The sequence below is a fragment of the Taudactylus pleione genome, unplaced genomic scaffold (assembly GCF_031769625.1).
Source record: "Taudactylus pleione unplaced genomic scaffold, aTauple2 ptg000016l, whole genome shotgun sequence".
Lineage (NCBI taxonomy): Eukaryota > Metazoa > Chordata > Amphibia > Anura > Myobatrachidae > Taudactylus > Taudactylus pleione.
Window position 1 is genome coordinate 2,425,315 of NW_028284418.1, and position 72,089 is coordinate 2,497,403.

The 72,089-nt window shown below is 43.7% G+C and overlaps 1 long non-coding RNA gene across 1 annotated transcript; it reads left to right on the plus strand.

Annotated features, from left to right (window-relative positions):
- The first annotated feature begins 8,378 nt into the window (after nt 1–8,378).
- Nucleotides 8,379–23,056, plus strand: LOC148540864 (uncharacterized). The gene is made up of 3 exons (XR_015878436.1): nt 8,379–8,509; nt 10,951–11,171; nt 22,918–23,056. It is a non-coding gene; the product is annotated as an uncharacterized LOC148540864 (long non-coding RNA).
- Nucleotides 23,057–72,089: the final 49,033 nt, after the last annotated feature.

The window sequence follows — 72,089 nt, forward strand, 5'->3', positions numbered from 1 at the left end:
AGGCCCAGTGTGTACAATACTGGTATGGCTAATGTTCATTCAATTCTTACATCTCCACCTTTTTACATTCTACACCTTATGCCGGATAGCTGTATTTGCTGTAAGTTAAATGCTACCTTATATTACTAATTTTTATATTTAATGAAAGAATATTATTCAGTTGAATTCCAAAAAGGCTATTATTTATTTAAATGTGATCATCCTGGTTTTGTTGTTTGGGATTTTTTAGGCAATTTAGAGAATTGATGCTATTTAAAGGGGGGTACCACAACATGTATCATATATCTGCTGCTGTCCCCTCTTAATGATCACAGCAGTCTCTATGGGTACGCTGATAATGCCCCATTTACCAAGCTAAGCTATTCAGAGCTTGCTCCCATTAGATACCTCCATCTTTAGATGGTGTGTTAGCCAATTAGACTACACTACACAATTATTATTATTATTTTTTTGCAGAAAGGGATCTGATGGCATCACCAGGGTATCTGGCAATCAGCAATGCTAATTATTGAGGATTTAGTTTCAGTTTTTGTTAATTAGGTCACATGCAGCCCTTACTAACCACCTATAAACTAACCACACAATATAATGTACACAATGATGTGGGAGAGAGGGTCAACAGCATGGAGGGTGCTCACCTTTTATTTAGGATGCCCTTGGGACTAGGACTATAGATATGGGGCCTGATTCAGAGTTGTACACTTAAGCAACAGCTGAGATGTTCGCATCTGCAATGGAAAAATATGCAAATGTCTCAGCCGACGGGAGATGAATTGAGACACCCACCTCAGATTTGCAAATCCAAGCATCTTTGAAAAATGTTGCAGCATCTGCATGCAAAATACGCAGCATTAGTCACAGATCATTCAATTACTGCAGTCATGAGCAAGCCTATAATCCCATAGAATGGCCATGGTACTGAGACGCCAGAGCAGTTGCAGGCTGTGGTACTGAGACGCAGGAGCAATTGCATGCTGTGGTACTGAGATGCCGGAGCAGTTGCAGGTTGTGGTACTAGGACACCGGAGCAGTTGCAGGCTGTGGTACTGAGACGCCGGAGCAGTTGCAGGCTGTGGTACTGAGACGCCGGAGCAGTTGCAGGCTGTGGTACTGAGACGCCGGAGCAGTTGCAGGTTGTGGTACTAGGACACTGGAGCAGTTACAGGCTCTGGTACTGAGACGCCGGAGCAGTTGCAGGCTGTGGTACTGAGACGCCGGAGCAGTTGCAGGCTGTGGTACTGAGACGCCGGAGCAGTTGCAGGCTGTGGTACTGAGACGCCGCAGCAGTTGCAGGCTGTGGTACTGAGACACCGGAGCAATTGCAGGCTCTGGTACTGAAGAGACACTGAAAGAGTTGCAGGCTGTGGTACTAAGATGCCAGAGCGATTGCAGCCTGTGACTCCCCCCCTCCATTGATGCTGCACCCGAACACGCAGCATCAGATCACTTGCGTGACTGTCGGAGACCTGAGTAACTGAGTAATCAGGCCCATAGTGCTGTATATAGGCAATATAACTTGTAAGTTTTATGCACCATCCTTATCAACATGTTATAAATTGCTCAGTGTATTGCAAGCACCCTGAAAGGGAATTTGATGAATATAAGCCTGGTATTATAATCAGACTCATACTGGTAGCCCTAAATCAAAAGGAAGTGTCATCTGTAGATAACATTTCTAGCAATGCGCTAACACCACGGCTGTTGCTGGTCCACTGAATACCACATAAGAGAGTAGATGAGAGCATTCCTGAGAGGTGTATTATGGGTAGATGTTTACTTTCATGTTGTAAATCAAACGCATCTAGATTTGCTGTAAGAATCTTCCCTTATCACTAATGCTGAAGTTAAAAAGTTATCATCATAGCTACATTACATTAAAACAACATGAAGTGTTTTCTTAAGATTATAATTGCATTTTTCATAGATCTCTAGACAGAGTTCCATTATATTAGGTTATATTTAGATTATTTCCCAGCTTCATTGCAGATTGAAAAATTCCAGAAATAAAAATATGCTCCTGCCTTTCATAAGAGAATAAATTATTGCACTGTACTTGCTACTTACCCAGTAACAGTTAGCATAGACTGGACAAAAGATATTAATAAAAATGAATACAAGTGAAACATGCTGGTCTCTCTCCATACAGCCCCCATTGTGTCTCCAGCCAGCTCCCATTGTGTCTCCAGCCAGCCCCTGTTGTGTTTTCAGCCAGCTCCCGCCATCTCTGCAGCCAGCCCCCACATCCCCCCGGCTCCACTTACCTTCTCCTGGGTCCGCTGCGTCTTTCTGCTCCTCTACATGCCGCGACTCCTTTGATTGCCACGGTGCATATCTGAAGGCACTGCCGGTGCTTGGTTCAATAAAGTTTTTTTGTTCGTTGCAACTCGCAATAAACCAAAAAACTTTATTGCATTGCCACTAGCTGCCACTGGTTGTGCCAGAAGAGTGGAGACAGAGGCTCTACGGAAGGTATGTACCCTGTGACACAGTTAGGTTAGGGGGTCCCTCTCCTGGGTAGAGGACTCCTTCCTTACACACACACACAGCAGCAGGGAAGCAGCACACTAGTCTGGATGCAAGTACAAGCTAGTCGGCGCCAGTCTTTATTGTACAATGTCAGAAATATAAAGAAAACATAAATATAAATCCTAGCCCTGTCGGGGCACTAACTTCACAGGTAGTTCCCTCACTACCAGAACCTGGCAGGGCCTAATGCCCTTGCCAGCAACAAAAGCACAGCACAACACTCACAGGTTTCCAAGTGTCTCTGAGCAAACTCCCTGCCTGCTCTCCCAGGTGAGACAATCAGCCCTAAACAAACTAGGCTTATATTGGCCACTCTCAGGTGGAAAACTAACAAGCCTGTTACCAGGCTGCGAGAACCAAAACCTGGAGTGGCCATGGGTGGAGCCCTCCCTCTCCTCTCACCCACAACCCCCAGGTCCCAAACCGGCTTTTCAAAAAGCCGAAACTCAAGCCTGCTATACTGCAGACTTTCTCCTGGGGGTTTAAAACACATAAGACAGGAATCTGGGACAAATGTACCTGCCCTAGACCACTTTACCAATGATCCTATCACAACCCCATAAACAGATCCATCTATAACCGCTGGCAGCGTTTATAGATGGATTTATCCTTGTGCCCCTGGTGACCCCCCTGACAGCTGGCATCCAGAGGTCAGTGACTCCAAAGCCTCCAGGAGTTCCGCTATTGCATCTTGCCAATTACAGTAAAGGGACAAACAGTAAAGGTAGTAGCTACAACAGTGCCGAAGCTATGATATACTTTTATCTTTCCTCTCTTTGATAATATACTCTATGAGCATGCAATGAAAGAGGCTTGGGAAGGAAAAGAAACTGCACTAGAAGAGTAGGATGTAGACACAGAGGTGCTGAGAGAAGCTCAAACATCAGTGTGCAGTGCTCCAGTAATCTGTTTTCTACTCAGTCCTCCCGGCCATTCCTTAGTACCTCAAATCACATCTGGTGCTCCCCCAGGGGTCAGTGGGATATATGCAGCAAAGTCCAAATGTCCTTGCAGGGTTCTGCAGTATTGACACTCCTTTCACCTGTGAAAGCAGTGTCAATTCTAGAACTGTCAGAACGAAACCCCTACATTCCAGTGCCATTGTGACTGAATGACAGTTAAGAGATATTGTGAATTTGTTAGAGAACCTACCCTAGACCTACTAACAGGGCCTCCTTGATGCACTGTTATTGGGATGGACCTTATTGGCCCACTTAGGAAATTGACTTGTCTACATCAGTATATCGTTGTAGTAATAGACTATGCCACTCTCTATACCAAGGCGGTAACTTTAGGGAACATTTGTTCACTTGCAATGGGTAAGGAGTTGGTTGGTACTGATGTTAACTCTCTTAGGAATACCCAAGAAGATTCTCACAGATCTGGGGATCCCTTTTATGTCTAAACTGATGATGGATATTTACCAGATTTTAGGTGCAAAGGCTATTCAGACTCTAGTCCAACATATGCAAACTAATGGGCTGGTAGAAATGAACTTTGAAGCATATACTGATGAAGACAGTAGTCCAGGAGAAAAGGGACAGGGATATAACCCTGACATACTTAATGTACGAAAAAGGTAAGGTGGGACAACAAACCTGGCGCGAATATGGGGATTCTAAGCTGCCAGTTCCTAGTCAGGGTTAACATCATTTAAACCAAAATACTATATAACAATAAGAAAGGTGATAAGGGGATCAGAAACGGAATTCTGGTCACCTTTCTTATTATTCTGACATACTTAATGTTTGCACTTTGCAGTCAGCTAGGTATCCCAAGCATCTTCTGGTTTTAGCCCTTTTGAATTACTCGTTAGGAGACAGCCCAAAGTTTTATTATACATGTTAAAAGCCGTGTAGGAGTAATAGTCTCCAAAGGAACCAAGCCTAAAAGAACATGACATGTTTACTCTTTCTGGTATGATTGTAAACTAGAAACCATACTGAATAAGAGCTGCAAACAAAGGGTTGATGCTTCGGCTGGGGGGCCCGGTGAAAGGGCTCCCCTGGATGTAGCATCACCCCACCCCCCCACTAGAAAGAGTCTGGTGCTGGTTCTGGTAAATATAGGGGGACCCTACGCATTTTTTCCCCCTGTATTTTCAGAACCAGGGCCGGTTCAGAGCCCAGTGCTGGTTGCTCTGAATACGGGGACCCCTATGTCATTTGTCCCCCATATTTTGGCAACCAGGACTGGTTCTGAAAAGCCAGGTGCTGGTTGTGCTTCGTACGAGGGACCCCTACGTCATTTGTCCCCTGTATTTAGCACAACCAGTACTGACTTTCGAAAGCCCGCAGCTGGTTGTTTTTGGGGAGGGGGCCACAACATTTTTTCTTTTTTTTTTTACACAGGTTTTTTTTTTAAATTAAATACAGAAGCACAGACGGGTCTCACTGACCCATCCCTGCTTCTGTGTTTGTTTTTTTTAAACACAGATGCAGGTATTACGGATATTCCAGATCCCAGCCTGCATCTGTGTGCTGCTACCTCCCCGGGTCCTAATGCCTGCTACAGCACCGCCCACACTGCCGCCGCACTGCCGCCACTAACGCCCGCTACCGTCCCCAGCTCCCGGAGGCAGCTAACGCCCGCTAACCTCTACCCCCACTCCCCCTGCATCTCAGCCGCAGCAAACGCCAGCTTCCTTCCCCCCGGACCCAGCCCCCGCTACCACCCGCAAAATCTTGCTGCACCCAAGTGAAGCCACAGTGAGTACACCTGCTGCAGGCTCCTATTACAAGGAATTGAATCTTCCTATCTCTATAATGGCGGGTTTGTGAGATAATAGTTTAAAAACTGTAACTTTCTCAATTACTTGAGCCCCAAAAGGACCTATTCTGGAACAATAGCTACCTAATAAAACAAACCCCAAGTCTAAATTCGCCCCCTACCCTGAGTTATGCTTTCCCAAAAATCCCCCATAGAGAACAGCAGAAAACTTGTCCTAACTGAGAATGTCAGAAAAAAATGACAGTTGGAGCTTTAGATTACTCCCAAATCCTATTTTTTTTATGTTTTTGCCCTGAAACTTGGCATGCAGCACCCAGTGACAGTTCTACCCGGCCATGCCAAATTTCCGCTCCGTACCTCCAACAGCTTTTGAGGTGTAGCCACTTAAACACCCTGCCCCCCCTTCGGAATTCTCTATGGAGATTCCCGTTTTTTTTCTATTCGGCCTTATTATATATATATATATATATATATATATACGCACACTGCCCCACTAAAGCTGCCTCTGGGTGAGATTAGGGGTTGGAAAACAGAAAAAGTGTTGACCATTTGTGCGTCGACCATATTCATGTCGACCTTTTGGTCCTTTCGACCATTTGTACATGTCGAGTTTTTTCCCCATATCAACCTTTTGTCCCTGTCGACCTATTGCCTGTCTAACATCTGGTGTTTATCTAGACATTGTGTTAGTAATGCAGCTGGTTAGTAGTAATGCAGCCAGTAATGCTGGTTAGTAATGCAGTAATGCGATAGAGTGTATGAGCATTGATTTGGCCTCTTTCACTCTCTGTGGTCTGTGCACTTGTGATGGAGATTGTAAACCCTCCAACATCACCCAACCCTTGTAGCAACATCAGTCGCACCATCAACATTTGTGGTAGCCTAGGGTCTACTCTCGCTACTCTCCTGAAATCTTACTATACATAGCCCCGAAGCTGAGGATTTACAATTGAGAATGCAGCATCGTTCTCAGACACACCCGTGACTCTCCCCTAAGGTGCCCATGAAACTGCCCCTTTTACGATCACTTTAGGTCACCTCCCAGCCTCCACCCTGCAATGTCCAGGGATCACTATCCCCTTCTCAAGTGCTAGTGATTCCAAACTGCATAGGACACTTTGTTTTGTGAGTGTACTGTAAGCATTGACTGGGCTTTTCCCATATGTGCAGCAGCAAATCATCGCTAAACTGCGTCCATCTCTGAATCAGTCCCTATATTTTGGAGATAGATCCTAATAACCATGCATGAACACAAAAGAAGCCCGATTTGAACCCTTAACAGTAAAAGGATGGCATAAGAATCCTGTGACCGCCACCTACTAAATAATTTCCATAATCTCTATTGTTCGACACTGGAACATTCTAAGCACATTTATAAATGTTATTTACCTAAACTCTCTTATCTTTTATAGATGCTGCCATTAACATTTACTGGAACTGTTGCCTTAAAATGTCATTTCTATGGTGTAGGTGGAAGACCACAGATGACCAGGAAAAGATGTCTTATTCTGTGACACCCTCTTTTCCCCATCACTATAGAACACATTATTTAAGGTTTGGTAATAATGTCTGATCTTAAGAATGTTTTTGATGTTGATTACCATCTTTTGATATTGAAGTCAGTTGACAGACAAATATGGCACTCCTCATTCCCATTTCTTTACAGTATGTTGCTTCAAGCCCGTCATTATATCACCTTCATAAGCCAACACCCCCATTTCCAGATTACATGGATGTTTTGTGTGATACATTTGTATTTGTGAAGTTGCATAGGTTCAGAATTCACAGTCTTTATGTGGATTTCATTAACTGATATACCACTCTTTGGTCAAGTCTTGAGGTCTTTGAATGCACAAAACTAAAGAAAAGAATAGGAATCAGTGCTCTTAATCCCTTGTTCACCTTTATTTAAAATTAGATTTACTTAAAAACTGAGGTATCTGGAATTATCCTACAAATGTTATGCTATTTATTGCTCATTTTTACAAACAGTATTTAACTGCAGATATATACCCCATTGTAGGGCTGATTCAAGTATTAAAAAAGAGAATACAGTAATAAAGAAATAACGTGGTGGAAACAAAAAAAAAGAAAATCTGTGTGAATAAATAAAAATTTCAATAACAACAACAAGGCTCTGTGTGTGAATTGGCTGTAATGCTAATGTTTGGTCTTCAAATTTACCTTATATCTATGAATAAGAATAGTGCACAGCCTTGTTTTTATTTCATATTTTATTTATTCACACAGATTTTCTTCTTTTTTCGACCACGTTATTTCTTGCTCTTGGTGCGGGATACCTTCTCGCTATATGGACCTTAGGTCGTGGCATGCGTTAGTAGTATCCATACCGTTGGACTTTTCTGTGCTCCTTCTACAAATAGATATGCCTTTGAGAGCTCTCCCCACTGCAGCTTCGCAGGAAATCCACCTTTGGACTGTGAATGGAATGTATATTTCTCCAGCCTATAGAAAACAGTATGTGGAACTAGAATCTTTATTAAATGTCAATGCCTTCATGCCACCTAATTGCATAACAACGTCACTTTTTGTCTTGTAGGAAAATCAGGCATTTTTGGGATAAGCTTTTGCCTTATACCACTTAAACTGCAGAAAACATGTGGGTACTTATTATTTTCTGATTTTTCTCAATGGGAAACTCATTCCATGATTAAACCATTACTCCCATATCTGGCGGTATTTGTTTCTGTAGGGGAAAAGCTATTTATAGATTTTGGATTTCAGAATCTCTGCTGTCTCTAGGTTTAGTTAAACAATTATTATTGGAGGCACTATTTCATGAATGATGGGTAGCTACCTTTAACTGAGATGGATGTTCAACATTTTTATGCAAAATGGGGTCCATTCATTTGGATGGGTCTGTCCATCCAAAGCACTTTACGATACGTCACGGGATTGTTGTACTCCACATTTGACTAAACAGGCTTCCTTGGGATCGTGGAAACTGTGCAGATCATGCAGCAGGTTTAAATAGGCAGGGAATTAAGGGAATGAAGCCTATTAAAGTCTTCCGTCACATTACTTGACACACCTTCCAGAGAACCAGGAAGAGACTCCGGCAAAACGTCAGCACCAGCAGAAGAGAAGCTGCTGAGAAGATTGTCTGCACACACTAACGGATGGGGCAGGAAGTGCCAAATCCAGAAGAACCAGCCTGCCTGATGAAGAGCGAACAGACGGAACCCCGATACTGTCACCCTGACCATCAGATACGGAGGGAGCAGGTGGACAGGTGAGTGACATATAGCCATAGATCTTCTACTGATTAAGACCTTCTTTTTGTATTGTGTACTTTCTTTGTTCATTTTTTGAAAATGAAAGTAAAACCTGTACAAAATTTTATCGATTTTACTATTGTATTTTATTGTAATTTTTATGTGTTGTACAATAAAAAAAGACTGAAGAAAATATGAAAATATCACTGGCAGCCAATAAATGCTGACAGCCTTATGAATTCACCTGAGTCCAATCTCAATGAGTCAATCAGCCCAAACATTGCTAAAGAAATGAATGTTAGCACATGTAACACCTGGAGGCAATACAGATCACCAAGGTAACCATTGCAACATAGAGAGAACTGAGATGCAGTGAATTAAGTAAAGGCTCCCATACATCAGCAATCGATTGTGGCAATTCTGCAATCGATTGTGTATAAAAATCTGCAATGTATTCAGGCTTCACAGATCGCAGATTGCAACCAAAAAGTGATTGGAATTGTTAAATCAGATTGTCCAACATGTTGGATTTCACAGATGGATTGGGGCTGTAGATTGCTAGTGTATGGACATGATCAGACGATTTGCAGACTGTTATTAGTAAAACTATGGGCCTTTCAAGATTGGCAGATCTGTGTTTGCTGAAAATGATCTGCAAATCACTGAAAAAGATCTGTAATGTATGGGCGCAGGTTGCTAGATTGGGAAATCCTAAAATCGGGCAATAAATCTTAATATTGTTCAAATGTGGTTTTCAGATTGCTGATGTATGGGGGCCTTAAGGCTGTCATTATTTTTGTTCTGAGATCTGGCACTACTTCTGACAGGGATCCAGCAAAGAAGGACTACATTTTAAGTGGTTTATAAAGACTTACATGTTATACTCAAACCTATTACTTGTCACAAGTATATACCATGCAGTGATGTTCGTTTGTGCCCAATGCACCTGGAGGGGTGGTAACTCGCACAGTCATCTCACCTCTGTCCTAGTTTCCCAAAAGCAATGCCTCCACCCAAGTTGTGTTCTCTCTGTGGTATTGCAGACTCAGTTCAACTTTGTACAAATTACTTAAGATAACCCACGCATACACTCACACCGGAAAAGGGGAACACCACTAGGCATCTTTAGTAAGTTGCAATTTAACTTATAGGCTTATTACCTGACAATTTGTGGATAAAGTGAAAATAAATCTTTGATAAGAATACAGTTATCAAGAGAAATTTAATCATGAACTAGAATGAAACCAAATGACAGCGATAGAATATCAATGCATTTGTGAAAGTTAATCATGACAACATATGATAATAACTGCATGTAGTCAGCATCCAGGCAGACGGGATGCTGACGGTCTGAATACCAGCGCCGGAATCCTGACAGCTGGCATCCTGAAGGTAAGTATAGGGGGTTAGGGGAGGGTTAGGGGTTATGGTTAGGCACTAGGGGGAGGGTTAGGGTTAGGCACTAAGGGGAGAGAGTAAGGTTTAGGGTGCAGGGAGGGGGGTGTTAGGTTTATGAACTAGGGGGTGGAGGTTAGGTTCAGGTACCGGGGAGGGAGAGTTAGGGGTAAGGGTTAGCATTAGGGAACTTACCTGTTACTGTCGGGATTGTGACTTATGGGATGCCGCTGTCAGTATTCTGACAGCCAGCATCTCGACAGCCGGGATCCCATACCCAACCCGAAAATAACATGTAATGAAGAAACAGTAGTAGTAGCACTGATGAATTGGCAGGATCACAATAACTACACTTGTAATTAAATTTCTATTACCAATAGAGATGTGTGCGGACCCCTTTATTTTGGTTCTAAATCTTTGTTGTGTTATGGTTTTCTTTAATAATTTATAAAAACAGCTAAAATCGTGTAATTTGGACGTGTTTTTGTTCCTTCAGTATTAGTAAGCATCAGCAACATTCATTTCCAGTTCATTTTGATCACTTCACAATATTGTTTTTACCAATATTCACCAAAGACTGCAGAGAGCTGACTAGCTAAACTAAGCGACAGACCAGTGACACTAAGAAATTTAAATGAATATAGCATATCTATGAAACAGTGGTACTGCAGTGTTAGGCAGCATGGCAGTTTAATAATCTATAAAATCCTATAGATTGTTTTAATCAAGAACTAGATCAGAGGCCTGAAGCCAGTACAGGTAAATGGAGGTGGAGTATTTATGTAGTGGAAGTCAGGTATCGCATTGATTAATAACCAACAGTAATAACTGTAAAGAAAAGTAAATCTGAGACTTGGTAGAAATTATTCTGAAACAAGTTTCCAAAATCCTAAAGAGATTTTGAAAATAGAAAGCAAACTGAATCTATTCCAAACATGAAATCACAGACATGAGGCCAATACAGGCGATTCAAGGCACAGCCTTGTTGATAATTATATGATTTGATGATATGATATAACTTGAAAATTATATCGTTTGATGATACTATTCTGTATCTGTGTAGCAGTGAATAAGTTGATGGCTTGAATACATAATTATATGACAAGATACAGAAGAACATCAACTCCTCAATAAAGTACAGTAATATACGCTGCCTGTCAAGCACACACAATAAAGGATTATAAACCGGATGACGCTACTCTGTGGAAAAGCTGCCCGACATGAGGCCTATGCATGGACGAGAAGCTAGTGATGGCTGGCTTTGCAAGATACATCACTGCCCCAGTAAGTTACAGTAATATAACCCTCCCCTATAGAACCCTCTTTAAACTCTTCACTCTGATGTATAAGGCACTCTCCAACTCCAATCCTACCTACATGTCTAACCTAATCTTCCTACATACTCCTACCCACCCACTCCAGTTGGCCAATGACTATCGCCTTTCCTCCCCTCTGGTTACTATCTCTCACTCCCGAATCCAAGATTTCTCACATGCTACCCCCATTAATGGAATGTCCTCCCTCATTCTATTAGACTATCCCCTAGCCTGCATAGCTTTAAACGGGTGCTAAAAACCCACCTGTTCATAAAAAAGCATATCTGTCCTCCACTTAACCATGTCACCATGTAGTCTACCTCACCCTTTTGCACTCCAATTTTCTCACTCCTGCTTCCTGCCCTTAACTCCCCTTACACTGGCTCACTACTTATGTCTTCCATTTGTCTCCCCATTCCCTTTAGACTATAAACGCTATGAGTAGGGCCTTCCTCCTTCCTATTTTCATTACCTACTTCTCTTGCACACCAGCTACACTCTATACCTCCTCCTTGGGCTCTCTGCCCCTGGACTCCATCCCTCTGTTGTTTTTGTTTCTTTAGGCAACCTAGATGCATTATCTGTGCCCACGCTAATAGCTACAGGTCTCAGCTTACACTGAATATTTCCATTGCACCTTGCATCAGTGGCTGCATTGAGATTTGTAGTGCTAGTTGTTACTTGTCTATTGAATTATACTATACTGTTTTACCCTGTTCTGTCTTATTGCTTTGCCCTCTGTACAGCGCTGTGTACCATTTATGGCACCCTATAAATTATTTTTATTATTAACATTATATATATGGTACCTGTCAAACACACAATCTTGGCAAACAAAATGTTCTTGGGTCCTCCCACCCACTCTTATGTTCTATATATGAAAAAGGACATGCATAGTTTAACAAACCAAGTACATCAGCAAAAGGGACTGCCACTTTTGTGGCTGAAGTGCTTGGTTTGTTTGAACCCCCATAAAAGAGAACATCTTGGTGGTTTGGTTAAACAAAGCTACCAGTGGGCTTAAGGCAGCTAACAGTGTTGTTAATTTTCATCACTTTTGGAAGATTTCATCATCATCCTCATCATCACCCCCATCACTTATAATCTCATTATCACACAATATTAGCTCATTCCCACTGGAAACCACTGTTACAGAAGTCTCTGTTGTAATTGGCAACAAAGGTCATCCTCATAAAATTTAGAATTTATTTATAGAAGAAGCCTATTGCTCACAAGGTTCCTGGCTATATTAAACACTCTTTCCTTTTTTCCCTCCAAGTATTCAAAGGGACTGTGTGACATGCTAATTTGTATATTATCACCAAAGTAATCCTCCACCATTCTATTGATGCTTAAGGAATAAGATTGAGTTACGATTAAGTGTAAATATATGTGGCCAATTCTTTTAAGCCTGACCAGATGTCATAACGCTTCTCTTTGGGGAGCTGAGTTGACTCATCATCATTAGTGGGTTTCTGGCAGTAGCATTTGCAGGAGAAACTGGAGGAGACATTGTTGTGTCCTGTGCCACTTGACAACTTGCTAGCAAGGTGCTCTTTGCATCTATTAAGATCTGTGTCAGATGAAAAGAAAGACATTATGTAATGTATGAGGGCTGATTGCAAAGTAGTGAGACGTGGCAACGCTATGTTGGTTATTGTGAAGCTCATACATCGATGTGTCTGAACCTGCAGTTGGACTGCTGTAGTCTTCTTTGTTTGGTCACAGCAAGTGGAAGATCTTTGTTTGCTTCGTCATGGCGAATAAGGAAGACGTGTATGAGATTACGTCAGAAGTGTGTTTTAATTTTGTGTTAAACTTGGAAAAAATGGAAATGAAACTCATGAAATGTTACGGCAAGCATATGGTGGAGAAAGTTAGCCATGCTGCAGTATTTTGGTGGTGGAAGCACTTCAAAGAGGGTAATAGAGGGTAAGAGACTAACTCAGCACATTCTAGGAGACCATCCACCGTGGTTACAGATGTCAACATTGCCAAACCTGCAGAGATGTTGCAAAATGACAGAAGGTTACCTTTACGCAAACTTTTGGCTTCACTTGGCATCTCATTCAAATGTGTTCAGCCCATGACAAAGGAACTGAAAATGCATCACGCGTGTGCTAGGAGTTTAATTGTGCAAGAACACGGTTTGAATGTCGGAGAAGATACCCAATTTCCTGACATCGATTGTGACGTGTGGTGAATCGAGGATTCAACATTATGATCCGGAAACCAAACAACAGTCCAGTGTATGGAAACACGCAAATTCACCTCTGCCCAAAACATTCCATGTGATTCCTTTGGCGTGTAATGTCATGTTTCTACTGTTCTTTGATGCGCACAGTGTGAAACTACAACACTGGGTTCCCTGTGGACAGACAATTAATTGTGACTACTTTGTAAACGTCCTGAAAACCCTATTGAATGGAGCCATGAGGAAAAAAAGACCACATTTGCTGAAGAAACAATGCTTTTTGCTCCAAGACAATGCCCATCCACACGTTGCTGCTGTTGCATTGGCAGCACTGACTTAAATTAATGGGACAGCACTTGAACACCCTCCATATAGCCCAGACTTAGCACCCTGTGATTTCTGGCCATTCCCAACCCTGAAAAAAACAACAACTGCGTGGATAGAAGTTCTCAACAGATGAAATGAAAAATGCCACAGCTGCAACACTAAAAGTGATGTCACAAAACAGTCTACTGCACGTCTTTGAAACATTGTTGAAACGCTGCAAAAAAATTATTGAATGTGAAGGACGCTACTTTGAAAAATAAAAATGTTCAGATCCTGTGGAGTCATCTGATTCTGAATAAAAAAATCAGTCTCATTACTTTTCAATCATCCCTCATAGTAATCCATTTGCAAGGTCCTGGTGAAGCAAATAAATAACTTTATTTACAAGTCCAACATACTTAGCGGTATCACTTAGTTTTGTATCCTCCTTTAACTTCTCTAGCTGCTTTTCCAGTAGTTTAATTAAGGGAATGACCTGACAGGCTGTCAATGTCTAAACTTACTTTATTGCTTACAATTTCAAATGGTTTCAGTAGCTTGCATAAAAAACACAGTATTCTCCAGTGTGCTGGACAAGGTAACATGCCCCCCTTCTGTTATGAATCCCAGAGACTACTTCGAGTAAGCCCCCTAGAACCCAGCCTAGCAAGGTATTCCGCCACTAACAGCCACCCATTGTTCCCTTAGAACTGGAGATGCTCACCGGTATTTAGGTGGCCGCCTGGACATTATACTCAGGGTAGTAGCAGCTTACGCGAGTATCTGATGGGATCCAGTGGTAAGGTGAGGAGTTTGGAACAGAGGGCCTGATTCAGAGCCGGACGCTATCTGCGCTCGCTCGGTCAGAAAAAGGGGCCGGATATTTAAATAGAGCGCACGCTCTTTGTGGTCTGTTGACGCCTCTATGTCTGAACGAGCGAACAAAACATGTGCTCGCTATTTTGTAAAAAACGCCCCCTGGCCGCTCGCATCCTACGTCATCTCCGCTATTTATTAGATTAATCGAGTACATCGAAAGGCGTATGAACTGCTCGCAGTGCTTGTGGTAGGATATTCCTACCGCAATCATGCGAGCAGTTCAGGCTAAAAGATAACCAAGTGACGTGGTCGATGACGCTGCTTTGTTAATTATGCACACCCTTAAAACGCCCGTTTTGACCGTTTGGCATGCCTGCGTTCGGATCACCACTCCCCGTTTTCAAGCACCTTCCCCTGTTACCACCCACAAACACCTCATTCTGTCACTCAAATTAGCAGGCATTCGCTATTTTGCGAGCACACAATTTCTGACCACAATGACTGGTTCACGCATGCGTATTACAACCCATACACATGCGCAGTTGTGCGAACATCGCTCGAAGCGAACGAGCGGCCGCTTACGAGCGGCTCTGAATCAGGCCCAGAAAGTGTTAATGAGGCAACCAGAGATCTGACAGTGTGGCTGGAGAGCTGGTGATGTGGCTTGAGTACCGATGTGTAGGAAGGTTGTAGCTTTGAAAGCCAATGATGCAGCTTAGGAGCCAATGGTACGACTTTGAGCCGGCAGCAGAAATAAGTGAGCTGATGGTGTTGCTTTGAGAGCCGATAGTGCGGCTAAGGTGCCAATGGTGTGGCTTTGAGGCAGTAGTAAGAGTTGATGTATTTGAAATGTGACTTTGTGAGCTGATGGTGTGGCTCAAGAGCCAGAACACCAGTTGGTGTACTTGAGATGCGGCTTTGAGAGCCAATGGTAAGGCTTGAGAGCCGGTACACAAGTTGGTGTACTTATGATGTGGCTTTGAGAGCCGATGGTGCGGTTTGAGAGCCAGTACACAAGTTGGTGTACTTGGAATGCACCTTTGAGAGACAATGGTGTGGCTAGGGAGCCAGTACACAAGTTTGTGTACATGAGATGCGGCTTTTGAGAGCCGACGGTGTGGCTAGGGAGCCGGTACACAAATTGGTGTAGTTGCGATGTAGCTTTGAGAGCCAATGGTGCGGCTTGAGAGCCGGTACACAAGTTGGTGTACTTACGATGCGGCTTTGAAAGCCAATGGTGGGGCTTGAGAGCTGGTACACAAGTTGGTGTACTTGCGATGTGGAAAGAGCATGTTGCAGCAAGTTAGGATGGGAGCTGGAAGGCTTTGATGAAGTAGTGGGTCTTGAGAGCCCATTTGAAGGATTGTAAAGAGGAGGAGAGTCTGATAGGGAGAGGGAGAGAGTTCCAAAGGTCGGGAGCAGCACGGGCAAAATCTTGGAGGCGGGAGTGGGAGGATACTTGACCAATACTGGTCAAACTAATGAGGATAGTTGGTAGAATGGCATTTTGTATGCACATAATATATTTTTTATTTTTATGTCTTGGCACTGGTGAGGAATTTGTTTTCTGGTAAAATGGAATCGAGATGGAAGTTGGTAGCATGGACACATGACTTCAACTAATTGTCTAAAACCAGAGGCATTGATGGCGGATACTGTATGCAGTTCTAATGCTAACATAGCCATCATGGCTTCAGTGATCCACTGTGCAACAGGAAGGCAGCTGTCTTACTTTCTATCTATTGCAAATTTATGTTTCACAGACATTTGTTGTGTGAAACTATAAGTCTTCTTGGTCATCTTCTGTGATGAAGATTCACCCCCAGCAGCAGTCTTAGACCACAAGGATTCTTCTTGGGAATTCTGGATATGGGAGGAGTCAGTTTGCCTTTGCCTCCGATCATTAATAAGGAAGTTGATAATGAAGATGTTGGCAATTGAGATCACATGTGCTGGGATTTATCCATGCTGCTGGTAGCTGATGCTGGAATGCTTGTTTTGTTATGATTATGCAGATTTTAATAAATAATTTGAATGAACTTGATGCAACTGACGTAACAGGCAGGAGGTGTCTAGATGGATAATGTCCTACCTCTACTTTTTTTGGCTCTACAAATGGCTCAGGCCTTGGACCTGCCTACTCATTGGCACAGGTTAGCGGTCTAACTGATACCCACGGGCCTAATGCTTGACAACCCTGGTGGTCTAGGAAGGGTTATATATATGTAGTAGTGGCCCAAGGCCATCTACCAGTATTGGCAAAAGAGGTCGCAGTGGGGAGCTTCATATAGCTCTTTTGCTTCCCTCCACTGCAGGCCTCTCTGGTCCTCAGCTTCTTTCTTGATTGCTGCCGTCCTCAGGGCTCTGCCGCAGTCTTTATGCTTTATCGCACCGTCTTCTGGATTATTTTGTGGCCGCCAGAGCTCTTCCCTTAAGATCCTTCTTCTTTGCTCTCTGCTCTGCAACTTCTAATATAAGATGCCACGAGTGGACAATCTATGACATGACTCGCTGTGTTTGGCTCGATGCGGCCGCTTCTGATTGGCTACTGGCCCACAAGCAGCTTGCAGCCAGAACCGATTTCAAAGTGCTGCAATACCAATAGGATGAACCTGAATCCTTGAAAATTCAGGCTCGCCTGCATTAGCGCCAGAGAACATGGTGCCCGAATCGGCGTCACTGAAGATGACTTCCTCCATTTGACCACCCGATGACAGGATCAGGCGTACCTACCTCTGTTCCCAATGCTGGACACCTATTCACACATGCAAGAATATGAGACTAAGTCATCCAGGGTATGACAATGTACAGAGGCTTCTAGATGGCATGGTGACGGGAATGTTCATAACAACTCAGAATGACCAGAATATGAAAGCTGCGTTGAAGGGTGAGCAAACACGTTACCAGTGTCCAAATTAAAGGCACCATTGGAACTGTGTGGAATGATGGAGGTGGAGTCAATGAGTTGTAACTGTTACTTAATGACACTAATAGATGATGATACAAGGATGAAATACATAATGTTCCTGAAAACCAAAAGTGAATTAACCAGCAAAATTGAAGAATACAAGAGTGTAATGGAAACTCAAAAAGGCCAAAAATAAATGTGTTGAGGTCTGACAATGGTGGAGATTAGGAGAACAGAGATGCATCTATTTTTTAAGATAATGGCATCCAACACCAATTAACAATTTCCTACACACCTGAGCAGAATGGCGTGAGTGAGAGGGTAAATAGAACAATAGTTGAGCACAGACTATGTTAAGTGATACGTTTTTTGAATAACAGATTCTGGGCAGAGGCAGTCCTAACTGCAGTATACCTCAAGAATAGAGCACCTATAGTGGCAGTTACAAGTAAATTACCGTTGGAGGCTTGGTCTGGCAAAAGGCCAAGGGGGGAATTGACTTGTTAGCACTGGGCGTCTATTGAAGCAATTCAATTGTTGCTCCGATCAGACGCCCATAAGTATTTCACACGCACTAAAGAATGGAGTTTAGCCGCATAAAGCGGCTAACCCCCATCTAAAATCCTGCTTTGGGTGTCTAAAGTCCTGGTTTGGGTGACTAAACTAAGGATTTTCACACATTTTTTCTCATACCTCCAGAGGCTGTGAGAAAAACTGTGACTGCCATGGCTAATGGGTGTATGATTGGAGCAACAATTGAATTGCTCCTATAGATGACCATTAGTTAGACGCCCGGCACTAACAATTGAATTCCCCCACAAGTGTCAATCATCTGTGTGTCTTTGGGTGCACAGCATATACCCATATCCTTAAAGAAAGGAGAAGCAAGTTGGATCCTAAGTACATCTTATGTGTTATGCATGGATATTGTCAAGAAAGCAACGAATACAGATAGTAGGACAGTCAATAAAAGCTCACAAAGTCAAGAGATGTAGTCTTTCATGAGACAGCTTCAACTAAAGACAAGATGGATGCTGCAACACCACAGGGATTTGTGGTACTAGGCATGCTAACAGCTGAAAGCGTGTCAGAAATTGAGACTACAGATACAAGTGATTAATCACAGAGCAGGAGCTCTTTGAGGAGCAACAAAGTTAGACCACCTAAAAGATACAGTGAGGAATTTGCTAACTTTATCTGCTGTGAACCTCAAGCCACAAAAGAAGCAAAGTCAAGCAGCTACTGGGAAGACCAGAAATCAGCCACAGACAAGGAGCTTACAGCCTTGAATGACAATAGCATATTGACCATTGTGGACAGGCTGAGTAAATGTCAAAAACTAGCGGGTCTTTTGCAAGAAACTAAACACGGTTGGAAGTCTTCCTCACTACAAAGCCTGACTTGTTGCCAAGGTTTACACCCAAAAAAAACTGATGTTAACTACAGGTCAATCCTATATCTACTGTGTATAATTTACTGCTACACCAACTTGACTTTGATGCAGACTTCTAAAATGGTGAGCTAGTGGAAGAAATTTACATGGAGCCACTAGAACATTACAATGTTGAGCATTTCCAGAGGGTAAAGTATGTATTTTTAAGAAATAATTGAATGGGCTAAAACAAAGTGGCCATTGCTGGTACATCAAGCTTGACAGTGTACTGCTAGAAATTGACTTTGTACAATCTAAAACTGTACTACAAGTACAAATAAAAAAGCTTGTTCTTTGTAGTGGTGTATGTAGATGATCTATTGCTTGCAGGTCAAGAATGCCAAATAGCCAAAGTAAAATTGTTGCTGAGTGACAGGTTCAAACTAAAAGAACTTGGGAGACGCACCAACTTCTGGGTCTAAGGCTCATACAAAATTTGATTGGTGGGACTGTTACCATTGACCAACAAGGATCTATTGAGGCAATGCTCAACAACTTTGGTATGGCGGATGCTAAACCTGTCAGTACACCAATTTGTCAAAAATAACAAAAGCTATATGTCCAATGACCAGTGCCGGATTTTAGGCGGGGCGTTAGGGGCGGTCATCCCGGAGCCCCCACACATAGGGGGCCGCACACACTGTCCCCAGACAAACATTAAACAGACATACCAGACATTGGTACAAACATTAAATCTGAGAACAGCATTTAGCTGTCTCAGCTTTGATCCTCTTCGGCGGCTCAGCTGTTCCCTAAACAGCGGCCGCCGGGGAGCTTCACTAGTCACTAGAGCCACTGAGATTCTTCTCTATGCTGCAGAAGCCTCTGCTCTGACAGTCAAAGTCTCGCGAGATGATGTCAAGTCTCGCGAGAGTTTGACTGTCAGAAGCCGAGGCTGCAAGCACACAGAAGATTCTCAGTGGCTCTTTCGTCCTCAGCCTTCCCCCCGCGATGCAGCTGACAGGCAGGTAGCCCACTTATGTACACACCATTTGTACATTATATCACAGATGGCACCCAGGCACTTACCTATATGTTTGAGGAGTGCCAGCCAATCTGTTTTATATATACACACAGTATATATATAACTGTATAATATATACATAGCCATATATACATATTTCATGTGTGTGTGTATATATATATATATATATATATATATATATGTTTATTAATAAAATGTCGAACAGCTTTAATATCAAGTTCATATATATATATATATATATATATATATATATATATATATATATATATATATACTGTATATATATAGTATACACACAAAAAACCTGCCTATTTTATTACACTTTTGATGTCCGAGTGCCGCCGGTTTGTGGATATATATATATATATCTACACACAGTATACACACACAGTATATATATATATATATATATATATATGAACTTGATATATATATATATATATATATATATCAAGTCAGGTGCATAAATATTGGGACATTGACAGAATTTTCATATTTTGGCCTCTATTCACCACCACAATGGCTTTGAAATGAAACAAACAAGATGTGCTTTAACTGCAGACTTTCAGATTTAATTTGAGGGTAAGTACATCCAAATAAAGTGAACGGTGTAGGAATTACAAGGGTTTCTATATGTGCCTCCCACTTTTTAAGGGGCCAAAAGTAATGGGACTGTCAACTCAAAAGCTATTTCATGGACAGGTGTGGGCTATTCCCTCGTTATTTCAATATCAATTAAGCAGGTAAAAGGTCTGGAGTTGATTCTAGGTGTGACTTTTGTATTTGGAATCAGTTGCTGTCGACTCTCAATATGAGAGCCAAAGAGCTGTCACTATCAGTGAAGCAAGCCATCATTAGGCTGAAAAATCAAAACAAACCCATCAGAGAGATAGCAAAAACATTAGGTGTGCCCAAATCAACTGTTTGGAACATTCTTAAAAAGAAAGAACGTACCGGAGAGCTCAGCAACACCAAAAGACCCGGAAGACCACGGAAAACAACTGTGGTGGATGACAGAAGAATTATTTCCCTGGTGAAGAAAAACCCCTTCACAACAGTTGGCCAAATCAAGAACACTCTCAAGGGGGTAGGTGTACATGTGTCTAAGTCAACAATCAAGAGAAGACTTCACAAGAGTGAATATAGAGGGTTCAACACAAGATGCAAACCATTGGTGAGCCACAAAAACAGGAAGACCAGATTAGAGTTTGCCAAACAACATCTAAAAAAGCCATTACAGTTTTTGAACAACATCCTATGGACAGATGAGACAAAGATCAACTTGTACCAGAGTGATGGGAAGAGAAGAGTATGGAAAAGGAAAGGAACTGCTCATGATCCAAAACATACCACTTCATCAGTGAAGCATGGTGGTTGTAGTGTCATGGTGTGGGCATGTATGACTGCCAGTGGAGCTGGTTCCCTTTTATTTATTGATGATGTGACTGCTGACAAAAGCAGCAGAATGAATTCTGAAGTGTTTTGGGCAATATTATATACTCATATTTAGTCAAATGCTTCAGAACTCATTGTACGGCGCTTCACAGTGCAGATGGACAATGACCCGAAGCCTACTGCAAAAGCAACCAAAGAGTTTTTTAAGGCTAAAAAGTGGAATGTTATGCAATGGCCAAGTCAATCCCCTGACCTGAATCCGATTGAGCATGCATTTCACTTGATGAAGACAAAACTGAAGGGAAAATGCCCCCAGAACAAGCAGGAACTGAAGACATTTGCAGTAGAGGCCTGGCAGAGCATCACCAGGGATGAAACCCAGCGTCTGGTGATGTCTATGCGTTCCAGACTACAGGCTGTAATTGCCTGCAAAGGAATTGCAACAAAGTATTAAAAAGTGAAAGTCACATTTAGGATTGTTTAGTTTGTCCCGTTACTTTTGGCCCCTTAGAAAGTGGGAGGCACATATAGAAACCGTTGTAATTCCTACACCGTTCACCTGATTTGGATGTAATTACCTTCAAATTAAATCTGAAAGTCTGCAGTTTGTTTCATTTCAAAGCCATTGTGGTGGTGAATAGAGGCCAAAATATGAAAATTCTGTCAATGTCCCAATATTTATGCACCTGGCTGTATATATATACCATTTGGGGTTTGGACTAATATATATATATATATATATATATATATCAGTTTTATTGGGGCCCCCACAAGCTTGTAGCCCAGGTGCCCCCACTGACCTTAATCCGGCCCTGCCAATGACAGAGGCAGAGATAGAGGAAATGAGTAGTATGCAAGTGTTGGCACATGTCCGGCCAACACTCATGTTAGTCAATTTGGGATCAATCCTGGAAGGGAGCATTGGATTGCGAAATAAAAGTTTGCTAAAACTGGAAGTTTGGATTTACAAACCTTCTGTAATGCTGATTGGGGATCAGATGAGAACAATAGGCGTTACTACACCGGATACCTTTTTTCATTGGCAGATATAGCATCAGCAGGGCCAGCAGGAAACATCTTACTGTTGCCTTGTCTACCACTGAAACTGAGTACATGGCACTCACAGAAACAACCAAACAAGCATTGTGGCTGAAGGAGACTTTGGGGTCTAGTTACTGAGCAGTATTAGGAGACAGAGTAAAAAGTGATAAGAAAGTGATAAGGTGCCAGCCAATCAACTCCCAACTGTCATTTTCAAACACAGCCTGTGAGATCAGTTGGGAGCTGATTGGCTGGCACTTATCACAGACATCACTTTTCACTCTGTCGCCTAACACTGCTTAGTAACTAGACCCCTTTATGTGAGTTAGGTTTTTTTTGTACTACTGATACCATCAGCATTGCATATGACAATAAAGGTGCAATTGATTTGTCTTCTAGCACCAAACACCATGGTCACTCTAAGCATATTGCTATAAGACACCATTTCATAAGAGAGCTGGTAGATAGCACTTTAGTTAGTGTGAAATATGTGATTAGTGAGCAGAACCTTGCTGTTATATTAACCAAAGGTCATGTGCTGAATGCTTTTCTACAAAAATGTGGACTGGAGTGCATTGAAATGTGGATGTGTTATGTTATGTGTGTTTATATCGCCCTGTGTTTTTGGTTTTAGGTGAAGCATCCAAAATGTGGAATGTCTTGTTATTATACTCTCATATACACACAAACCACCTGCATTAGCCCCTGCACATTCCTGGCTGGATCTACAGAACCTGCTGTATTGTGTACCTACTGTGATAACCCTGCATTATCCTACAACTCATTCTATTCTGCTTGGCTAATAAACCACAACCTGCTTCAGTAATTCATTCTGTGGTCTGATCTCCATTATACACTGCTGGCACCTATATCCACACCTGTTGGATCTGCCAATAGGAAGGACCTGCCGGTGAGTGCATACGCATGAAGATGATGTGTGAACTGTTGGAGGGTGAAATGGGGAGGGGTGAGAAGATCGAGTGGAGTATAGAGGAGATTTAGGAGAAGGGATGATAAAGTTTGGTGAGGTGAGAAGGTCGAGTGGAGTATAGAGGAGATTTAGGAGAAGGAATGATAGAGTTTGGTGAGGTTTGTTTTGAATGCATGTTGTTGAGATTGGCAGAATTTTTTTTTGCATTTTCCTATCTACTTTAGTGTCATAGTATATATATATACCCCAGTATGCACAAGTAATCCAGCAACCACAATGTTGACTGAAGGCTTCATTATATATTGTACCACAAAATAAGAACATGTGTTCTAGAAAGACCCAGATCTACAAAGAGGCCACAAAGAGCAAGGCCTGAAGTTAAAAGGGTACTAAGGTAAGCTATGATATGACATTTTTACTGATCACATTCTCCACACAAAATTTTGCATTCATTACTTTTTTTAAAAACTGCCAAGTGGGCATTCACCCTGCAACGCACTGAGTGAAACAAAGCTGTGCTTGCACAAGAAGAGGACATGGTCACATCAAAGAGCCTAGCCACCTTTGGCACATATCCTTCACTTAAAAACTCCCTATCAATACTGCCTGAACCTGCTGCTGGTATGTGCAACACTGGAGAAGCATCACTCAGTCCAGGGCTGTCTCCAGGTCTACTTGCAACCTGTTGAGAATTGTTGCAATGCGCCCGGCCCTCTCCTAATCCACCTACCCCCCACCCCAAAACACACACACACTAACAAAAAACAGACATTGGCCCCCACAGAGACCCATTAGTAATAATAATAATAATAATTATTATTGTTATTATTATTAATAATAATAACAGTTACTTATATATGCTGTACAATTGGGAACAAAGCAAAAATAAAACAAGACTGTGTAATAATAGACAGACAAAATGGTAAGAGGGCCCTGCTTACAAGCTTACAATTTATATTTTATGTCCCTCAGTACCCCATTATTATGCCACAGTGCCCTATTTTTATGTGACACAGTGCCCCCAATATGTTGCACAATGCCTCATTAGGCTCATCTCTGCAGTGGCGGGCTCCAGCCTCCTGATCACTGTCATAGGTGCAGACAGTGCAGCTCTCGTCTATCTTAAGTGACTTCACACTTAAGGATCTTGGGAGCCAGGAGATGGAGCTCCTACACGCCGCATCTGGCTGCAACAGGTGCTCCTGCAAGTCACGTGCAGGTGCCATGGGGCAGTGACTGTGCTTCACAGGGCCCTGCATGGCGGCACTACTCGTACACCCCTAGTTACGAGCCCCCTATGGAATGGCGCCCCCTATGGGATGGCACCCCCTATGGGATGGCACCCACTTGTGGCCGCTGTGCTCAAATGCCCTCGAGCCGGCTCTGACTCACAGGGGTATTCAATATGGGTGCGAAAACATCGTTTTTGCGTTAATATCGGAGGTATGACGTCATTATCGCAGGTTTTACTTTTACACCGTATTCAATTTCAAAGATTTGTGCAGTTTTGAAAAGTCTTTGATAAAAAACGGGGATAACTTTTCACCATTGAATAGGTGTCGAAAAAAAGTGCAGAATTGGGGTTTAGGGGTGCAGGCTTAAAAAAAATAGCCTGCACCCCTGGGAATGACATTTAAAAAAGTCAAAAACTGTGTCAAAAAAAGTTTTAAAAAAAAAATAGGGACACCCAAAAAATTATTTTAAAAATTGGGGTGAAAAAAAAAAATAGGAAAAAATTGTTTAACAATAGGGAAATAGGTTCAGGGCTATTCTGCAAGTATGCAGCAGATGTTTTCTAGAATAGAATTACAGCGGCAGGTGCACAAATGCAGAATTTGTAAAAATTACTTTAGGGATTTAAAAATATGCTAGTACCCATTTTCATGTACCCCAAATTTGATGGGACCACTTAAAAAAAACGAAAAAAATAACCTAAGTGCTCTTCTGCATCACTTATTCAATGTCGGGAAAAAAACACCTGCTGCGGCTATTTAAATCCCCGACTTTCAATTAAAGGCTAAAACGGGGGTACCCATAATGTTCCCCTATGTTTTTACAACTTTAGGGGGGTCTTACAATTATTTTAAGGAAAAATTCGTAACTTTACGCAAATCCAACTTCGGAGTTTCCCGTTTTCGTTAATTTTATATTGAATACGGGCATAAGCGGGAGCGCGCACCATACCTTAACGCAGAAAAAAACTCTGATATGAAACGTTAACTTCGACAGTGAAGTTAACGTTTCATATTGAATACCCCTCTCAGTCGGATAAATCTCTCAGCTGTTCCAACAGTTTTCAGATATTGTTAAGATGACAATCCAAATTACAAGAAAAAAAACTTATCTGGAAAAGTTCTGCATATTAGATCCCACACCTATATTCTATATAAGCATTTCTAATTAATGGTACTCATACTACTTTTTTTTTAGGGAGACAATGCCTCTGTAACTCTAGTGCCTAGTCTGACTGCACCTCTGTCAGCTGTCTGCTAAAGTGCCTCTCTCCTCGGCTATGCCACTCTCCAGTGCCACTTCACTTATTTATAATCCACCTCCAGCTTTCTCTGATGTCACTATGCTGTGCCGAAAAACAGCACGAAACCTCTGACAATGTGTGACTAATACCCATTTTCCACAAAAACTCGGGTCTGACCTGGGTTTTCGGACATGGTTCCAACCCAGGTCAGACCCCGTTTACACCTTTGATCCGGGTTATTCCTGGGTCAGGCCCATTCACACTGAACCTGGGTCTGCCCTGCTAAACTTGTGAGGTCATAAAAAGTGGGAGGGGACTGATCCACAGCTCATTTTACACATGACTCAGGTCGGATAACCCGGGTCGCGCCATTTACACTGTATTATTCATTTCATGATAATAGATCTACTTACCGGAATGCATTTTAAAATGTTGCTCCCAATGTGCTCCCAATGTGTCCTCCCATCTCTTTTGATTTAAACACTTGGCACTAACACTTTTCTCTCCTCTTTCCTTATACTATTCCCACTATTTACTCATCATTGATGAGCACCTTCTGCCAGTAATTAGCAAGTGCTTCAGAAAGGATGAGATGTCTTGTTAATCAATCTGATTACTTTTCTACAGGTGACATTTTCAACACCTTTGGCTGCCCCCAGCTAAGCATATCAAGACTGGGTGACATTTTATTACATAGTGCTTTTCAAAAGACAACTTCCTCCATTTACAAGGACGATTACTTCCCTCAGAAAAACGCCACAAAAAAAAAAAATAACCACCCACAAAACACTATTTAGATAAAATAAATGCAGATTTGTGACAAGAATTTGTATATTTTTTTTAATTGATATTTCTAAATAAAAAGCTCATAATGGAACCATCCATTCCATTATCTCCATCAAATATTTTCAGATGTGTCACAAATATCTGATACTGCTTTTATACCAAAATTCCGGATCTGACCCGGAGGTTGGATCAGGGTTCCAAACCGGATCAGATCCGGAATTTAGCCGGCCCCGACCCAGGAAATTCCAGAGTCGGCGCAGTTCACACTGGAGCCGGGTCTGCAGTGACCCGGCTCTTCCGGCGTGGAAGTGGACTCTTGGAGATGACGTCATCTCCAAGCTCCGCTGAAGCCGGCCAATTGGCCGGGATGCGGTGCGCTCCAGGTCATCGTGACCCGGATCGCGCCGTTTACACTGTAGGGTTTCACAGGTTATTCCCATGTTAAACCCTGCTAGTTACCTGGGTTGGATTGCCGGGTCACTCGACCCGGAAATCCAACCCTGGCCCCCTTTACACCAAGGCACTACCCGGGTTAACCCTGCAATAACCCGGGTTTTAGCTCTGGTTTAAAAGGGGTATGAGTAATGTGGTTTAATCCTTAAGAAATAGTAAAACTAAACTTTAGTATATATTCCCCTCTAAGAGTTACAGGGCCTGATTCAGCAGAGGGCGCAGTTTTGGATATTCATGCAGATTCCCTATTATGGTGCATATGTGCATCCGCAGGACCCGTTCTGCGCATGTGCAGGACGGGTTCTGCGAGATCGCATACAGGCTTCCCTATGCCTCTCCCTGATTGACAGGCAAAGGCGGTTCAGGGGCATGACGTCCCCATTTCCTGGGAGGGACGAGGCCAGGTTCAGCGTAACATGGACGCAGACTTTCTGGCCTTGCAAGCTGGCCAGCCTGCGTCAGCTGAGGTTTACTCAGATGGCCGGGCCGCACAATATCGCTACTGATGGTTGTGATGATGATCCCAGGCTGCCACCTTGGTCTCAGCGCTGGGATCACAGATGCTGACAGGAGTTGTCTCTTCACTGCAGACGTCTCCTGCAGTATTTGAATTTTAGCAGGACGGATTTGCAAAGGCACCTGTTTCCACTGCTGAATCAGCCCCATAGACAAGAAGGATCAGAGTCTACATAGTCATTTGTCTAGGTTTTGTAGTGTACTGCTTGCACAGTAAAACATATGTATTATCATGTAACTGGTTCTTGAAATTGAAACACCTTCTAATTTATCATAATAATTTGGCCACAAGGTGGCATCTTTCTATTTCTATTTATTTTTGGCCACCACCATGGCTGCTTCAATTTACAATATAAAAGTAATATATGCATGTCAATAGGGAGGATATTCACATTAATTCTTAACAACATAATAGCATTCTATGCAGATGTGTCACTGCTGCAGGCTGTGTGAAATCACTTCCTTAATGGTTTGACTCCTTAATGAATAAACAGGTTAAATCTTGCAAGTTTGGAGAGTAAATTGCCATCTTTGAACTCCAAGACTGTAAGTGACGCAAAGTGAAATGTAAATCAGGGCTTACTTACTTAATTGGGGATGATTCACAAGTGTGTAAATTGACCCAGTATTTTCCTATAGCCTAGTCATTGTTTCTGCTTATCCATATAAGTGCAGTTAGACAGTAAACTGATTATATGTATTGTGACTAACATTGAGAGTCAATATGTGCTTTCCTTACTGTACTGTAGCTATTCTATACTTACATCTGGCCTAAGGTTCTGTCTCTGCTCTTCTTCTATCCTGGGCTGCATCCAAAACTGATAAAAATAATGCTACTATAATGCCTATCTTTTCGGTGAAATGTTGTGCGCCATCTTGACAAGATAAGCTATGTGGGTACATTCATGAAAAAATAGGCAGTTCTTCAACAATTATTTTCTATGCAGGGACACATTTTTGATGGGGGTTTTATTGGAAAAAAAAAGCTCTTTGATATAATTCTCCTTTAATTCAATCCAGGTTAAATTAATATACATGGCAATGTGTTTTTCAAAGGGAACCGCAGGCTTAGATGACGTAGCAGAGTACCCCTTTATGTAAGCTAAGCGTTATACAACTACTGGAGCCCTCATAATCTCACTCATTGAAGCAGATGCACTTTTGTATGACTGAAGAATCTTTCATAGTCTCAAATTGTTGAGAATTTTTGTCTACCTGATTGTGGAAGGGTTAATAAGTTAAAAGATTCCTGTCCCCTCCTGTTTACACAGATAAGCCAATTAGAGATCAAAGGCACAGTGATTAATGTAGCACATCAGTTTTGTGGGTGAAGGAGCACAGTGCAGTGGGGCAATGCAGAGAAAGGCTCTCAGAGGGTTTTATATTCCATAGAAAGGGCGTGAGAACCTAAGACTATCTAGTCCCTTAGTGCATGACAAGATCTAGGCTCCTACTGCACCATCCTGGTACACAAATAGGGACAATCTCATCATGTAATGCATAGCATGTCCCAGTCTGTCTGCATTTATACCATTCAGTCCTGGTACTAAAATTGTCACTTTTTATGTTTGTTTCTGCTATCCTGTTTTTGCTGCCTTCTGCATAGAGGGGCACAATAAATCAGTGTGCTGAGATGGGGATATTACACGCACATTTGCCATGACAATAACAATGGCAACAAGATGATGAAGTATTTTCATTCATTTCTAAAGCATCACAATGTAGGTAAAACCATACTGGCACACTGACAGCAAACTGCAAATATATATAAAAAGCACTGCCCACTTCCTGGTATCATTTTCTGGTCTAGCAGTGGTAAAAAAGGTAGTGGCTATATCCCCTTCAGTATTCGTACCCTGACGTCATCAGTTGCTGTCCAATCTCATTCCCTACTATCCACGTGGACATAGAGAGAGAATATAAACCTGTGGCGAGCAAAGCGAGCCACCGTGTCTGAAGCGAGACAGCAAGGGGACAAATTTATTTCTTTTGGCGGCCTTTATAGGCATGGAACCGCACTTCCACCCTCACTCACGTCACTTCCAGGTACAAATACTGAAGGGGATATGTGTGTTGGTAACTTTTAAGCAATGGTAGGACCAGAGCTGTGCCCCACACATTTGTGCAGCTCAAGGTTCAGAATTTCTGACCAAAACCTCTAGCTTGGTCCTCAAGGCACCCTAACGGTCCAGGTTTTAAGGCTATCTATGGTTGAGCACGGATAAGTAAATCAAAAGACTGAGGTATTAATTAAGTTACCTGGGCCCAAGCATGGTTATCCTTAAAACCTGTACCATTAGGGTGCCTAAAGGACCAAGTATGGGAACCTCTGCTCTATTTACAAACTGCCACTTATCTCTTGTAAAAAAATATATGCACAAACTTCTCTATTAGCTTCACATCACTGTGTTCCCTTCCTCACTGTTCAAAACCACAGTTCACTGTATTTTACAGTGGGTGTGAGGCTATGATGACTCCATTTAACGCAAATCATCCAATCTTCCAACCGTCCATTGCATTTGGGAAGTGGGTGGTACTGGTGGATTGGCTAAATCTGTCAGGTAGCTGGGATAGTCCCCTCAAATTTGGGACACTCCCAGACCTTTAAACTGAACCATTACAACTAGTTTCATATAGTTACAATTAGTAGGCTTCTATGCAGAATCAAATAGTTCCATGTGTTAGGTGTCTGACTATGGTGTATGAGGTTGAGAGTTTAAGTCCCAGAAAAATGAGTCTTAAAAACAAGTGGATGTAACTGAAGGTGCACATACTTCCTGTTTGTGTAAAGGAGCCAATCAGACAACCCTGCATGCCTATTCCATCCACAAATTTTATAACATCGACCACCATAGAAAAAATAGTTCTGCACCACTGTAGGGTGTACCGCCATACCAGTAATCTGACTGATTAGTGATTGTACACTAGTACAAATGGGCAAAAGCAATAATATTTATATTCTTTTCATATTACTCCTTCTGATTGTCCTCCTAATTGTTTATTACATTTTTAGAATTTCAGAAACAGAAATTTAAAGGACTTGTAGTAGGTCTTGTGTTAAGATGTACTGTATGAATGGACTTGTATTAGTGTTACAGTAGGTCTAGAATCAAAATTTTATGTAGACTAAGATTTTGAACTTGGCTAATGGTAAATCAATGTAAATGTTACATTATGAGGTTGAATTTTGTATTTAGTTTGATGTCTTTTATTTCTATTGAACAAGTTCATTTTGCATTTTATTTGAGAGACAAGTATCCACTATTGGGTGTTTTGTCTCTGTTTTGTCTCCCTACGACAACACAAGGGTGACATACTGTAACTACATCCATTCTACAGCAGACCATCGGCTAAATGTCATAGCTTCAGATTAGCCAAAAGTTCAGATTGTTTTGTCAATTTTGCTACATGATTAAAAGCATGGATTTGTTTAAAGGCAAAATCAGGACCTGCTTTAAATCCCACAGCAAAATCACCAAAAACATCTCTTTCGATAGCTAAAAATTGGGACGGTCTGAGGAAATTTAGAACTGTTGACATGCATTCAGTATCTATCACATACTTGCCCATTGTCCTGGTGTGTCTGAGAGACTCCCAAATTTTGAGGATTCTCCAAGGACACCCGGAAACTCCTGGAGGGAAGATTACAAAAGTTGGCAAGTATGATATTTGATAATTATAACCTTGTCAACCAATAATCCTATGAAATGATGACATCTAATCTGCCTGGTAACAGATGTGGTTTATATGTGGTAAGAAGAGAGAGGAGAGGGAACATAACAGCCCTCAGGGACACTGGGTTAATAGGCAGAATAGTGAATACATGTAATGTACAACTTTGTTTTTTTAACTCATTGAACTCCATCCAACAATATTTGTGTTTTGTGGGTGGGGCTCTCTTCTAACTTAATATTGTCTATCACATTAAACTTGCATCATTTTTTCACAATCTTTCAGTTTATATTTATCCGTTGGTAAGAGAAAAAATGTACACTGTAATGTGGTGAAAGGGCCCTATGCTTAGGCCCAATAGATAATGCTAAATCCAACCGTTATTAGATTTTTAGATTTTAATGTCTTTATGTTTGATCAAATTATTAATTGATACAATCATTCTCTAGCCTGACTGTGCAAGTGACAAAAATAAAAATTGCTATGTGGTAACGTTAGAACTCCTCTTATATATGTAGTTATTGATAGGTTTTCATATAGCATACACATACAGTATATTACGCAGCGCTTTACAGTGAAAATGTTGAAATTCACATGAATTCTTGCCCCAGTGCTCACAATCAATTTGTCAGAAGCCAATTATTCACCTACCAGTATGTGTGTTTGGATAGCAGGAGGAAACTGAAGTATCAGAAGGAAACACACGCAAACATTATAATACCATTCAAACTCCATACAAATAAGGCATATTGTTCACAAGTCACAATTTAAATGTGATTGTGTTGAGAAAAGAATCACTAAAACTCGCATTGCAAAATGTGCGTTTTTCAGGTGAATGTATGAAATGGCATGTGCTGGGACAGAACTTGTCCCAGGGAATCTGAAAATGTGGTGCAGAGCACAGCCTTCCATGCCTGGCCTGTGCCAGCACCATTTTCCGCATCCTAATATGCGCAGCAGCACCACATCAGTGTCCAACTCCCTCCACCAACAGATGGAGGACTGATGCATCTGTTACATTATTGTCAAACTAAAGTAAGTATGATTTTTTAAATCTTTTTATTATTATTATTTGTTGTAACTATTATATTTACCGGATTTGTATAACTGGGAACTTGGGAAGCATGCAGGCTGGTGATATGATCCAGTACACTGCAACTCTGTGATTAGGGTTGCTATATTTTAAAATAAAAAGCGGGACACACTCAGAGCAACAAGCCCTCAGAGCAACAGCACAATAGTAACCCTTATGCACAGTATACCACTCAGTAGTAGTGCCCGTTATACACAGTATGCCACACAGTAGTACTGCCCATTAAACACCGTATGCCACACAGTAGTAGTGCCCATTATACACTGTATGCCACAGAGTATAGCTCCTTATTCACTTTAAAGTGTAGATAGGTAAGGAAGGGGGCCTACTGCGTGGCATAATGTGATTAAGAAGCATTATGCCACACAGTAGTGACCCCCTTAACTATCTGCCACTAAAGAACAGACTGGGCCTAATGCCCAGCCACTCACCAGGGCTCAGGCTATTGCCTGCCTACCATAGGGCATATAAAGTGACATGCCCATAGTCACTTATACTTGTGGCATGCCCCACAGGCCTGAAGCCTGATAGCGCCCACGGGCCTAATGCCTGACAAATGGTAGTCTAGGGAGAAGGCAGGGGGCCGCCTTCCTTTAAGCCTGGAGAGGCTGCAGTGGGGAGCTTCGTTTAGCTCTTTTCTTCCCACCATCTGCAGTACTCTCTGGGATCTCATCTTCTCTCTTCTGCCGCTGGGCCAACGCTGTCAATCTTCCTTTTTTATCTTCTTTCTTCATCTTCTTTTTTCATCTTCCTTCTTCATCTTCCTTCTTCTTTTGCCATCTTTCTTGCTCGATCACTGTCGCAGAACTGAAGGCTCCACTCAGCAGCGGCCGACTTCAGAGGACCAGAGCGGAAGGAGCTATGGCGCGGCGAGTCATGATTGGATCATTCATCATTGTGACTGCTTCTGATTGGCTACCGGCACCAAATTTAAACTACCACCTTCTTGCCTGTCACCCGACCATGATACTGGGACAATTGAGCCTTCTTCGGGATGCCGAGACATGGGTTGCAAATTTGGTACAACTCCGGGGAAAACCAGAATGTATAGCAACTCTATCTGTGATATCAGATTGTGATGGAGAGGCAAGGCAGAGAAGCAGCTGAGAGAGAGAGGAGAGAGATCTGAAAGATTCATCTCTCTCACTTCATAAATGGAAGAAAGCCCCTGCTAATGCCATCTGAAGATGGAGTTAGCTAAGTAGGGCTTCTTCCGATTAAACTTCCGAATTGGATCATGGTAAATTCAGAATTACTGCATTTCCTATTACAGATGTGGAAAATGCTATAACAACAAGTATCTGATGCAATTTTATATAATGGAGAAGATTTTTGCAAAATCTCATCCAAAATGCCGGTGATACATTCACTTTTTTCCTGTGAAATCAGGGAAAAAATTTTAATTTTCTTATTATTTTAGTAAAAAAAGATAGGCTAAATATGTCCCATAGCACTTCATTTCAAACTGGTAACCTGGAGAACTGCCAGTTTAACAGTTCCTGTGACTATTATACCCAGGGAGTCATGCTCCAGACTCTAAAAACTACCTTTTTACCTCCCTGGTGTCTCTCCCGGCTGAAGCTGAGGTCCGCTCATGCTGTGCATCACTCCCGGATAGCGCAGAGGTTTCCGGCTAGTACTGAGGTCTGTCTGTGATGTACCTGCCCAGTCCACTCAGTGTTCTGTCTTTGAGTGTGGAGATGGCTCTCCGCAGCCCCTTGCTCCTCAGCATGATGTTACACAGGCTGCATGCCAGAGTTCTCTCCAGAACCACAGTTTGGGCGCAGCCATGTTGGACTCGATCACCTGACACTCTTCCTCCACTCAGAGCGTTGCTCCCAGACCAGCTGATCGCAGCATCTAATCCCTGGGGATCCTCCCCTATAAATTCCATTTCCTGACTGGCTCCCAGTGCCAGTACAACGTCGCTTCTGCTGAAGTTAAAGCTCTGGGCCTGATTCAGAGCCGAACGCTCTGACCAGAGCGCTCGCTCTGAATCAGGGCCCTCTTCCATGAAAATGGAGCGTCCTCCTGGACGCTCGCATAGCTGTGGGTGACCACCCACAGCTTATGCGAGCGTCCATGATGATGGTCACAAAGGTCAAGACCATCGCGACCATCGGGCTTGCGACGGAGACCCTGCGGTAGGGTCTCGCTGCCGCAAGCCCAGGAGTGATTTTGGCTCTATCAGAGCCAAAATCACTCCCACTGGCATCACTAGTGATGTCAGTGGGGCCAGCTTCAGACGGTAGGCGTTCCCACGGGAATGCCTCCGTCTGGCAGCCATGCCCCCGGCACGCCCACCAAAGGGGGCGTGCTGTCAATCAACATCGACAACACGCCCCCTTTGGTGCGAGACCCGGAGCGATGGAGAGCCCGTCGCTACTCGGATCTCGCGCATGCGCACGACGGAGCTCCCTCCGTCGTGCGCATGCGCAGTGGGGCAACATCGACCCGCTTGCGAGCGTCCTGCACTCGCGAGCGGGTCTGAATGACCCCCTCTGTACTGAGCGCCCAGGTACTCAGTACCTGAACGGTTCCAGTCTGTGCCATTCCAGTTCCAAGTCTGGTTATACAAGTCTCCTATTCCATCTAGTACTCCAGTCTGTTTTTTTCACTGAGACTTGTTATTACCTTCCACAATCGTTTCCATCCGATATCTCCAAACATCGGTCCCATCTGATATCTCCAAACATTGGTCCCATTCCGATATCTCCAAACATCGGTCCCGTCCATTATCTCCAAACATCTGTCTCAAACCGAACCAACTCATCAATTCAGCATTATTGGTCCCAAACCTCTACTCATCAATTCAGCATCATTGGTCCCAAACCGTCCCTACTCATCTATTAAGTATCATAAATTCCAATTCTCTTCTATTCAACACATCATCAGTTCCACATAATCGGTCCCAGTCCGATATCATCTTCAATTCTCATTCCAACCTGCTGTATAATAAAGACATTCCATGCCTGTTCTCGCCTTCGGGCCCATCATCTTCTGCAGTTCCTCTACCGCCTCACATTAACACATGAGGAAGTCCTGGTTCAAGCCACCCAGATTCATTCACGTCTCCCTAGTTTCTTCTTCAGCCTCCCACGCCTGTTCCGACCAACCTCAACCCTCAGGCGTGACAGTTTATACTGACCTCAATGGATCCAGCTAAGAATCAGGCACAAGCTACAGGATTTACCCAGGATCTTCTTACTCGCCTAGAACACCAAGAGGCATCACAGGGACAAGTGATTCAGTTCCTACAAGAACTGACTAACCGGCTGGATAACATCCAATCCACACTTAGAGGCTCAGGAGCTGCCACTACATCTATTCCGATTCCTCCAGCTCCAGTTTTTTCAGCGGTACCTCATCTACACCTTCCTTCTCATGCCAAATTTGATGGGAACCCCAAAAATTGTAAGGGTTTCTTGAATCAATGCGAAATTCAGTTTGAGCTCTAACCCAGCAATTTTCCTACAGATCACACCCCTGTGGCATATATCATCTCACTATTATCTAGATCTTGCATAGACTGGGCTTCACCCTTATGGGAAAGACCTGATTCCATCCTATCATCTTACAAAGATTTTGTTACGGCATTCCACCGAATCTTCGACAAATCAGGGAAAGTTTCATCTGCAGACCTTTCACGTCTACACTGAGGTTAAATTTCTGTATGCCAGTATCTGGTGCAGTTTCAAATACTGGCATCTGAACTTTCTTGGAATGATGGAGCATTCTATGCAGCCTTTTGGAAAGGCTTATCAGACAAAATGAAAGATGTTCTTGTTACCCGTGCTCTTCCGGACAAGTTAGAGTACTTGATTTCTCTGTGCACCAAGGTGGACCTACGCTTGAAAGAATGAGCCATTGAGAGAGGGAGATTTGTCCATCCTAAGCCTCGGATGACAGTCTTGCCCTGGTCAGTTTCTCCGCCCAAGAAGGAACTGATGCAAATCAATCGTTCTTGCCTGTCACAGGAAGAATGCTGTAGACAACAGTTTGAGAATTTCTGCCTTTACTGTGCTGTTCCTTCTCATCAGCTCAAAACTTGTCCCAAGCATCCGGGAAATTACTGCTTCTAACTCAGGAGAGGTTACTTTAGGAGTACTTCATTCCTCTCCAAAAAAACCGACTGCCTTCTGTCAGTTTCTCTGCAAGTGGCCAAGCGCTTCAAGCCAGTTTCTGCTCTGTTGGATTCAGGTGCAGTTGCCAACTTCACATCTGATTTGGTCCAGCATTGGGCATTACCAACAAAGAGTCTGCTTCATCCTATCGATCTCACAGTGGTTGCTGAAAGCCACATCTTAGGGGGTACAATTACCCTTCAGACTTCACCTCTGCAAGTCTAAATTGGTGCTCTGCACTCTGAACTTTTAAGTTTTCTTGTCAAACCCAGGGTCTTGCATTCCATAGTTCTGGGCTTGCCCTGGCTTTGTCTGCATAATCCCCAACTTGACTGGAGAATCTCTCAAGTTACCACCTGGGGATCTTCCTGCTTCTATTCTTGTCTTAAAAAAATTCTTCCAGTATGCTCTGCTGTACAGTCTTATCCAGATACTCCTCCTCCTTATGAAAAATTAATTGATGTCTTCAGTAAAACTGGTGCTGATGTACTTCCTCCTCACCATGAATGGGATTGTCCAATTGATTTAATCCCTGGGAAATCAAAATATCCTCCCAGATGGCAAATTTATCCGTTATCGTTCCCAGAAACAAAAGCCATGACTGACTATATCCAAGAGGATCTAGAAAAAGGGTTCATCCGCCCTTCCACCTCACCCGCTGGTTCGGGCTTCTTTTTCGTATAAAAAAGGATGGAGGTTTGCACCCATGCATCGACTACAGGGGTCTGAATGACATTACTATTAAAAACTGCAATGGTCACTATGAGTACCTTGTTATGCCCTTTGGTCTCAGTATGTCAATGAGATCTTCCACGATCTTTTATACAAACATGTTGTCTATCTTGACGATATTCTCATATTCGCCAATGATCTGGAGGACCATCGCCAGCAGGTAAAGGAGGTTCTGACATGTCTCCATTCCAATCACCTCTATTGCAAATTGGAGATGTGTGTCTTTGAAGTCAAGTCTATTCCCTTCCTGGGCTATGTAATTGCAGGTTATGGTCTCAGAATGGATACAGAAAATCTCCAAGCAATTCAGAAATGGCCGCTTCCTACAACTCCTTGGGTTTGCAAACTACTATCGTAAATTCATAAAGAACTTTTCCACCATCATTGCACCTATTACCGATCTCACTTGGAAAGGTGCCAATCCGTCACGATGGTCAGAGGAAGCAAAGGGCCTTTCAAAATATCAAAGAGAAATTAATCTCAGCTCCTGTCCTATGTCAACCTGATGTCATATAACCACTATCTTGGAAGTAGATGCTTCTTCCGTAGGAGTCGGTGCTGTGCTCTCCCAACACGCTGATGGTCTTCACCCCTGTGGATTTTTCTCCAAAAAATTCTCTTCGGCTCTCTTCCTTTCATGCTTCAATTTCAAATTGTCTTTTTGTCCAGGGGTCCAGATTCAGAAGGCTGATGCCCTCTCTTACCAAATGGAGCAAGAAAATGAGTCTACCTCCATTGAGAAGCATCTCATCATCAATCCAGTGGCTTTCTCTGCAGTCGGAGTAGAATCCTCACAACCTGTTGGGAAAACTCTTGTCAAGCCCATATTATACAAGAAACTGCTACATTGGGCCCATGCTCCCACTTTGCAGGTCATGCATGCATACAAAAAACCTTTGAGTTCATTTCCAGGTCTTACTGGTGGCCCTCTCTTAAAAAGGATGTTCAGGACTTCATTGTCTCTTAAAACAAGTACGTCCAGCATAAAGTTCCTCATCAAGCCCCAGCTGGGCAGTTTCTTCCCATCTCTGTCCCACATCAGCCGTGGACTCATCTGTCAATGGACTTCATTACGATCTCCCAGTTTCAAATAAATTCAATACCATCTGGGTAGTAGTTGACCAGTTCACCAAGATGGCTCACTTCATACCCCTCACCGTCAGCTCTCAAGTTGGCTCAATTATTCGTACAATAAATCTTTAGACTTCATGGACTACCTCTGGAAATCATCTCCGACCGGGGAGTGCAGTTTGTCACCAAGTTTTGACGTTCCTTGCATCTGGATTTCACTCACCGTGTGATATTACTGATTATACCAACTTCCCATTCCCCGTCTCTGATCATCACCTTCTCTCTTTTAACCTATAACTTTCTCCTTCTCCGGCTCTGCCTCCAAAGGCTACCATTACTAAGTGTAACATTGACGCTATTGACACAGTTTTCTTATCCTCCCTACTCGACTCTCTACTCTCCCAAATTCTCTCTCTCTCCTGTCCTGAAGAAGCAGCTTCCTTATACAATGCCTATCTTACTTCTGCACTGGACTCTGTTGCTTCGGCGATCACTAAAATTGATGCTCTCATCCTACAGTTCTGCCCTGCCCTTTACCTCTCTAAACAGTCATATTTCAAGAACTTCATCTCCTCCCAGTCCTCTAACCCCCGGCATCTCTTTGTCACTTTTAACTCCCTCCTCTGTCCACCCCCTCCTCACCCTCCCTCCACACTCTCTGCCCTTGACTTAGCCACCTACTTTACATCTAAAATTGAATCCATATGTCAGGACATCATGTCCCACCAAACCCCAGCAATCCACCCGCTCCCTTCCCTGATCATTTCTCCCTTTCCATCTCACCTACTCTGACATCTTTCTCCCCTGCTTCAGGAGAGGAAGTCATGGCCCTCATCCGGTCCTCCCCCCCCTTCCACCTCCCCCATTGACCCTATCCCCTGCTGCCTCCTCCACTACCTCTCTCCTGCCTGCTCCCATCTTGCCCACCTCCTTAATCTCTCCCTCTCATCAGGCACTGTCCCTTCTGCATACAAGCATGCCCTTGTCTCCCCCATTCTTATAAAACCTACCCTTGATCCTAACACTCTCTCTAACTACTGACCCATCTCTCTCCTCCCTTTTGCCTCCAAGCTCCTTGAGCGTACTGTCTACAACCGCCTTAATACCTTTCTTTACTTCCACTCCCTGCTTGACCCACATCAGTCTGGCTTCCGTTCTCTCCACTTCATTGAAAAGGCCCTTACAAAAGTCAGCAATGACCTCCTTACTGCCAAAGGCCTCTACTCTCTACACATTCTCCTTGACCTCTATGCAACTAAGGCCCTCATACATTCACTGGTCATCTCCAGATTGGACTATTGTAACCTCCTCTTATCTGGCCTCCCTGACTCCCACCTCTCTCCACTCCAATCTGTCCTCAATGCTGCTGCTTGACTCATCTTCCTTTCCAAACATTCTACATCTGCCTCTCCTCTCCTACAAGCCCTACACTGGTTCCCCTTCCCCTTCAGAATCCAATTCAAGGTTCTTACACTCACTTACAAAGCCCTCACCCAATCCTCTTCCATTTACATCTCTGATCTCATCTCACTTCACACTCCTGTCCACCCACTTCGCCCAACAAATGCATGCCGTCTTTCTTGCCAACTGATTTCTTCCTCCCACTCCCACCTCCAAGATTTTGCCCGTGCTGCTCCCTACCTCTGGAACTCTCTACCTATCAGACTCTCCACCTCACTACAAACCTTCAAACGGGCTCTCAAAACTCACTACTTCATCAAAGCCTTCCAGCTCTCATCCTAACCTGCTGCCCCATGCTTCATCCTGTCTAACCCATCTGTGTGCCCCTCCCCTTTAGAATGTAAGCTTTAATAAGCAGGGCCCTCTTCCCTCATATGCTTCTCCTTCCCTCACTCATACAATCATCTGCTCCAAACTCCCCACAAGGGCACCTAACACTTGGTAGCTGATGCCCTGCTACTTATTTTTATGTGTTATGACTGCTATTGCAGCAATGTATATAAGCTATATCCTTGCCCTGCATTGTTTTGTACTGTAAGTCACTGTTTTTGTGGCTGCTCAGTTGTTTATGTACTTTGTGCGGCACTGTGGAACCCTTGTGGTGCCATATAAATAAAGGATAATAATAATAATTATACACTTCAAGTCAAACTCAATTTTTCCACTGCCTACCACCCCCAGTCCAATGGCCAGATAGAAAGAGTCAACCAAGATCTGGAGTCATTTCTTCATCTATACATATCCTCCTCTCAGGACAACTGGGCTGAACTGCTCCCTTGGGTGGAATTTTGTCACAACAATCAGTACCACTCTTCAACTAATTGTACGCCCTTTTATGCCACTTATGGCCCTCACCCTCAAGTTGAGTTTCAGCCTCTTCCTGCCTCACAGGTTCAAACTGCTGACCGCACCTTGCAGCACTTTCCTAAGATCTGGAAGGAGATCAGCTCCTCTCTTGTGAAGGCTTCTGAGTGGTACAAGAAGTTCGCGTACAGGAAGAGGAGAGCAGTTCCCAGTCTCAAGCAAGGAGATTGTGTTTGGCACTCTACACGCAATCTGCAGTTAAGAGTTCCATCCATGAAATTTGCTCCCTGCTACATTGGGCCATTCACCATTGATACCAAATTCCCTCCATATTTCTTTATTGAAACCACTCATACTCAACCGGTTTCATTCAGCACTTCCAAAGGCGCCCAAAGTCCAGGCTCATCGTGGAGTCGAATACGAAGTGGCAAAGATTCTGGACTCTAGAATCCATTATTATGGGCATCTTTAATACTTGATTGATTGGAAGGGCTACAGCCCAGAAGAACATTCCTGGACTTTTGTCTCTGATGTCCATGCTCGTCAGTTGATCTGAGTGTTCTATGTCAACTCTCCACGAAAGCCTAACAGGTGTCCTGGGGCCACTCGTGAAGGGGGGGTACTGTCACACTCCGGACTACAAAAAAAAACAACCTTTTTACCTCTATGGTGTCTGCCCAGCTAGTGCTGAGGTCTGCTTGTGCTTTGCATCACTACCGGATAGCGGAGAGGTTAATTCACACTGCACATCACTCCCAGCTGGTACTGAGGTCTGTCTGTGCTGTTCCTGCCTAGTCCACTCAGTGTTCTGTCTCTGAGTGTGGAGATGGCTCAACGCAGCCCTTTGCTCACAGCGTGTCTCCTCAGCATGATGTTACACAGGCTGCACGCCAGAGTTCTCTCCAAAACCACAGTTTGGGCGCAGCCATGTTGGACTCTTCCTCCACTCAGAGCACTGCTACCAGACCAGCTGATTGCAGCATCCAATCCCTGGGGATCCACCCCTATAATTCCATTTCCTCACTGGATTCCAGTGCCAGTACAATGTCGCTTCTGCTGAAGTTACAGCTCTGTGCTGAGCTCCAAGGTACTCTGTATCTGAATGGTTCCAATCCGTGCCATTCCAGTTCCAAGTCTAGTTATACAAGTCTCCTATTCCATCTAGTACTCCAGTCTGATTTTTCCAATGAGACTTGTTACTACCTTCCACCATTGGTTCCAGCTGATATATTCAAACATCTGTTCAATCCAATATCTCCAAACATCGGTCTCAAACCGATCCTACTCATCAATTCAGCATCATCGGTCTCAAACCGATCCTACTCATCAATTCAACATCATCGGTCTCAAACCGATCTTACTCATCAATTCAGCATCATCAGCCTCAAACCGATCCTACTCATCAATTCAGCATCATTGGTCCCAAACTGACCCTACTCATCTATTCATTATCATCAATTCCAATTCTTTTCTATTCAACTCATCATCAGTGCCACATCATCATCTTCAATTCTCATTCCAACCTGCTGTGTAATAAAGACATTCCATTCCTGTCCTCACCTTTGCGCCCATCATCTACTACAATTTCTCTACCTCCTCATGTCAACACATGAGGAAGTCCTGGCTCAAGCCACCCAGATTCATTCACGCCTCCCTAGTCTCCTCTTCAGCCTCCCATGACTGTTCCGACCAACCTCAACCCTCAGGCATGACACAGGGGACTAGTGTTTCTACTAATGCAGGTGACGGGAGCTTACTGGTACATAAATATTGTGGAATCCAAGGAAATTTTTTCAAAAGTGGTAGCAACTTGAATTTGGGGACTGTGGGGTCTATGTACTAAGCCTTGGAGAGAGGTAAAGCGAATGGAGATAAAGTACCAACCAATCAGCTCCTGGCTGACACTTTACAGGCTATGGGTCTATGTACTAATCTTTGGAGAGAGATAAAGTGGACGAAGATAAAATACCAACCAATCAGCTCTTAACTGTCATTTTTACTGGGAGATTTATCCTTCTATATATCGGTGGTGGTGTAGGCTATTTGCAGTTATGTCTAAGTGCTGAAATGTTTCTGGCTGTGGTAAAAGTCTCAGAGTCTGTCCTGTCCTCATAGATGTAGTGGAGTAAAGACGCTCGGAGATGCCGCACATACGCAGTAACACATGTCAGAGGTCGGACCCTTTCTGACTGAGCTCTGGTGGGTCCTAGTGACCACCAGATGCATGCCAGCAACTGAATCACTGGCCGGACATCCAACCCTGCGGGATCCTGTTACTCACACCCCAGAACCAGAGGAGGAAGTCAGGAAGCAGCAATATCTGGAGCCTGGGTACCAGGCTTTTGCTGCAAACAGACCAGCGTCACGTTCCAGAAGACATGAGGAAGAAGGTCTGGTCAAAGAAAGTTTAAAGAAAAAGAAGAACCTGGCCAGTTGGTTGAGAAGTTTTGTCTCCTGTGTTCAGAACTGTAACACTCCAGGACTTTGCTTGAGATCAATTAAATGATTGTGCATTGGGCAGTGCTTACATGAATGTTGTGAGAGGGAATGGAGTATGGAAGGCTGAGAGATCAGCTGAGAAAGACCATACTTTATGATAGAAAGGGACCTGCATTATAGGGTACCAGTGGTACAAGCAAGTGCGCCAAGAGACATGCCAGGCCAGGGTAATATGGAATGTGACCTAATCACGGGAGGTGTGGCCATGCCACCTTAGAAAAATATAATAATAAAGATAACAGTTTTGCAGTGCCACAAAGAGGTGCTGATCACTGGGGAGGGGGGCACTGTGAGTCCCCTCAGCCTGGTGCATAGTCAGTGGGGGGCACGATCAGTGTGATCGCTCCCCCCACAGGCATAGGAGACTGCTGCGGCTGCTGCTCAGTAGCTGCAAGCAGTCTCTTAGTGCAGCCCAGCACACAGCAGCGTGTGCTGGGCTGTTGTGATGTAAGAGGGAGGGGACCCGGGCCCCTGCCGAGCCCCTCCAGCAAGCTCGGGCCCAGGTAATTAGTACCCGCTCCCCACCCCCCTCTCGTTGCCCCTGGGTACAAGAGAGGATAGTTAAACAGCTCTTGGTGCCACAGGTACACATTCCACTGGAGTTGGCAGTGGCCCATATACACCATAAGGGAGGGCATTTTATTGGCCTGGCATCTGCATGGCGGTAAAGAGATACTGCACAGTTCACTAAGGAATGGTCCTTAAATCTGATTACCGAGGTGCCTGGATACCTTTTCCTATAGTCCCAGGTCCATTATTAAGACAGCCCTTAAAAAAAGCACAGGGGCAGCAAAAGAGGGGTTATGGTACTTGAGCCACCACACGCACCCTTAATTCAGGTAATAAGGTGCTTTTCCAGGTACCCACCAAAGGAGGAAAATTGTGTGCACATAGGCATGGCCTTTATGAGGTAATAGAGGCAGTAGGACTGGTAAATTGTTGAGTACAGCAGTTGGGTAGACAGCAAATAGAGCAAGTCTACCATGTCAACCATTCAAGCCCATGGGTAAGCATTTCCTTAGCAGAGGCTTCCATCACAAAGTTTTCGTCTCGAGTTGTGCAGATCCTTCCATCTTCAAACCCCACCTCAACAGACCACAGAGGGAGGTAATAGGAAAATCAAAACTGTGTCTGAGATATGAGTTTTGCCAGAGTTGGCAAAGCTAAGAGAGCGGAAGTTGGGAAAAGCAAAATCTTTTTCAGGTAAATAGTCCGCTTCGCCAAGTATGGCAAAGCTAAGGGGAAGGGTATTTGGCAAAGAGGGTACATTGCTACATTCTGATGCCCAGTACAGAACTCATTCCCAGCAAAAAGGGGCAGATAGGGTAAAGAATCCTGCTGATTACTACAGGAAATGTTTCACACATAGCTGCACTACCTGGGTGTGATTGATACATACTTACCGACATTCCTGGGCAGCTTTCCAGGAGCAGCAGGAGGGGACAATCGGGAGCCTCCTGCGATTCCCAGGAGAGTAGGCATGTATGGATTGATATGGTGTGTGGAAGGTATGAAGGATTGTGGGATCCAGTGGACGAGGCTTCTGACGCTGACTATCAGCCGGACGATAGAGAGGGCTGGTGTGACATAGCTAGCGTTAGGAAGCCATCGCAGATGTACAAATGTGATGTTATAACATTTGTGAGGAGTAAAAAGCCATCTGACATAACTGAACGGTGTGAAGAGTCGTTCCTTTGCAAGCAAGTTTTCTTACAAGATATATATATATATAAATATACACTATATAATGTCCAGTAGACCGGCACTCAGTAGGCAGTGCTTAATAGCACTAAAATTGCTCCGGTGCCCTCCTTAGGGGTTTAGCAAGCTCCAAATAGGAAGGCGGCACTCAGAGACTTCAAACCTCCTTTCTCAAGACACCAACATACAATACAACAATACAAACAAAATGTGTTTAAATACCTTACCAAACACCTCAGTTCCTCCTCCCCGCCAACAAACAGCGCCCACCGTGCTTCCGGTGATCTACAGGGACACGCTGGAAACCAATGCCGCGCCCCTGCAGACGCCACAAGGAAACGTCCCTTGCACACAAATGACATGGTTAGTTGGGACCGTGACCATAGCAACCATCAACAAGACGTGATTCAATGAGCACACATCCCATAGTCACGTACAACAAGATTAAAGACATAAAGTATAAAAAAAAATAAAACATATAAAAGTGAATACTGTTAGAATAGTTTATATAATACAACTTAACATCCTAAGAATATAGTCAATGAATCTAATGTATCACATATGTGATTAACAAATGAAAAACAAATCACAGACAATACCATAGGGAGTATATACCAAATATAATGTCACATACTGTGAAGAAATATGCTCATAAACTAGCTAAATGTATCAGTAAAACAATGAACACATTCTGAAAACAACATGTTCAAACCAGAATTAATGAATAAACAGTCATATCTGCTATCCAACAATCATGACAGCGTCACCTGACTTGTATGATCCCTATATGTAATAATATATTAAAAAAATGTGTCTATAAAAACAATTAAGACCCAAAGACTCATTAAGGCCTGTAGGGGTCACCGTGTCTAGTAAAAATATCCAACACGATTCGATTTGCAACAAATGCTTAGATCGATTACCACCACGTAGTGGTAAAGGGGCATGGTCATTCATACGGTAACGTAGTGTAGCTACACCGTGCTTAGCCTGAGCGAAGTACCGCGCAACCGGCTGTTCACTGCTCCTTGAATTGCCTCTCTGTCTTGCCCACGTAGTGTAATCCACATGGGCAAAACAGAAGGTACACCACGAAACGAGAGCTACAGGACAAAGTATGTAAAATCTTAAACTTCTTTCCAGAATATGGATGCAAAAAACTGTCGCCTACAATCACATAACAGCAGGTAAGACACCCAGTGCATCTAAAGCATCCATTTTTACGCTGCAAGAAGTGAGTTGGAACAACACAAGAAAGACCTGTAATGTCAGTTTTGACTAAATAATCCCTAAGATTACGGCCCTAGTCCTAACAAGGGCGGAAGCATGATTTTGCTAATTCCGCTAATTCTGGATTCTGGATCTGACTGTATCAGCAGCCAGAGTTTTTTTGGCCTTTCTATTACTATTATTACTGCTGGTACTGGATTTGTTAACCCAGGTGATGACATTATGATCCGGGGATTTATTCATAGATCGTAACAGCTGATTGCGGTTGACCGATAAAGCTTTGCGTTTAGTATTAATTAATTTAAGGGATAACCTCTGTCAACAAATTTAGCAATCATGAGGTCTAATTGTTTTTGTCGTTCATTAATCTCACTCGTGATGCGACAAACCCGGAGCATCTGTGAATATGGTAAACTACGTAGTGTAGAGACCGGATGTAAACTATCATGTCTGAGAAGACTGTTGTGGTCAGTGGATTTAACATATAAAGATGTCTCTACCCAACAAAGATGTAATCCTGACACCTAAAAACGTGACCTCAGTAGTGCTGATGGTATAGGTCAATTTGGCAGGAGCATCAGAGGAATTATGTGATGAAATTATGTCACAAAACATCTTCTCTGTACCCATCCAAAAAATAAGGATGTCATCTATATAACGTAAATAAAGATAAATGTGCTGGGTAATCTCAGAATGAGTAAAGAATAAAGACTTCTCTACCGCATACATATAGGCATTGGCATACGATGGGGCCACACAGGACCCCATCGCACAACCAGTCAATTATATAAAGAACCATCCAGCATACAAAAAGTAATTATGCGTAAGTGTGAACTCCAACAATCTCATAATAAGTTGACACTAGGTCCTGTATACAAATTGTTGTCAGTAATCAAGTCTCTCACTGCCAAAAGTCCCTCTCCATGTAGGATACAAGTGTAGAGACTTGATACATCTACACTGCATAAAAGACAATTATTAGGTAGTTGTTCAATATCTGACAACCTCAACAATAATGATGATGTATCTTTTAGATATCAAACAAACAAAAATGGCAGCTGCTCAATCAATCTAGCAGCACTAATCAGGTGCATGAAAGGGAGGGGTCATACTAAGTAGAAAAAGGAGGGGGATTTAACCCCCTATTGCTCCTCAGCACACTGAATAGTACTTGCAACAATATATGAAGACTATATGGTCATAGAACCCCTTAGTGTTAGGGACCGCTAGTGACAAAGAAGCCGTGACGAGGCCTAGCAGCATCCCATGTATTTGCAAATGCATGCAACCAATATCTCTGAATTTCTATGACCATATAGTCTTCATATATTGTTGCAAGTACTATTCAGTGTGCTGAGGAACAATAGAGGGTTAAATCCCTCTACTTATCTTTTAGATATGTATGAAAGTTCTGTATGCATGTCTGCAACAAGGCATCCAGATAGATGGCTATCGTTAGGCACAGAGACACATGGGCAGAGATGATGGGTCTGCCCAGGGCACTCTGCCCAGGGGACTCTGTGCATTCTTGTGCATTTTGGGAATGGTGTAAAACACCAGCACCACCAGAAATTCCACATACAATGATTGTACAACCTCTTCCGACAATAACAGCATAGAGAGGGCCTCAGGTAGCATCATGTCTAACTGCTTCTTCAAGACATGAGTAGGGTCTGCAGATAAAGGACCATAGGTAGATTTGTCAGATAACAACCTAGTACATTCATCTCTATACATCTGTAAATCCATAACAACAATAGAACCACCCTTATCCGCTCCATGGATAATTTAATCGGTTATTCCGGCATTGTAAAGAGGGGGTGGGGATGCGATCTCGCAGCCACACCCCCGGGGCACGCCCACCACAACGGCATCATAGTGCAGCCACGCCCCCTGCTGTAAGCTGACATTCAGCTCCCTCCTGGAAGGAGGGGGCTGAATGTCGGCAAGTATGTATTATTATCATTAATAATAATAATAATAATAATAATAATAATAATAATAAATGTATTCCCAACTAGGGGGTATATTTACTAAAGTGAGAGTTTTTAGGAAAGAGGATATTGGCCATAGCAACCAATCAGATTCTACTTATCATTTAACTAGCACCTTCTAGAAGATAATAGCTAGAATCTGATTGGTTGCCATGGGCAACATCTCTATTGCCAGGATGGCACTTGCCAGGGGCGCCGGCCGACGGAGGGTTGCCGCCCAGTGGTGACACTCATGGCAAAGAGGTAGAATCACATAGTAGTTCAGATAGAACTACTTTTAGATTTCGGTCTTCCTATCAATGTGTGGGGGGACCATGGAAGCTGAAGTGCAGTCTGACCTGGATGCTCAGCTTGGTGTCGGAGGCCACAGAACTACATTTCCCAGAGGCCTCTGGGGGCGCAGTTCACTGCTGTCTGATCCTGATGCCGGGCCGGCTTGCAGGGGGCTGTCTAAAGGGGTCTCTGGCTCCGCTCATCAAATGGGGGAGGCTGCAGGAATAGGAGAACACTCTAGGGCCACTGAGAAGGAAGGGAAAAAGGGTGGCTTCCAGGTAACTGCCCTGGGGCATGATGTGAGGGGATGACGGGGATTGTGGGGTTAGTGTCTGCGACTATCTCATTGCTGGGCTGTATTGTGCTCTATGTATGTATTATATAACCCCTCCTCATAGACTGCTGCTCCCTCCTGGGGAGTTTTATTCATCCCCATGTTTGTACTATACCTCCTTCCTCCTCACTGACTGCTGCTCCCTCCTTGGGGGGCTTTTTTCCTCCACATGTAGGTACTATACCCCCTCTTCCCTGCCCACTGGCTGCTGTTTCCTCCTGGCATCTTTACTCCTCCCCATGTATTTATTATACTCCTCCTCGCTGGCTGCTGCTCCCTCCTGGGGGGTATATGTAGTTTAAATACCATCGGGATGCTGGTGCTCAGAATGCCAGCATCAGAATCCCGGCACCTGTCAGAATCCCGGCACTGGCATCCCAACTGCCAGCATCTAAGCGGTAAGTATTGGGGTTAGGGGGATAGTTAGGCCAAGGGGTTAGGCACTAGAGGGAGAGTTAGGGTTAGGCTGTGGGGGGGTTAGAATTAGGCTGCGGGGAGGGAGGGCTACTTACCGACAGGTGTCTGTATCCTAACCATGTCAGGATTCTGACGCCGGGATCCTGAGTGCCGGCATACCGTACCCAACCCCTGGGGTGCTTTATTCTTCTCTTTGTGTGGCATAATGTTTATAAGGGGTACTATTGTGTGGCGTAATGTGAACAAGGGGCTCTAGCATGTGGTGTAACATGAATAAGGGGTACTACTGTGAGGTGTTACATGTATATGGGGTACTACTGTGTGGCCTAATGTGAATAAGGGGAACTACTATACAGTGTAATGTGAGTAAGGGGCAGTACTGTGTGACGTAATTTGAATTGGGGGTATTATTGTGTGGCCACATCCCTTCCCCACAGGACCACGCCTCTTTTTCAGAGCACACTGTCCCTAGTTACAATATGAAGGGGAGCCAGTCCTTTATGGGCACTCAGACCCCTAGATACACCCCTGGCCGACCTTTTGTCTGCCACATCCCGGAGAGGGCAGCCAGGACGGCAGTGCGGGGGCATGACGCGACAGAGTTGGGCAAGTCTGGGGTATGACGATGCCAGTTGCAATGCCGCGGTTACCAGCATTGTAAAGCAGGGTTGGAGCCATGATGCGCGATTCATCATGAATTGCACCATCGGCTGTCTGTACCATCCACTTCACTCGGGGACTGGACGCCCACAGCCAGGTAGATCCAGCCTTTGGGAAACTTGCCCACTCTTCCAGGGGGCATGGGGCACCACTTAATTTTTGGGAGACTCGCAGCTTTTCTGGGAGAGGTTGGCAAGTGTGGTTAATGATAATTGTATTTTTAAAATGGAAATAATGATGTTATAATTCAAGATTCAAGGTTTTGTTTTTAACTGTAAAAAGACCACTGATGACTTTAAGCAGGGCTCACTGCCACCCTGTGCTGCCCTGAAACATGTGACATCATGAGAGGGGGCAGAGCCATCAGCAGGAGAAAGCAGAGCGCTGTCTGGTCACTCTGGGTGGCTCTACACACTGGGTAGAGCCGGGGGAGTGCCCAGTGTGTCCCCTGAATGCTCTGAGTAGCACTGAAGCAGTGCTACTGGTCGCAGGGTACTAAATGCAGGGGTCGTGGGACAGCGACAGTGCCGGTCCCAGTGCTCTACACCCTAGACGACGGCACCATTAGCGCACCCTTTCCGACAACCCAGCTTTACAGGCATACTGTGCCAGTATGCATATTTTTGTATTACACAAACATACCCTTACAGTACTTGGCTTACGCTAGAATGCCCCTATCATCCCCGCCCCGTCTCTCCAGTCTCAAGCAGACGTAAGTATCAAATTAGAGCAAATATTTATACTAGGGGTGTGCAATAAGGCTCCAGATGTGCAGTGTATAGGTATAATAGACACAATCTGACTGTCTGATAGTGAACTGTAATCTCTGACTAAAGTTCTTGTGACATTTCGGTGCCCAGAACCGTATATAAGCAGCACTGTACACTGAAGAAGTCAGCTTGTTCACTTCCTTCACAAATCACTTATGGAGCTCACGCTCGTGGTGCCCTTCTCCATCACGATAATGCACCTGCCCACAAGTAGTGGATTTTCTGGCTCATGAACGTATCCAGAAGCTTGGTTATCCAACGTACAGCTAAGACCTGGCCCCCTGCAACTTCTTCATGTACCTACAAATTCAAACGCAAGAGGTGTGGGATTCGTTTTGAGTCACCGGAATCTGTAGTGGAGACCTTCATCCAGCTTCGGACTGGTCCAGCTGCTTCACCAATTGGTTTGAGTGCATGCAACTTTGCATAGATTCTGCTAGTAAATATTAAAAAAAAATGTAATGTTCACTTTGTATGTAAATATAATACTTATGGTGCATCCAGAAACTTACTGCATACCCCTTATAAGTGCGGCTGGTTTCTTGGCATGTGCACAGCCAGTTTGCATATTTTATACAAAGCAAAGTAACATACAGTAAGTCAAACTCAGCATAAGGCCCCATATGGCAGCGAGACAGACAGAGTGACCATGGCACTATGTGGGTATGGCCACACTTCCGATGGGCATGGCCACATCCCTGTTTGGCATCTTCTTACAAAAGAAAAAAAATCACATTTTCTATGCCGCACTCTGTGGGGACACCTGTCTCCATATTGTACGTCAGTGGAAATACAATTTGAAGTTACCTTACAAAAATATTTGAAGGTTTCCTAAGGCTAGTCCTACAAAATAAAAACAAACATTTCACTGAAGATTATTGTGATGTAATATCTGCAAGAAAATAATGGACTCAACAACACTTGTCATAACCAGGGCTGGACTGACCATTTGGCACTTCTGTCAAATGTCATATGGGCCGATGGCCTGATGGGCCAGTCGGGCTTGAAAGCCTGGCCGAGCAGTTCCACCTACCGACTCTCTGCTTGGCTGTCATGCAAAGAGATGGGGGCGTGTCATGAGACCACACCCCCATTACTCACTGCACGCCCTGTTGGGCATAGTCATAGCATGTGAGGCTTGGCCACAACCCTTATTTATGCTCAGAGGGATGATGGGGCTGTTCTAAAGCCCCAGTCTGTCCCTGGTCATAACTATGCAGGATGACATATACAGTAGCACTGATTCTGAGGTCAATGCAGTGGAACGTTTTTCGTCTGAGTCAAACCAGTGGAGGCTCCAGAGGTGGGGCTGCAGCGAAGTCCAAAATTCTAATAGGGGAGCCTCACCAACTGACAGTGAGTCCTGGCTAGTAATTTTTGGAAGGGCAGTTGGTGTGTCTCCCCTATTTCAATTTTGGACTTCGCTGCAGCCCCACCTCTGGAGCCGCCACTGGTCACAACGAACATATGTCTCAATTTTGAACAGAGACGCAGCACAGATTTGGAAGCAGTGTAGCAGAAATGTGAGGACCGTTCCTGGATGGTGACTGGGAGATAACATGGGTGGCTAAATAGATGCACAGAGATGTTACATCTTATAGGAGTGCCTGAGGCGCAGGGCCGGATTAACAATGCGGCGGGTGGAGCTTCAGCTCCAGGCCACCCCATGGAAATAGGCCCACATGAGGACCCACAGCAGTGCAGTGCTGACAAGAAAGAAAAAACTTTTTTCCTGTCACCAACACAACAGCATTCCAAAGTCTTGCTGCCATTCTACTGGCTGACAGAATCTCATTGTCATCGGCCCATTCCACCCCACGCCGCTCGGAGATCCACCTACCCTTGGGCCTGCGCTCAAACTCCTCCCACAGACTGTCCAAAACTCTACACCCGGGATGTTTGAAAGCCCATCCTGAGTGCTGTTAAGCTCCGCCCCTAATTTGTTATAAGCTCCGCCCCTAAAGTTGTTAACACTGGAATGTCCAAAGCTCAGTCCCTGGATTTTCTAAAGCCCCGCCCATTCACTCCTCACCCTTCCCTGGCAACTACAGGCGGACACCAATTGTGAGAAAACTCAGGAAGGTGGGTGTAATATCTGGCACCTGCATAGCAGCATGTGCTTTTGTGTGTGTAACTGTAATAAATATATATGTATGTACACATGTGTGTGTATATATATATATATATATTATAGTGTCTATATAGTATAAATATATGAATGTGTGTATATAGATGAATATGTCTGGGTATGTAAATATGTATATATATTTATGTGTGAAGTGTAGGTATATATATGTATATATATATATATATATATATATATATTATAGTATAGTGTCTATATCAGGGGTTTCCAACCACGGTCCTCAAGGCACACTAACAGTCCAGGTTTTAAGGATAGCCATAGTTGAGCACAGGTGACTTAATTAGTACCTTAGCTATTTTGATTTAATCATCTGTGCTTAAGCATGGATATAACTAAAACCAGAACTGTTAGTGTGTTTTGAGGACCGAGGTTGGGAATCACTGGTCTATATAGTATAAATATATGAATTTGTGTGTGTATAGATGAATATGTCTGGGTATGTAAATATGTATATATATTTATGTGTGAAGTGTGTGTGTGTGCGTGTGTATATGTGTATATATATATATATATATATTATAGTGTCTATATAGTAGAAATATATGAATGTGTGAGTATAGATGAATATGTCTGGGTATGTAAATATGTATATATATTTGTGTGAAGTGTATATGTGTGTGTGTGTGTATATGTATATATATATATATATATATATATATATTGTGTGTGTGAAGTGTATATAATCATACCTCCCAACATTTGTTGGGAGGGAGTCGGGATCTGTGTGCGCCCGAAAAGGGGGCGTGGTCTAATTATAAAGGGGCGTGGTCTGATGACACGCCCCCATTTACATCACTAATGGGGCGTGCCCAGCATCTCCGAGATGCTGGGCAACCCCCGGGCTTCCCCCCCGTACTCTGAATAGATGCTGTGCGCATGTGCACAGTGTCTATTCTAGCTCTGCATACACGCTGCTCTGCATAGTAGAGCAGCATGTATGCTTCCCCCAACTTCCCCCCCCACCGCGGGACAATGCGGCCCGCGGGTGGGACAGCGGGACAGTCCCAGAAAAACGGGACTGTCCCGCTAAATGGGAGGTATGATATAATATATGTATATATACACCTAGATAGATATATAATATATACTGTATACACACACAGTTGTAAATTGGGAGGCTATCGGAGCTTGAGGCGCACATTATGGGACCACCTGTCACCAAGGAGACCAGAGTTGGGAGTGCAAAGGGTGGCGAGCCATATGGATGGCTTCACATGCCCTCCCTGCGTCGTATAGAGTAACAGTGCATTCATGCTTCTCCTCTGCGTCTCTGCTGCACTGCACAATCACACTGTGTGCAGGGTCTTGGAGCCAGTGTGCCAAAGTAGGGGCTGTGTGGGGTACCTCCATGTGTGACCACCCTATACGCTCTGCCGTTAATCCGGCACTACAGAGAGAGCAGCTCCATCACGCTGGCCTCCTTGTGACTGACTGACTGAGCCCTGTCACCTGAGAGAGGTGAGAATGAGGTAGATAATAATGAATTCTCCTCAGGTTTTTTTTATCATAATAGTATGTGGGGTCTGGAGGGGATATTTATGTGTATATATATGTATGTGTGTATATATGTACGTATACACATATATATCGCCGACAGATCCCACATATTATAAATAACATATGTATATATATATATATATATATATATATGTGTGGCAATACCACGGGTGCGGCACTCAGGGCTATGTAGAAGAATAAAAACTCCAACACGTATAATAACGTACAACGTTTCAATCAATTTATTATTTTCATCAGGTAATTACCTGATGAAAATCATAAATTGATTGAAACATTGTACGTTATTATACGTGTTGGAGTTTTCATTCTTCTACATAGCCCTGAGTGCCGCACCCGTGGTATTGCTATTACTGTTGTGTAGTGTGGAGGCACCGGGCGAAGATATGTTTATTACATGAGTGCCGGACCATTTTTGGATTATTATATATATGTGTGTGTATTTATGTACGTATACACATATATATATCTCAGATAGATCACACATATTATAAATAACATATTTATATGTATGTATGTGTGAAAATATATAGGGCAGGGTGTAGAAGATCTGGTCATAGTGTAGGGTGTAATAGAACTGCAAGATGTATCTGTAATTGGCAGTGACATGCCATGGCTGTTTATTGTTGCTAAGGGGTCAGTTTGTCATTTCCTACATTTTAAAATGTGGATGAGATATGATCATTTTGCTTAAATTTTAAAATTACAATTTTCACGCAAATTTAGGAATAATCTCTTGCCGGGACACTGGCTCTGTCTGTGCGTGTACTGCGCATGCATATTTGTTGGCCTGGGCATGCGTCATCAGGGGAAGATGGAAGATCACTCTGGTATACCGTAGCCCGTAGGCTACTATAGGCATCGCTTTTCAGAGCTTGGTAAATACGTATTGGAACCTATGGGAGCTGCTTTGTAGTCAGAAATGGAGGGAACGTGACAGATATCGGTACACATTAGTAGCCGGTACACATTAGAATATTTAATGAACAACGGAATTATGTAGTTCCATCCTTCATTAATATGCACTGCATATGTTGCTGCATTACAGGCAGATCAGAGGATGTGATGAACGAAGCACAGGAGTGCGCAATAGCGTGTACACACTAGACAATGTGGATGATTTGTCGCTTCAACTCGTCTAAAATCGTGAAATGTTCAAATCTACTGTCTAGTGTGTACCCAGTTTAACACATAACACCATCTCTGGATAGCGTAATGTGCGCCCTCAGGGTAGATAAGCAGGAAGAGACCGTTCTCTTCCTGGTTTCATTCATGCTACATAGCGCCCCACCCTGGGCCCCAACCCGGCTCATGCATAAGCAGCAGTAAGTTAAGCCCGCCCTGGTCCAGTATTACTATTGCAGTTTTGTTTGTTAAAAAGGAACAGCTAAAGATGGCAGTTCATTTATTAATTTGCTGCAGTGATTAGGGATGTGGGATGAACACTTATGGAAATATGGCAATAATCAGTGAATATTTTCTCTTTTATTAAACTAAACTGTACTAGCAGTTGAGGAAAGGCAGACAATACAGTTCACACCCTTTCACAAAAAAACAAAACAGTTTTCTTGCTATTTCTCTACTATAAAGTGGTTGAAGGTAGGCACTAGTTATGCCCTCCATGAAGATAGCCACACCTATGGCACAGGTCACACCCCCAGTGTAGACCACTCCACAGTGGTCATGCCCCACATCACCGCAGCGATTGTCACACCCCCTGCAGTGACACACTATAGGCCCTTCATGAATTTCAGCTCCAGGCCCATGTGGACATTAATCTGGCACTGCTGAGGCGTGTCAGTGGAAGCGGTTGCTTGCACAGACGCTCAACCGCTCATATAGGAGGCCATACTCAAAAGGATAAACTGCACCTGCCATAGTGCTGGTGCAAGTATCGATGGTGCGACACATGGTGTATTTAAAAACTTCTAAATGTTGTTAAAATTGCTGTACTAGGATAGACAATTCACACGTCCTGATGTAGAGAAGGGTGTAGTACGTTTCTATCACAAATGGGGACTGTTTATTTATACCCTGGAATACTCTACTCAAAAACAAACTTTTCAATTATTTGACTCCACTGAATGATGTTTACATAGTCAGTTACTCTGGTCACCCTGATGTTACATGAGTCACTATATTATACCGCTTTCAGATATACGACCCAGGAAACTTCCTCCTCAGACCCGGGAATTTCTCCTGTGTAAAATCGTGGATATTTGGTCGAGACCCCGCTTTCACACTACAGCTTACACCTGGGAAATTCCCGGTAGACCCCTTTCAGACATAAGCAGGGTTTTTCAGTTTTTTACACTGGATGTCTGAAAATAGCTGGTGTTGTAGGTGCTTATGGAAAGTGAGATGGCTGAGACTGCAGTGTGAATGTTTTAGGATTCTCCGCTGCTGTTGCTTCCTCACCTCTCACTTCCTCTCTGATGGGACAGCGCCACAGCCTATTCCAGACATGTTGCCTGTGATATGCTAGGGGCAGCGGGGGACTAGCCAGACTAGAGTCGGTACTGCCATCAGTAACATGAGACATGAGCCGGGTAATTTCCTGAGACTAAAGTCCTGGGAATTTCCCTGGTCGATTGAAGGGTTGGCTACCCGGGAAGGAGTTCCCGGGTAGGTACCTTTCAGACATACGCGGCAACCCGGGAATTTGGCTGAGGCAGGCGAAATTCCCGGGATTCTCGGTATGTCTGCAAGGGGTATAAGTCGCATATTTTAGCACTAATCTTTTACATGAAGCTTATTGCTGTCCTCTCTATGATATTATACTGCATTATCTCATCATATATTATTGCCACCCCTTTTATATGTTCCTTTCTGTTCCCCTTGTCTTGGTTTTGTTTTAAATTACCTGATGTTATCTATACTTTTTTTTTAATTTGGGATATACTCTGCAATTTATTATTGTGTTTAAAACAGTTCAAGACTGTTATCACTTGTAAGGAGACAATTTCACTGAAACTGGTTTTACATGTTACTGAATTCACTCACTAATGATTCACTTCTGGTAATTACAGCCACTCAAGTGACAAGTCAATGTATTGGTAATCTGTTGTCTCTATAGTACCATGGAGAACATTGTATTCTATAGGTGTTTCTTTTCCCTCCTCCGGCTGGGCAGTGGTCCCGACAGATCGACTCGTTATTCTAAATGAATATGTCAATCGATAGTATCCTAAGTTTTTATGTAAATGTTCTTTTTTTGTGACAAATCCCAATAAACATATTTTGAAGAAAACAAAAAAAGATGTCTAAAGACGACCCATGCGGTATTTCTATGTCTACGGACACTGACAGTGGGCGTCTCAGTCCTTGCACATTCTGACGCACGGATCACCACCAGGGAAGGACTTGGTAGCAGCATTAGCATAAAGACGCAGACACGACAGTAGCAAAAGACGCGCGTCTGCATCCAACTCACAATCAGCCCTATAGTATTAAAAAAGATTAGACTGTGTCATTTTATTTGGCCCTTGCTTTTTTTGATATTTAAACATGAGTTTATTCATTCTAAAAATAAATGTTGAAACAGCTGTATAACATATGTTCGTACATTTTCATTTTAGTGCTACTCGCCAGCAATTTCTCCATCCTGTGGAGGTTGTGGCCATTTAGATGGGGCCTTGAGCTGTGAAAATAATACGAACAACATTAAAAGATGAAAAATATACATTTGCTGGTTATACATACACTTTTATACTTTTAATACAATATTAATTGTATTAAATGGATGCTGCTTAAAAAAAAAAGAAAAAAAAGATCAATGAATATTATAACTGTGCTTGTTTTCAAAAATAAACACAAAACCGTTTATTATATTGTGTATAGGGAAGACTGATTTTTTTTGTGTAAAATATACAACTATGAATTAATAATTGTCCTTTGCAAAATAAAAATAAAAATACAAAGCATGTATTGATTTTAAAAAAAATGGTGTCTTTACTCACCAGGCTGGCAGGCTGAGACTGAGAGGGTGGTCTTCCAGTGTCCTGCATATGAAGGCCAGGGAGGATATCTGGTGCAGCTCCTCCTCATAAGAGCAGGACTCTGAGTAGTGGGCCCATGACAGTACCCGCTGTTGCTCTGCACTCCACTGCCAGCTTCTCCTTCAATTACCACTTCATGTTGGCAAACCTCTTGCTAGTAGTTCTCCACATTTCGCTGTACACGGCCGACTCAGGCCCTGATTCAGAGCCGGACGCTCTTTCAGAGCTTTTTTTTTTTGGAGCCGGCCTCCTGGCCGCTCGCTAAGCTGTGGGTGACCACCCACAGCTTTAGCAAGTGGCCAGGTGATGGTTCGCGATGGTCGCGACCATCGGGCTTGCGACGAAACGCTTGTGGTAGGGTCTCGTCTGCCGCAAGCCCCAGAGAGCTTCCGGCTCTAAAAGAGCCGGAAGCTCACTACTGATGTCAGTAGGGCCGCTCTCAAACGGCAGGCGTTCCTTGTCCAGCCACCTCCCCCCCCAGCCCGCCTACAAAACGGGGCGAGCTGTTGATCAACATCCACAGCCACCCTGTTTTGCTGCGAGCCACGGAGCGAGTGATTTCTCACTCGCTCCGGTGCTCGCGCACACGCAGTGTGCATGCCGCGCGTGTGCACTGCCCTGCCTTCGACCCGCTTGCGAGCACATAGTGTTTGCGAGCGGGTCTGAATCAGGCCCTGAGTTCATTGAATCATATACAGATTGCCTCAACTGCTTCTTCCTGGGCCAGGATGTTTTGTTTGCCAAGGATCCAGCCATAGACTGGCATAATACTACCGACCAGGGCACCATATTCTGTTGAATCTCACATTTTTGACTTTGTACCATACATGCCTACCCTCCCGGTTTTCGCGGGAGGCTCCCGATTTTTCGGGTAACCCCGCCCCCATCGGCCCCCTGCTGCATCTCTTACCTGGGCTTCTCCCGGGAAGAGAATGTTAAAGGTAGGCAACCCTGCTTTGTACTGCCAAATGCGCACTGACTTCCTAACACCTCCTCACCCTTTATACCTTTAGCCACCTCTCCACCCTCCCCCAACCTGCTCTTCCTCCTCACTAAACTCAGCCATCACTCTCCTCACACTCGCTATTATGTACAAAAAAAAAAACAACCATTAACACAGAAAAAAAGACAGTACAGACATAACAAATAAATTAAGACAGACTAACTGACTCAAACTACAAGGACAAGAAAAAGTAGTCGCAAATAAAACTTTCCAAAGTCCATCAAATGGAAAACTATCCACTCTACTACATTATCCAAACTAACCACTTTCACTATCTTCTTTCCACACCAATAAAAGTGCAAGATTTACAAACAAGGCTTACTGTATATAGGGCTAATGAGGTCAAATTAGCGCAACTTCCCGCACCCAATGTTTACATAGAAAATTCCCTGTGTAATGAAACTCGCTGTCGGATTGGGCACTTTTTCAAGGATTTCAGCTCGCAGCCAATTGATGAAAGTCGTTGTTGAGTTACAAAAAGCATCTTCTAAATTGCCATCTATTACATCCCACAACTTTTACTGCTGCATTATAAACTCAATGTGCACCCTAGTACATCCCCCAAAATGTTGACTTTATTCTATGTATTTCACTCTCCACTACTATATTTGTAATATAACTGTAATTACTATATTAGTAATATAACTGTAACTACTATATTAGTAATATAACTGTAACTACTACATTTGTAATATAACTGTAGCTACTATATTAAAAATATTCTAGTGAAGAGTGGAACATTTACTGGTGGTTATTGAAGCTCCCATAGCACTACCCATATAGCCTGATTCAGAGTTGTACGCTATTCTGATGTTTTCGCAAATAGAACGATGATTTTTTTTACCATTGTGCATAGTCACACAGCCCATGCAGCATGCTGTCATTCTAATCATGTCCTACTGTAGCCTAACCCTAATCCTCCCACTAGTGCCTAACATCAACCCACGCCTCTCGCAGCCTAACACTAACCGTCCCCTTCCGCAGCCTAACACTAATCGTCCCCTAACCCACCTCTCCAGCAGCCTAACCCTAACCGTCCCTATTAGCAGCCTAACCCTAACTGTCTCCTTCTGCAGCCTATCCCTAACCATCCCCCACCATAGCCTAACCCCCCTTAGTCCCTAACCCTAAATCTAACCCTAATACTCACTGTCGGGATTCGTCTGTATTTTGACCGTAAGGATTCTGCTGCTGGTATTGTGACCATCGGGATGTTCACTGCCGAGATCCTGACTGTATCCCATTCGGACTGTCTCACTTTTGATGGAACAGTCCCTCAAATGTCTTTTCCTTCCTTCAGAAATATGAGGGAACTAAGTGAATGAGAAAAACAATCTCATATCAGTATATTTGAGAAGCAAATATTTACACTACATTTTGTTCTGTGACAGGACAAGCAGAGCTAGAGTATATCATGTGTAAAAGAGGTGTGGCTAAAGGATTGTGTAGGAATGGACATCGGAAGCCCACCATCAAATGGCTGCGCTTTCAACATCAGAACTTTCAATGCGGTGGTAACTAACCATCACATCAAAAGTAGCTGAAGAAAAAAACATGTTTGCACAATTGCGCAATAGCAACGCGAGGCCGCTTTTGTTCTTAAACAGACGAATTCAGCTCTATTTTAACATTGAATTGTCTTCACTTACACACCTTTCGATGGTGGCTGCCATCGGAAAGCTGCCATCAAATGGTAAAAACACTACCTTCACAACAAAAACATTGATGATGTTATGCCATCGAAATTCAATGTCCATCCCTGAGATGGTGCTGGGTTTATGTCAATAACTGCCGTGCCATGTCCCTACTGATCTCTATGTTGTAAATTAGTCATTGATGGTCCTCCACACATCCTGGCTGATCAATATCATGGAGTGTCTGCTTGCTGAGTCATATAAAATATCCCAAACTATACTTAACTGAAGCATTATGATGTTTGGAGAAACAAAGTTCATATTGATAATGACTGTGTCTATTGGATGAACTGCATATTCCAAGATTATTCATAGTATTGCAAAATCTTATATTTATTGGGGCAAACGTCAAAAGCCATAACAGTTTACTTATGATTGAGCATTCCCAGACTATGCATGCAGAGCTGCAAGTTCCATTGCTGTTGCCACACAAAGTGAGGGGTATTTATGAAAACTGTATTTATGAAAAATGTACCCAATAGCAGCCAATTAGACACTAACTGTAATTTTTCTAGTACAATTTATAAAAGGAAGGCAAATGTCTGGTTTGTTATTACAGCATATTTTCTGCAGTTATCTGTTCCATCAGTCTTCTATTATATTTTAGACAAATGATAATTAGGAGTATTTAAAAAAAATTCAGAATCTTGAAAAACCAAAATCCACATGATTCAATCCCTCACTGATCCATATGCATTAGGCTTTCCACATTCCCACACAGGGCGCGTGCCAAGGGGTTGTGACAAGAGGTGTGGTCAAAACCACAATAGGGGTACAACCATTTAATTTCTCAGTTTTCAGGCCCACACATGCCCCTTTATATGCCTTCAGAGTACTAAATGCTCCCTCTTGCCCGTATATGCCAGTGCTTGGCGCAGACTGAAGCACAGTAGAAATAATAAGATCTGGCACATCTCATGACCACTCACAGAACATGTCACACAGTAAAAGTGAAGCAGTGGGGAGACTGTAGCAGTGTCACTCTCCTTACATACAAATTCATAGTTCAGTTGTTCTTACAGTAGTTTATACTTGGAATAACAGTCCAGAATATGTAGTCACATAGAGTTGTAGTAATACCGCACAGACAAAAAAACTGCGCAATAGAGACACAAGACTGACCTCAGTCACTTCTCAGTCACCCATATCTAACAGCAATATCCAGTGCTTAACACTAGAACCGCCAACTGGACATTTTTGTCCCATTTCAAAATTTACACACCTGTCTCTCTTCTAATTATTTTGGAGGGATGGTGAAGTTTTTGACTTTTAATATTTCTTGCGATAGTCCATTTAGAAAAAAAGCGTCACCCTCGATCACATAGTTACTGAAAATGAAACTAAAAATACCTAAAACCGCATTTTTGTCCCATATGATCGTTATACATTGTTAGTAGTCGTCAGTTTTGTCGGTTACTCATACAAAGAACATGATTGGGGAGCCATGTGTCTTACCCAAGTTTGCCCATTTTAGCTGATTTTACAGAATTTTTACATGGTCCATACTTTTCTGTAGATGAACAGCTGTTCCCGTCAAAGTGCATGTGTCGATTCACTCAGCTCATGGCAACAAAAGCCTGACTAATACTGGATGGCTGTCAATAAAGGTTTGAAATACATGCTGACAGAGCCGTAACTAGACATTTTGGTGCCCTGTGCCAGAAAGAGTGTCTGTGCCCCCCCCCTATTTAAAAAAAGGGACATTGCGCAAAGGGGGCATGGCTTTGTGGGGAAGGGGCGTGGTCTCTCTATAATGATACAGAAAAAGCAACAAGAAAATGTTTATATCTCCTTTCCCTATACTTTCTTTACGACATTCTGCTACACATGCGCCTAGTATCACTTCAGACCCCTTTTATCCGTTCTCTGTTCTCCCCCATAACTTTGCTTTATCTTACACATACAAATAAATTTCTCCAGCTACAACAGAAACCACAGAAAACCTCATCTCCCAATATTACGGACACTGAACAGGGCCGCAACTAGGGGGGGGCTGGAGGTGCACGTGCACCGGGTGAGCCGCTGTACCTGGTGCCAGTGACCTCCAGCCCGGCGCTGCAGAGAGGCTCCAAGCCGGACGTCCGCTGGTAATATTTATTACCAGCGGGCGCCCGGCTCCTTCTCTGCAGCGACGCGGTGTAGCCGGAGCCGGAGGCTGGAGTTCTCTCCCGAACTCCAGCTTCCGGCTCTCCCCACGGGCACTATGGGGGAGACGTCATGACATCTCCCCCATAGTTCCAAGGAGCAGCCGGCGGACCGGACGCGAAGCTGGATGCAGGAGCGGGGTTCAAGGTAAGTATTTTTTTTTTTAATAAGCTGCACTACAGAGGCATTATTATGGGGGCAGGGGCATTACCACAGGGGCATTACTATGGGGGCATAGGCAATAAGGGGCATTACTAATGGGGCATGAGCACTACAGGGGCATTACTATTGGGGCATGGGCACTACAGGGGCATTACCACAGGGGCATTACTGTGGGGGCATGAGCACTACAGGGGCATTACTGTAAGGGCACTACAGGGATATTACTATGGGGGCATGGACAATACAGGGGCATTACTATGAGAGCATGGGCACTACAGGGGCATTACTATGAAAGCATGGGCACTACAGGGGCATTAATATGGGAGCATGGGCACTACAGGGGCATTACTGTATGGTGGGCACTACAGGGGCATTACTATGGGGGTATTAACATATGGGCATTACTATGGGGGCATTACAATATGGGCACTACTGCAGGGGGAATTACATGGGGGGCGCCAAATTACTGTCTTGCCCCTGGTGACAAAAATCCTAGTTTCGGCCCTGCACTGAAGCACCACAACCTTGCCCCTTTGGCCATTTTCGAACTAGCAACAAGACTGGCTGCTAAATTACTAACTGGGCTCCAGACATATAAAGGACCCCTTTGACACTGCCCTGTTTTGATCGCTAGCCTTCACCAGGTCCAGCCCCCTCTCAGCTGTGCTTTTATTTTTACTGCGCACAGGGAGCAGGAGGCGGCAGCATCGGGAAGAAGAGGCAGGGCACAGGGTGGAGGAAGAGGAGGCGGTACGGGGAGGAGATGGCAGAACAGAGAATAGAAGGTTGACAATGTGGTGAGGTGCACTGAGCTCTTTTATCTAAGATCGCTGTGTCAGTGAGTCTGGGTAAACTGGGGGTGCTGCCCTGGATAGTGGAAGGTCTTTCCTACCTACCTAGCAGAATCTGGCAATCTTACAGTGGTGATATCCTTAATGTCTCAATCCTTTAAATTACGCTTAAATTAATTGTAGTGACAGTACTGCAATATAGGTTAGATATTGAATGTGTTAAAAAATGCACTTTACAGAATGTTGAATTTATAATAACAAATAAATAGACTATCAAATTGAAAAACTAAATTGTTATATAAAATGGCACAGTATATACAGATACTTTTAAAATATGGATGAATAGAGGTTGCAGCTACCGCCTACCTGCTAGATGGATCTGGGGGCAGGCTGTAATAGCCTTCAATGTGAAGAAGTGAGTCACGGGGAGTGTTGTAGAGGGGTGCCGCACTTGCACCTGGTCTACACACGCCTCCAAAGCTGTCAGACTAGAGTGAGGTCCGTCCACTTCCTGGTTTTTGGGAGGGGGGAGGGGTTAAGGAGGCAGCTCGGGCTCAGGAGGAGGAAAAGGAAGAAACATTACTTGTGACAACTTCTTCACCTCACTTGCACTAGCATAACATTTGAAAGTAAACTGAATGAACTTGCTTGGCACAATCAACATAACTTGAAGGAAAGTATCAAAATGCATGATGAAAGCTGATTTTGGGTCTCAGAACAAGGCAAAACATCATCTTTCATGGACGAACATCATCTTTAATGGACTTTTCTCCATGAATAATGATGTTTGTTCATGAAAGATGACGTTTTGCCTCTTTCTGACACCCGAAATTTGGCGGGGAATATCTGAACTTGGCGGGAAAATAAAAACCGATTTGAGCCTGCATATCTCTAATATTTATATTATATACCTGTGTGTGTGTTTAATAAACACACACATATAGAACCCTTCCCGCGACCCCCCAGCAAATCCTGCATTTGCTCCTGGGAGGTTCACAAAGTCCGACGTCTCTAAGAAGGTGTAGAAACAAGGTAGTAAAAGTGTACTGGTGCCAGTAACGTTACTCCTTGCAAAAAAAATTGTGCGATTCCTGGCTTTCTGCCTGCTAGTAATAACTAATAGCTAGACTATTTTTGCCGGTTTTGGTTCTAATTCCTTGTCCTGTTTGGGTTTTGCGAAACCGCTGTGACTAGTTTTGGTTTTGGATTTTTTTTCCAAAAATTGTCAAAAGAAGCTAAAATCACATAAGTGTTAGCCTTATTTTGTTCCTAGAGTATTATCAACCGCAATAACATTAATTTTCACTAATTTCCAGTCAATTTTGACCACCTCACAGCTCACCTTATTGTTTCTAATATAAAATTTTGAAACTGGGTGAGAACTGTCATACTTGTTTCCCCTTGCAAAGGATTGTTTCACAGTCAGTTATTTTTATTTTTTAAATAGTAGTCTTATCAGTGTCCTTCTGGGATGAAGATCCATCACCACCGGCAGCAACAGCATGCCCAGCTATGAAGGATTCTTCTGAGGAATCCTGGATAGGGAAGGAGTTGCCTAGCCTTAATAAATTGGATGCAGGACTACATCCGATCATTACTGTGGATATTGAGGATGAAGGTGTTAGTGGTATAGACTGCTGGTGCTGGGATCTAGGTGAACTTGAGAGAAGGGAGATAGTTGATGCTGGACTGCTTGTTGTTATTTTTTTAGCACCAGTATCTGATGTTGTCAAAAGGTTTTCATGAGTTCACTACAAATGATGTAACAGGGAGGAGGTTCCTAGATGGTTAACGTCCCTATCTCTGCTTACCGTGGTTTTACAAACGCTACAGATGGCTTGACAATTGTTGTCAGGATTTCGGTAAAAATAATTTCACACATAAGAGGTGCATTTGTTGGTCCTATGCCAAGGCATGACAATGGACTCCTTCTTATCATAGCCAAGAGCTGCTTTCACTGGTTCCTGACTTACACAAACAACAACATCCTCATTCTCAACATCCTCATTAGCGCCGGCGTCAGCTCCACAAATCCTCTTGCACTTCCTCATCCTCTTGCACTTCTTCGGTGGCATCCTCAATTTCTGTGTCATCAGCTATATTTGTGCTGCTCATCCCCACATTTGCAGGGGAAACAGAAATGGTGTAAGGCGCCTTCTCTGTGAGTACAACGGTATCAGAAAGGTCAGGCTCACACATCGGACTTGTGGATGCACTAAGAGGTCAATCCAATTAAATTTGAAGGGTGCGACTCTGACATCCTTCTCTCCTGTATCTGTAGAAGTCATGGCCCTCATCTGGTCCTCTCCTCCCTTCCACCTCCCCCTTGACCCTATCCCCTCCCGCCTCCTCCACTACCTCTCTCCTTCTGCCTGCTCCCATCTTGCCCACCTCCTTAATCTCTCCCTTTCATCAGGCACTGTCCCTTCTGCATTCAAGCATGCCCTTGTCTCTCCCATTCTTAAAAAAACTACCATTGACCCTCTCTAACTACCGACCCATCTCTCTCCTCCCTTTTGCCTCCAAACTCCTTGAGTGTATTGTTTACAACTGCCTTACTGCCTTTCTTTCCTCCCACTCACTCCTTGACCCTTTTCGGTCTGGCTTCCATTCTCTACACTTCACTGAAACTGCCTTCACAAAAGTCAGCAACGACCTCCTTGCTACCAAATCCAAGAGCCACGACTCTCCTCATTCTGCTTGACCTCTCTGCTGCTATTGACACTGTGGACCACCCTCTCCTGCTGCAAATCCTTCACTCCCTTGGTCTACATGACACCGCCCTCTGCTGGCTGTCCTCTACCTCTCTGACCAATCCTTCTCTGTTTCCTCTCATGACTCCTCGCCCCCCCTCCCCCATACAGCCTCAGTAGGTGTTCCCCAAGGTTCTGTTCTTGGATCTCTCCTTTTCTCCCTCTATATATCCTCTCCAGATAAACTCATCATCTCTTTTGACCTCCATTATCATCTCTATGCTGATGATACTCAGATCTACCTTTTCTCCCCTGATCTCTCGCCCTCTCTGCTGACTCTTATCTCCAACTGTCTCTCTGCTATCTCCTAGATGTCCCAATGATTTCTTAAACTTAACATATCTAGAACTGAGCTGATCATCTTCCCACCCTCCCACATAACCTCACTTCCCACTATTTCTTTATCAATTGATGGCACAACTATCTCATCTAGCCCGAATAGTGCCCTGTCTTGGAGTTATCCTGGACTCATCCCTTTCCTTCAAACCACATCTCCAGAACCACTTGCACAGTGCTGTCATTTCCATCTCAAAAATATTTCCAAGATCAGACCCTATCTTACCCAGGATGCTACTAAAACCCTCATACACTCACTGGTCATCTCCAGATTGGACTACTGTAACCTCCTCCTATCTGGGCTCCCCAATTCCAATCTCTCTTCTCTCCAGTCTGTCCTCAATGCTGCCGCTCAGCTCATCCTCCTCTCCAAATGCTCTACATCTGCCTCCCATCTCAAACAAGCCCTCCACTGGCTCCCCTTCCCTTTCAGAACCCAATTCAAGGTTCTCACGCTCACTTACAAAGCCCTCACCCATTCCTCTCCCATTTACATCACTGATCTCATCTCCCTTCACTCTCCTGTCTGCTCTCTTCATTCTACTAATGCACGCCGCCTTTTATGCCAACTGATTACTTCCTCCCATTCCCGCCTCCAAGATTTGGCCCGCGCTGCTCCCCACCTTTCGAACTCTCTCCCTCTTCCCATCAATCATTCCAACGGGCTCTCAAGACCCACTACTTCATTAAAGCCTTTCAGCTCTCATCCTAACTTGCTGCTACATGTTCCTTCCTACCCGTCTACCCCATCTGTGTCACACCTGTTTGTCTGCTCCTCCCTTTTAGAATGTAAGCTCTTAAGAGGAGGGCCCTCTACCCTCTTGTGCTTCTTCCTACTTTACTTAACCTAACACTTGGTTGCTTATGCACTGCTGCTTATGTGGGTGTTATGGTCGCTAATGTAGCAAATACTATATAATCCATGTCCTTGTCCTGCATTCAGACACCATCCAGGACTCTGGACATAGCTTGCGATTTCCGGACTGTCTAGAGGAATGCTGGATAGGTGGTAGCCCTAATAAGCATTTAGAATGATATGTCTTTGTACCTTTTGGATGTCATTGGAAGTATTGGGTGCTGACTGTAGAAACTGCTGAATCACAAAGAGATGACAAGACATGGAGTCTTTGCTGAAGCCAAACTTACACTTGCCTGTGGAAAAAATGGCCGCCGGGTAACTTCTGGGTCAAAGGGGCAGGGATCATTAGCTACCAGCCACAATAACTTTATCAACACGTGCATCCTCCCCTTTTTAGAAGAATGAATCTCCCTTCTTTAGAAGAATGAAGGAACATAACAAACCATGTGCATGTGTGTAAGACAGTATAACAATGTTGTGTGTGGAAAACAACAAAACAGTGCAATATTAGGTAACAAATATAGACAGACCTAGTGGACCAAAATAGAGCATCTTTGCCCTCCACTTGGTGGACTCTATGCCTGCATGACCTTATGAGCCTGAATGGCATAGTACTTATGTAGAGAAAGAGAAAACAAAGCATTGACCACAAAGGAGCATTGACCACAAAGGACAACTCCATCAGACATAATCAAGCCGTTGGGGTGAGAGGACACCCATTTCCATTACATCCAAATGTATTTGTCAGTAGGCAGGTCAGGAACAGAGATATAGGCATAAGAGAGAGCATCAGCTACATGAAGGTCATGGTCCTGACGGTACACTACATCCAAATGATAACGCTGAAGATTCAACATGTATACAAGCTGTGGCTGTGTGAAGAGAATTGTGCAGAATGGGGATGAGAGCCTGGTGGTCAATTTCAACAACAACAGTACGGCCATAGGTAAATTCTTGCAAGCAAACACTAGAGGTAGGAGCTCTATTTCAAGTTTTCAATTTTGTGCAAATCAAGACTCCATTTCAGTGAGGGCCTTGGAGGCGAAAGTGACAGGTATGTCCCACTGCATATACATTGCACCAAGGCCATGCTGAGAAGCACCTGCACAAATCAACATTGGGAGATGAACATCAAAGAAATGCTCATGAGCATAGACTTCAGACTGGCCAGAGCAGTATCATAGCTGGAATCCCAACACCACATAGCATCCTGATGCAACAATTGGCACAAGGGTGCAGTCACTTCACTATAGTGGGGCAGAAATTTTGAAAGATAATTAGTCATGTCCAGTAAACGCTGAAGGGACAACTTGTCAGATGGGGTGGGCATCAGTTGTATTTGAAGGATCCAGTTTGACAGTCTGGGAAGTGGCCCACATAAGAGACTTTGGTCACACTAAAACAGCAATAGTCAAGGTTTCATTTCATATGGAGGGACCTGATTCTGTTGAGAACTTGGAGAAAGTGCTGTTCACATTCTTACATAGATGAACCCCAAACCAGAATGGCATCCACAATGGTCTCGCAGATATTTTTTTATCCAATGTGATCTGTCAAAACCTACACTTGGCATCTAAAGTGGTAAAGACTTTAGCATTGGGAATGTCCACAATCACTTGTTCAACCATTTTCACAGGATGTTGTGGATGCATGAGGGCTTTGTTGGGATGCACAGGGTCAATACAGCTGTGGACTGACCTATCTTTTTTTAGAGTTGCCATCATTGCAACAGGTGTAACGAATTCATGCGATTGAGTTCAGCAATGTTGTCCTTCATAGTAAGCGGTATGTATCTTTGGGCACAGGCTGTGGGAGCTGCAGATTCATTGAAATGCATATGTAAGTCACAGTGTTGGAAATTACGTGTGCAGCTGTAGATACTGCAGACATATATAGACACACACCAGTAGATTAGTCAAACAGCCCAGTTACTTAACCAGTTTTATTGAAGATAAAGCAGGTGCAGCCATAATCAGTACACTGGAAATGGAGCGAAGATTTAGCAAAGTGGGGTCCTATACAGCTCATGAGCCGGTGAGTGTATGTTGCTTGCAGGTAGAGGTGCAGAATGTTGAAACAGCTTTATGCAGGTATACACAGGGGTGTCCCACATATAGCTAAGCAGGAGACTTCTGTCTTCCACCATGTCACTCATACACAGTACTAAGATGGCTGCAGTCACATGTGCAAATCAAATTGGAGGACATACCTCCCGCAGAATCTGGGTCCTTGTGCCTAGCATGTATGCACAGTGGGGAGATAGTACAGGAGCACACTGATTTTTAGCAATAGGAAGCTTGCCAATGGAAGAATTGTCAAATAAATCAGCAAAGTCTTTGTGGTCAGAAAGATTGAACTGGACTATCCACACTTAACTTTATTATACGCAACTTGATGCTGTCTGGCAGGCCCAGCAACGGTTTAACCATCGACAGATGGTGATGTTAACAGTAGCCACAATTTGGGTCTTGATCACTTGACCACCATAGGCTATAAGGTTCACTGAACTGGAGGTATCAGTCATAGCATATGGGTTGGTGCAATACAGGAGTTCTCTGGACATTATGCTACACTTAGCGCCTGTATCAAGTTTGATGGCATTGTCGAAGCTGGATAATTGGTTGAGACAGAGTCCTTCATTCAGAGGCGGCCGTACGGTCTACGACCGCACGGCTGCCTCGATGTTTGTCAAGTGCGCATGCGCACGAGGGAGACGGCTCCTTCGTGCGCATGCGTGAGAACCATCGCGACCATCACCCTAGTGTAAACCCACAGCCTAACGACCAAAACAGAGGTGGGCGGTCAGGATGCAAGCGGCCGCCCAGTTTCTGAGTGACCGCTTGCATCCTCCGACCGCCTCTGAATGAGGCCCAGAATCTGTTAAGATTAAAAATCTACACAACGCCATTTTGCGAATGGCAACAAGACGCCATTTTGCGAATGGCCGCACGCCATTTTAGCGAATCCCACAATATCAGTACATATGGCGATGCTATTACTTAGCGTCGTGCGATTCCCACGCAATAGAACAATGTTAAAAGTCCTCATTATATAAATACATACATTTACTAAAACATATATGAACCCTGCAAAATACGTACCACGGTGTACACCACAAATACGTAGTCGCACAACGCTAACTAGCGTCTTTCCTTAATATCCTTACACTTACACTTTGCACACTTACATAGGAAGGTTCCCTAGCATTTAAGGTTAATATCCAAGGTTTTATTCATTATTAATTATGTAATAAAGCGACTGTATTTAAGATCTCAGGTTTAGTACATGATAAGCAGACCGTATTTGGTGCCATTCTGAACCACTGTTTATTTGCAGATTTCCGGTTCCATCGGCAAGGAAATCGCAATATGCGTCTGGGAATTATGGATCATAGAGAGATAGGCATTGAAATGTACTCTGTTCATGTAATGTAATTAGCCAGTTTAGACTTGTTCTTCGGCGGGAAAACGGAGCCCGAATAGTGCCCTGTCTTGGAGTTATCCTGGACTCATCCCTTTCCTTCAAACCACATCTCCAGAACCACTTGCACAGTGCTGTCATTTCCATCTCAAAAATATTTCCAAGATCAGACCCTATCTTACCCAGGATGCTACTAAAACCCTCATACACTCACTGGTCATCTCCAGATTGGACTACTGTAACCTCCTCCTATCTGGGCTCCCCAATTCCAATCTCTCTTCTCTCCAGTCTGTCCTCAATGCTGCCGCTCAGCTCATCCTCCTCTCCAAATGCTCTACATCTGCCTCCCATCTCAAACAAGCCCTCCACTGGCTCCCCTTCCCTTTCAGAACCCAATTCAAGGTTCTCACGCTCACTTACAAAGCCCTCACCCATTCCTCTCCCATTTACATCACTGATCTCATCTCCCTTCACTCTCCTGTCTGCTCTCTTCATTCTAATGCACGCCGCCTTTTATGCCAACTGATTACTTCCTCCCATTCCCGCCTCCAAGATTTGGCCCACGCTGCTCCCCACCTTTCGAACTCTCTCCCTCTTCCCATCAATCATTCCAACGGGCTCTCAAGACCCACTACTTCATTAAAGCCTTTCAGCTCTCATCCTAACTTGCTGCTACATGTTCCTTCCTACCCGTCTACCCCATCTGTGTCACACCTGTTTGTCTGCTCCTCCCTTTTAGAATGTAAGCTCTTAAGAGGAGGGCCCTCTACCCTCTTGTGCTTCTTCCTACTTTACTTAACCTAACACTTGGTTGCTTATGCACTGCTGCTTATGTGGGTGTTATGGTCGCTAATGTAGCAAATACTATATAATCCATGTCCTTGTCCTGCATTCAGACACCATCCAGGACTCTGGACATAGCTTGCGATTTCCGGACTGTCTAGAGGAATGCTGGATAGGTGGTAGCCCTAATAAGCATTTAGAATG